At 36.6% G+C, this 72089-nt stretch overlaps 1 long non-coding RNA gene across 2 annotated transcripts; it reads left to right on the top strand.

Moving 5' to 3' along the window:
* The first annotated feature begins 36111 nt into the window (after window positions 1-36111).
* On the top strand, window positions 36112-62848 carry LOC122445159. 2 transcript variants are annotated; one of them, XR_006270457.1, is made up of 3 exons: window positions 36112-36193; window positions 62361-62404; window positions 62765-62848. It is a non-coding gene; the product is annotated as an uncharacterized LOC122445159 (long non-coding RNA). The 2 variants fall into 2 exon arrangements; XR_006270456.1 differs by lacking the exon at window positions 62765-62848 and adding an exon at window positions 62642-62701.
* Window positions 62849-72089: the final 9241 nt, after the last annotated feature.

The raw sequence follows: 72089 nt of genomic DNA, 5'->3' as shown, positions 1-72089 counted from the left end.
AAGTAAGAATAAAAAAATAAAATCCAATGATGCTGGAATAAGGGGAGCTCATATGGGTAAAAAAGGAACTTTGACTCCTATTGTATATCATACACAAAAATTAATCTGAGCTGGATTACAGGCTAAACAATGAAGCATTTAGAAGAAATTAGAATATATATGTGACTAGGTAGGCAAGATTCATTCTTGAGGGCCCAACAGTACTATGCTTGAAAGAAAAAAAAATGTTGGCAAAAAATATTAAATTGGATTTCACTGAAATTAAAACCCTTGCTCTTCAAAATTTGCAATGGAGACATGAAAAGGCAAGCTATTGATTGGGAGAAAGTATTTACAGGGTGTATTTGACAAAAAGTTTTCATTTAAAATATGCAAATAATTGATAGAAATCAATACAAAAAAGAAACAGCCCAATTAAAAGTGGACAAAAGACCTTTGTAGAGAGTTCACAGTAGAAAATATATGAATGGCCAAAAAGCACTGAATCTCTCAATGTAATTATTGAAAGGGAAAATACAAATTAAAAACCACAACGAGATTGCATTATACACTCACTTGAAGGTCTAAAGTGAAAAAGATTGTTAAGAGAAAATGTCAGTGACAATATCTAGCAACTAGTTTTCTCAAACATTGCTGATGGGTACAAAACTGTACAACTCTCCTGAAAAAATATTTTTTTTTCTTATGTTAAGAAGTAAAACATACACCTATTCCATAACATGGCATTTTCCTCGCTTAGGAGACATAAAAACACATGTAAACAAAAAGGCTTACACATGTATTGTTACAACAGCTAGTTTCATGTTAGCCAATAGTAATAATAATTGATGCCATAACAATTAGTTTTGTGAAAGAGGAAGCTGTGGCCTAATAGTTTTTTCATTATTTAATGTATTGCTACTGTGGAACTTGTACACTAATTTATGAAATATAGCAAGTAGTTTTAAAATAGGTTACATATTTTTATTTAATCCACCTTAGGAAAATCTCTTGCTCTTTGGTACGTTAAAAATTTGAGCATGCTCAGTAAGAATCTAAATCTACCGTCTGTTTGCTTGCCCGCTTGCCCAGAGTGACCTGACTTCATTGAATAGTGCTGCATGTGCATGATCTAGGGACCCAAAGAAGTTGATGCTACGAAGAGAAGGTTGTGTGAAAGACACAACCTTTCCCTTTCATTTTTTCTGTATCTCTTTATGTTATCCCTGGGAGTCAGTTATATTTTGTATAAGGCATAAAAATAAGTGTGTGAATAGATGTTGAATTCAGAGTTGGCCTAAATTGGTCAGCATCTGTTTCTCCACTTTCTTAATGACTAAATGAGCCACTTGAAGTATATCTACTGCCATTGTTAGAATATCGGAGTATCTGTGCTAAATATAGTTTAATATTCATTAATATTGATGGAATTTTAAAAAGTATGGGGTGGGTAGAATCACTTCTTCCTATTAATCATAAGTCATACACTTTGAAAAAGGAAAAAAATAGTAGTTCCTTTAAAATATTCTATTAAATGTTAAAACATCCTTAAAAAAAAGAAAAATAGATGAATCTCAAAAACTTATAGTGAATTAAATGATACGGAAGAAATCGTACATATTTTATGACTTCATTTGTGTGCTTGCACGCTAAGTTGCTTCTGTCATGTCCAACTCATTGCAACCCCATGGACTATAGCTGACAAGGCTTCTCTGTGCATGGATTCTCCAGGAAAGAATACTGGAGTTGCCATTTCCTACTCAAGGGAATCTTCCCAACCCAGATATTGAAACAGTGTCTCTTATGTCTCCTGCATTGGCAGGCGAGTTCTTTACCATCAGCGCCACCTGGGAAGCCCCATGATTTCAATTAAGTGAAGTTAAAAAGACAAAATTAATCATAGTGGCAGAAATGAGAATAGTGGTTGCCTAAACACTTAACTGATAAAGCAATTATTCTACAATTAAAAATAAAAAACTTAAATACATTGTAAAGCAACTATAGTCCAATAAAAATTAATAATAATAATAATAATAAACACTTGATTGGGCTGACTCTGGCGGAGTACAGGCTGGAGTAAGAAAAATGTCCCACATTTTGATTGAGGTGGTGAGGTGGTAGTTATATGTAGTTTTGCATTGATTAATACTTATTGAGTTGTATATTTAAGATCTATTCATTTAACTCTTTGTAAATTTTACCTCAACTAAAAGGAAATACTTCCTGACCTCCTTTGAAATAAAGCTATTTTAAAGTAATATGACTTTACCATGAAGGAGATGAGTAGGGAAATTAATAATTGAAGAAAGCAGTTCATCTAGCATAGGAAGAAGATTAGCACTGATGAATTCTAAACATAAATAAAACTCAAGTGTGCCTTTGCATATTAAAATCCTAAAATTTTCTAAGATTAGATATCATAGGTATTACATAGTACTAGTTTAGTTGCTCAGTCATGTACCCATGGACTTTATTTTGCAACCCCATGGACTCTAGCCCATCAGGCTCCTCTGTCCATGGGATTTTCCAGGCAAGAATACTGGAGTGGGTTGCCATTTCCTTTCCCAACCCAGGAATTGAATCTAGGTCTCCTGCATTGCATGCAGATTCTTTACCATCTAAGCCACCAGGGAAGCCCTAGGTATTATATATCTAATATAAAACCCCAAACTTGGAAACTAAAGCAGGAGAAAAAAAGTATAGAAAAAACACCTTGAAATTACTATAAGAAAGAAAGATTGGAGAGAAAAACAAAGCAAGGTAAATGTATACTGTAAAAGAGAGGAGTGATCAAGTTTAAATACATTGTTATTATTTTAGTCACGAAGTTGTGTCCAACACTTTTGAAGCCCATCAGACCCCTCTGTCAGTGGAATTTCCCAGCAAGAATACTGGAGTGGCTTTCCATTTCCTTCTCAAAGGTATCTTCCTAACCCAGGGATAGTACCTATTAAATATATTAGTATCACAGTAATATGAATAGGCCATACATTCCCATTTAAAGATGTAGACTAAATACTCCAGGGGATCTTCCCGACCCAGGGATTGAACCCAGGTCTCCTTCATTGAAGGCAGATTCTTTAACATCTGAGCCACCAGGGCAGCCTGTATTATATGTTATAAGCATGTTTATTACAATTAAAATAATCATGCACTCAGACTGGGATAAAAATGATGGCAAGATATAGAGATTTTCAAAGATAGAGAATATGTTTCTGTTTTGTTTTTGAGAAATTATAGATAATGTGTTGTTATTAAACAGTATTCATACTTAAACCCACATTCTCAAATATTAATTCTTATTCTTCATCTAAATGTGAATAATTTATTATGTTTCCAAAATTAACCATCAAATCCCTAACAAACTCAATTCAATAATTAAGTCTAAAATGGAAAGGGATTAGAGAGTGGAAGTACATTTTAGAATCTATTTAAATGTTTTTGAGAAAATTAAAAAGAGCCTTAGCTAAACCAACACACACACACACACACACAAACATCTTAAAGGAGAGTTTGCAACTTGATGGGAACTTACAAGAACTGAATAGATTTTTATTTATTTTTGGCTGTGCTGGGTCTTCACTGCTGTCTGTGGACTTTTCTCTGGTTTTGGGGAACAGGGACTACTCTTTGTTGCAGTGCTCCGGCTTCTCATTGTGGTGGTTTCTCTTGTTATGGAGAACAGGCTCTAGGGTCTGTGGAATTCAGTAGTTGTGGCATGTGGGCTCAGTAGTTGGGCTTCCTGGGCCCTAGAGCACAGGCTCAATAGTCTTTGCACATGGCCTTAGTTGCTCTGTGGCAGATGGGATCTTCCTGGATCAAGGACTGAACCTGTGTCTCCTACATTGGCAGGCAGATTCTTTACCCATGGGTCACCAGGGAAGCCCCTGGACAAATATTTTTCAGTGCTAGCTCTGTGCCAGTCTCCTGGAACTAAGGACAGATCTTTGAACTGGACTCAACCTAGTGAGAGGGAATGACACTAATAAGAATAACAAAGAAAAGTAATGTCATGTTATAACTGCTGCAAAAGATTACAGAGAGGAGGGTGGGAGAGTGTATATATCTCACACAGGCTAGTAGAGATCTGAATGTAACAAGTCAGTGAAACATGGGACTCTCTGGAGCCTACAATTTCAGGCAAAGAAGAGCAAGTACAGAGGTTCTGAGTTGAGAATGTGTCTAGGGTACTGAATGAACATGAGTTCAGTTTGACTGAAACTCAGTAAATGAGTTAGATGACAATCCTGCAGGACATTTTCAGTGCTGTTGAAGGGTTAGGATTTTATTCTGGTGGAATGTAAAGATATTGGAAGTCTTCTGAACAGATGCACATTTAAAAAATATCACTTGCTACTCAGTAGAAAATGGATGTCATTCAAGAGGTAAGATAAATGGACAATTGTTCAAATAGGAGAGAGAGTAGGTTGGACTAAGATTTGGGGAACATCCACCCTAGTTTGCTGGAGATAGTCCTGATTTGAACCTGTTGTCCCCACATTATTAGTAGCACTCATCGCTGTTGTCATTGTTTAGTCACTGAGTTGTGTCTGACTCTTTTGTGACCCCATGGACTGTAGTTCACCAGGCTCCTCTGTCCATGGGATTTCCCAGGCACGAATACTGGAAAGGGTTCCATATCCATTTCCTCCTCCAGAGGGTCTTCCTTTCCAGGGATCAAAGCTCCATCTCCTGCATTGGCAGGCAGATTCTTTACCACTGAGCCACCAGGGAAACCCTGAATAGCACTTATATTTACTCTCAAATATAGTGCTTTATTGGAGAAGGGCATGGCAACCCACTCCAGCATTCTTGCCTGGAAAATCCCATGGGCAGAGGAGCCTGATGGGCTACAATCCATAGGGTTGCACAGAGTTAGACATAACTGAAGTGACTTAGCAAGCATGTAAGCATAGTGCATTATATGGTCTTCTACCTGAGGGGGTGACCGTGAAAGTCCTGTGACATGGTCAGTATCAGGGTATATTTTGAAATAGAACTAGCAAGACTTTCTGATGGATTAAATGTAAGATAGAGAGAAAAAGAAGTCAAAGATGATGGATGACAAAGTGTGGGAGCTTAGAAAATGTGATTTAGCAGTGGCCTTATTGAGTGAGAAGTGCTAGCAGAGAAGCTCTTCAGAGAGAAAAAGGTTTTGGAGGTGTTTTAGTTCAGAAGAAATTCCTGAGACTAGGATTTGGGTGCAAGTCATTTATTAAGAAAATGCTTCCAAGAGAGATGGATCAGGGAGTAGAGGAAGCAGGAAATGGAAGGGGAGAAAGCTGAGCAAGAGTGCCATGGCAAGCTAAGTCCTCGGCCACACCTGATCCAAAGAGCTCTGGAGCATAAATCATATCTCAAAGGTTTTCCTGCCTTAAGACAATTTGGGATGGGTTTCTAGGGCCATGAAATAGGAATAGGAACTCCCAGGCACCTCACATTCCCTATAGTTATAAGCAGCTCCAGTAGCCCAAGGGCTATCCTTTAAGAAGGAGCTATGAACTGAATTATGTGCCCTCAAATTCATATGCTGACACCCTAATCCCTAATGTGATGGTATTCCAAGATGGGGTCTTTGGGAAATGATCAGGGTTAGATTAGTTCATCAGAGTGGGGCCCTAATCATAGAGTTAGTGGATTTGCAAGAAAAGGAAGAGAAAGCAATCTCTTCCTCTACTATGTGAGGATGCAACAAGAGGGCAGCCATCTGCAAGCCAGAGAGATGGCCTTCAGGAAACAAATCAAAGACATCTTAATCTCAGGTTTCTCAGACACTAGAACTGTGAGGAAAATAGCTTTCTGGGTTTTTTTGTTTTTTGTTTTTTGTTTTCCAGCCATCCAGACTGTGGTACTTTGTTATGGCAGCCTAGAGAGATTAAGACAAATGGTTACAGGTACAACTCAGTAGACCTAACGCTTGGCAAAGCTGAGGGGCGGACAGGTCTGAACCTGCAAACAGAGAAGAGAAATCTCAGACACTCTGGGTGGAGCACCAAGGACAATGGGCTGTAGTGTCCACTTCAGAGCTTAGAGTGAAAAGTTCACTTGAGCAGGCTTTGAGGCATGTTGTATCATCAAATCAAATGAGTAGACAGCTGGATATATGACTTAAGAGAGAGGTTGGGAATAAAGATAGATGTGTTAAGTCAGTGGTATTTAAAGACAGGATTCCTGAGGTCATTAGTAAATGAAGAGAATTAAGCTCTATGCTAGCCACTGAGTGAGGCTCAGAGAAAGTTTGACATACCATCCATGCACTTGAACGACCTTGATCTTATTTGAGCAATGGGTAGCCAAGACATTATGGCTTTCAAGGGGTGATATCTGTGGTAGATCTCCATAGTGTTCTTGGTTTGTTTATGACTATTTTATCTTATATCTTTATCCATTTCTACATCTCTGCCCTCCACCTCTTTGCTTGGGAAAAAGTATATTCAGCATCTTTTTCTTCTCCTCTTTCTGCAGAAACATCATCAAAATCACATCCATTTTAACCGTAGTTCATTTTAGACCAAAGATATGCAAATATATGGTGCTGTGATATGTTTGAGAATCCCTTGAGTTTTTTAATTACCTCAAGTTAGTTTTAAAATTCTCATAGAATATGAATTTAAATAATTCTACAAAAAAAACAAACAAAATCCAAGGCAACAGATCCCATGCCTTTGAAGGCAGGGCAGTTTTTACTAAATAAAATAAGTACATGTTAAGTGAGTCAGAGGAGTTGAAGTTGGAGGGATTTACTCTTGCTGTTGTTGTCCAGTTGCCAAGGTGTGTTGGACTCTTCAAGACCCTGTAACTGAAGCATACCAGGTTTCCCTGTCCTTCACCATCTCCTGGAGTTTGCCCAAGTTTATGTTCATTGAATCAGTGATGGCATCCAACCATCTCATCTTCTGTCACCCTCATGATAACTGCCTTGTCATGGCAAAGGGGCTTGCATAATTCAATGAAGCTATAAGCCATGCCATGCAGGGCCACCCAAGATGGATGGGTCATAGTGGAGAGTTCTGACAAAATGTGATCCACTGGAGGAGGGAATGACAAAACCACTCCAGTATACTTGCCATGAGACTCCCACAAACTGTATAAAAAGGCAAAAAGATTGACTCTTAAATGACCTTTAATTCCCAACTCCCCAAATTTTAATGTTTATAGTAGTATAACTCTTGACTTTGAAGGATACAAAACAGGCTCTTCAGGACAACTTCAAGTGCTTATACCATCCTCATAAAGAATCATCTAATCTTTGCTTGAATCCTAATCATAGGAAAATCAGAACTTCCTGAAGCCACACTTTCTTAAGGAGATACCAATGTCTCCTTTCTTTGTCTGACACTAGTTTGTTCTTTACACTAGTCTAGACAACAGAACAAGTCCTTTTATATTAAGTTCTTAAATATTATTAACTAATAAATTATTTTATTACAGTTACTTGAATAAAACTGCTTTTTATTTTTCATTTTGCCTTGCTTCTTCATCAACACAATTATTCAGACAGTGACTAGAGCATGTGGGAGAGTAACAACTGGTAACATTAGCTAACTTATATTGATCCAGTTCTAGCCCTTTGCATGTTTATGTATACAGTATGAATCCTCCTCACAACAACTCTATCAGCCTGATACTATTACTATACCCAGTCTAGAAAAGAGGTACAGAGATGCTGAGAAACTGGCCCAAGGTCATTGAGTTAGTAGGTAGTCATGCAGAATTCAAATCCCAACCATCTGACCCTGGAGTCCAAGTTCATAGCCACCCTGATATACTGCCCTGGTTAGCAGAATACTAGTGCTGTATTTGGACTTGCTCCCTTACCCTTTTCCAATTAAGGCCCCACAGCATAACTTTACCTCACAATAGCCAAGGCCACTTGTGGTTGTCATTTTTGTGCTTGGTTTCAAAAGGGCTCAAGCCACTGCTTCTCAGGACACAGGAAATTTATGAGGCAGCTTATAGTCTCCATTCTATAAACTGATGAAATTCTATTAATCTCCCCTCTACTAATTTGATTTGGTGTGTTCCTTTCATGGAAGACACTAGCTCATCATAAATCTGACAGGCTTTCTGCTCATGCTGCATTGCTTTTATTATTATTGTATTACAGAGTTTCAGTAACTCAGATTTAGGATTACAGACAAAACTGCCAGAAAAATTTACAGCAGGCTGTCATCCCCACATTTTTATAGCTTGGCTTGTTGCACAGTTTCTTTTAAAAATCTTAACACTTAACCCTTGACTTTGGTTTAAAAATACAATTTGTGCTTTTTCTATCTATAAGAACTATTATTTTGAGTTAATGAAAGCAATTCCTGGTTCTTAGTCTTTTTACATCTTTAGCATGAAATTTGGAAATATTCTAAATAGGAACATTTCCTAGGTTAGTCAATAGCAATTAGGCATTACACTTAATTTGTTAGCATTTTAATATTGCATCTTTAAAAATGTACTTGGAGGACTTACAATGTCACCTCAAATAAAACTTCAGCATAATCTGAATCCTTGCAATGTGATTCTTAGTTTGGAGAAAAGGCAAAGCTTGTTCATTATTATGCTGAGGAGGGCATCTAATGCTTTAAAAGGACAAAGATAACTATTAATTACATGCTGAGAATTTTATTTTTAGACAAGAATTATGAGATGTAAGGTAATTATCTAAATTAATTGATTTTCACATTATTAATGATGGAAATAACTAGGTTCTATTCATATGCCACTCAGAATAATAAGTGGTTTATTTGTATTATCTCATTAAAATGTGTCAACAATCTTATAAGATGATTAAATGTTTTAAAGCAATACAAAATACAATGTATTGTCTTAGATTTCCCAGAATACAGACATATCATGTATTAAATTCTTACATACTGTAAAGTTTGCTCTGACAATTTTTTTTTTTTTTTTGGATGTATATTTTCAGTTCTAGTCATCTTGTGCCAGAAACCCTTAGACAAATTTATGGAGGCAGAAAGAAAGCATTTTTATGAGACAATACTTTTCTTATATCAGTGAATATTTGAGAACCACTTCTGGGTGTTCTCGATGCATTCCAGCACAAATAAGCAAGGGCATGCCTGCAGGTTCTGTCAATATCTGCACTACTCAAACCTACTTCATCTTCATAAGATTATTTATTTAAGCTTTTATAAGAGAATAGAGGGCTTCTCAGGTAACTGCAGTCATGACATTAAAAAGACGCTTGCTTCTCAGAAGAAAAGCAATGACAAACCTAGACAGCGTATTAAAAAAGCAGAGACGTTACTTTGCCGACAAAGGTCTGTATAGTATATATAGTCAAAGCTATGTTTTTTCCAGTGGTCACATACAGTTGTGAGAGCAGGACTGAGTGCCAAAGAACTGATCAGACATGACTAAAGTAACTTAGCACACATTCAAAAGAATAGAACAAGAGTATGGAACGAAGAGAGGGGACTATTTTTTAGTATTAATTTCCCCATGCTTGCTTGTGTTAGAGATTTTTTTTTTTTTTTTTAAAGACAGGCCTCTTCGTCACCTCTTTTGGGTTGGAGGACAGTGTAGGAATCTCTCAAGTTTCTGTTTGGACCTTTGCAAGGATGGATGCAGAAACTTTGGGAGCAGGGCAGAGAGAAAACAGTGTGGGTCACGTGCACGCTGTTACTTCAATCCTGTCCAACTATTTCTGACCCTATGTACTGTAGTCTGCCAGACTCCTCTGTCCAAGAGATTCTCCAGGCAAGAATGCTGGAGTGAATTACCATGCCCTTTTCCAGGGGATTTTCCCAGGGATAGAATCTTTGTCTCTTATGCCTCCTGCATTGGCAAGCTAGTTCTTTACCACTAGAGCCACTTGGAAAGCCCAGTGTGGGTCATACTTGATACTTAATGCTACCTTGAATAGAAATCCAAAAGACGTTAATGAAAAACACTTTGGATAAATGTTGATCTTTTATTTATTGTTTTTCCCACTTATATTTATTAGTTGGAGGCTAATTACTTTACAATATTGTGGTGGTTTTTGCCATACATTGACATGAATCAGCCATGGATTTACATGTATTTCCCCATCCCGATTCCCCCTCCCACCTCCCTCTCCACCCAATCCCTCTGGTTCTTCCCAATGCACCAGCCCCGAGCACTTGTCTCATGCATCCAACCTGGGCTGGTGATCTGTTTCACCCTAGATAATATACATGTTTTGATGCTGTTCTCTCAGATCATCCCACCCTCGCCTTCTCCCACAGAGTCCAAAAGTCTGTTCTGTACATCTGTGTTTCTTTTTCTGTTTTGCATATAGGGTTATCATTACCATCTTTCTAAATTCCATATATATGCATTAGTATACTGTATTGGTCTTTATCTTTCTGGCTTACTTCACTCTGGATAATGGACTCCATTTCATCCATCTCATTAGAAAGGATTCAAATGAATTCTTATTAATGGCTGAGGAATATTCCATAGTGTATATGTACCACAGCTTCCTTATCCATTCGTCTGCTGATGGGCATCTAGGTTGCTTCCATGTCCTGGCTATTATAAACAGTCCTGTGATGAACATTGGGGTGCACATGTCTCTTTCAGATCTGGTTTCCTCGGTGTGTACGCCCAGAAGTGGGATTGCTGGGTCGTATGGCAGTTCTATTTCCAGTTTTTTAAGAAATCTCCACACTGTTCTCCATAATGGCTATACTAGTTTGCATTCCCACCAACAGTGTAAGAGGGTTCCCTTTTCTCCACACCCTCTCCAGCATTTATTGCTTGTAGAGTTTGGATAGCAGCCATCCTGACTGGCGTGTAATGGTACCTCACTGTGGTTTTGATTTGCATTTCTCTGATCATGAGTGATGTTGAGCATCTTTTCATGTGTTTGTTAGCCATCTATATGTCTTCTTTGGAGAAATGTCTGTTTAGATTTTTGGCCCATTTTTTGATTGGGTCATTTATTTTTCTGGAATAGAGTTGCAGGAGTTGCTTGTATATTTTTGAGATTAATCCTTTGTCCATTGCTTCATTTGCTATTATTTTCTCCCATTCTGAGGGCTGTCTTTTCACCTTGCTTATAGTTTCCTTTGTTGTGCAAAAGCTTTTAAGTTTCATTAGGTCCCATTAGTTTATTTTTGCTTTTATTTCCAATATTCTGGGTGGTGGGTCATAGAGGATCCTGCTGTGATTTATGTCAGAGAGTGTTTTGCCTATGTTCTCCTCTAGGAGTTTTATAGTTTCTGGTCTTACATTTAGATCTTTAATCCATTTTGAGTTTATTTTTGTGTATGGTGTTAGAAAGTGTTCTAGTTTCATTCTTTTGCAAGTGGTTGACCAGTTTTCCCAGCACCACTTGTTAAAGAGGTTGTCTTTTTTCCATTGTATATTCTTGCCTCCCTCGTCGAAGATAAGGTGTCCATAGGTTCGTGGATTTATATCTTGGCTTTCTATTCTGTTTCATTGGTCTATATTTCTGTCTTTGTGCCAGTACCATACAGTCTCGATAACTGTGGCTTTGTAGTAGAGTCTGAAGTCAGGCAGGTTGATTCCTCCAGTTCCATTCTTCTTTCTCAAGATTACTTTGGCTATTCGAGGTTTTTTGTATTTCCATACAAATTATTAAATTAATTTTTCCAGTTCTGTGAAAAATACCGTTGGTAGCTTGATAGGCATCACATTGAATCTATAGATTGCTTTGGGTAGTATAGTCATTTTGACGATATTGATTCTTCCAATCCATGAACACGGTATATTTCTCCATCTGTTGTGTCCTCTTTGATTTCTTTCATCAGTGTTTTATAGTTTTCTATGTATAGGTCTTTTGTTTCTTTAGGTAGATATACTCTGAAGTATTTTATTCTTTTTGTCACAATGGTGAACGGTATTGTTTCCTTAATTCCTCTTTCTGTTTTCTCATTGTTACTGTATAGGAAGACAAAGGATTTCTGTGTGTTACTTTTATATCCTGCAACTTTACTGTATTTGTTGATTAGCTCTAGTAATTTTCTGGTAGAGTCTTTAGGGTTTTCTATGTAGAGGATCATGTCATCTGCTTAAAAATTAGGGCAGAAATACATGCAAATGAAACTAAAGAGACCATGGTAAAAATCAACAAAGAGAAAAGCTGTTTTTTTGAAAAAATAAACAAAATGGACAAACCGTTAACAAGACCCATTAAGAAACAAAGGGAGAAGAACCAAATTAACAAAATTAGAAATGAAAATGGAAAGATCACAACAGACAACACTGAAATACAAAAGATCATAAGAGATTACTACCAGCAACTCTATTGGAAGAAATGGACAAATTCTTAGAAAAGTATAACTTTCCAAAACTGAACCAGAAATAAATAGAAGATCTTAACAGACCCAACACAATCAAGGAAATCAAAACTGTAATCAGAAATCTTCCAGCAAGCAAAAGCCCAGGACCAGATGGCTTCACAGATGAATTCTACCCAAAAGTTAGAGAAGAGCTAACACCTATCTTACTCAAATTCTTCCAGAAAATTGCAGAAGAAGGTAAACTTCCAAACTCATTCTATGAGGCCACCATCACCCTAATTCCAAAACCAGACAAAGATGCCACAAAAAAAGAAAACTACAGGCCAATATCACTGATGAACATAGATGCAAAAATCCTTAACACAATTCTAGCAAACAGAATCCAACAACATATTAAAAACAATCATACACCATGACCAAGTGGGCTTTATCCCAGGGATGCAAGGATTCTTTAATATCCACAAATCAATCAATGTAATACACCACATTAACAAATTGAAAGATAAAAACCGTATGACTATCTCAATAGATGCAGAAAAAGCCTTTGACAAAATTCAACATCCATTTAGGATTAAAACCCTCCAGAAAGTAGGAATAGAAGGAACATACCTCAACATAATAAAAGTTATATATGACAAACCCACAGCAAGCATCACCCTCAATGGTGAAAAATTGAAAGCATTTCCCCTAAAATCAGGAACAAGAGAAGGGTGCCCACTCTCACCACTACTACTCAACATAGTTTTGGAGTTTTGGGCCACAGCAGTCAGAGCAGAAAAAGAAGTAAAAGGAATCCAGATAGGAAAAGAAGAAGTGAAACTCTCTCTGTTTGCAAATGTTGATCTTTTAAAGTAGCTGTCCCCAGTCTTTTTGGGAAGAGGGAATGGTTTTGTGAAAGACAATTTTTCCACGGATCAGATGGGGGAGGATGGTTTGGGGATAATTCAAGTGTATTACATTTATTGTGCACTTTATTTCTATTATTATTACATCAGTTCCACCTTAGATTATCAGGCATTAGATCCCAGAGGCTGGGGACCCCTGATTTAAATACTTGAACTTTTTGCTTACTTTCTTAGTGAGTTTCAAAAGAAAAAAGAAATTAAAGGAATCAAAGATGGTCAGAAAGTTGGGGCATATTAGACACCCAAGTGAAGATGTTTGCTAGTTAATGAGGTATAGAACTCTCAATTAGAGCTAGGAGAGAAGTCAGAGGTCAGTGGCTAGTTAAATACATAGGTACAAACATATTTTTTGATCTTGCATATAGGATTTTTATTTATATATATATATGTAGTACAAGAGATGAAAATATACATTCTCATGCTTATAAAATAGCTGCATCTGGTGTATTTGAATTTGAGACTTGGCCAATGAGGGCTTTAGCTTTTTCTATGTTTGAATCTTTTCAGTTGAGAGTATATTCACAAATGCTATATGATATTAAAAATTAACACACTTTTAGAAATAAGAAAATGTCAGCAACATGCTTGGGCTAGGCTCTGATGGAATAAAATGTTGTTATATGTCAATGCAAGAGAGGTGATCTGTTCTTTTCAAATTAGGTGGATCTGGCGAAACATGACCATTTTCTTGACTTCCCTCTGACTCTAACTTCTTACTGCCTTAGGAATATTTACTCACCTTTTAAGAAATATCCAGCATTCCTACCTTTGTGATGCATTATTCCATGTCTCCTCTCTGAAGATAAAGCTTATTGTACTCCCATTACTGGTTACCTTCCATTCCTCCTCTTCTCTGTGCTGCCCACCTAGGCTTCCAAACATTTAGGCTCCCTAATTGACTTCCTATTGAGTTTGGCAATTGGGGACCATATGGATGAGATTAGAAGGTGGAAGGACAGAAAAGCAGTGGTATTTCTTCCCTTGACATCTCCCTTCCTCAGCTACGTTTTTCTCAGTAGCCACATGCCACTATGATGGCAGCTCCTGCAGAAAAGAGAAAGGAGACAGGAACCTCTTCTGTGGCTTCTGATCTCAGTTCTACTTTGTTTAAAATTAATTTTTATTGGAGTATACTTGCTTTACAATATTGTGTTAGTTTTTACTGTACAGTAAAGTGAATCAGCTATGTGTATATATATATATATATCTCCCCAGTTTTGAATTCCCTTCCCTTTTATGTCACCAACGAGCACAGAGTAGGGTTCCCTGAGCTATACAGTAAGTTCTCATTGGTCATCTATTTTACACATAGCATCAATACTGTATATATGTCAACCCTAGTCTCCCAATTCATCCCACCCTATTTCCCCGCTTGGTATCCATATTTTTGTTCTCTATGTCAGTGTCTCTATTTCTGTTTTTCAAATAAGATCATCCATATCATTTTTCTATACCCTACATGTATGCATTAATATACTGTGTTTTTTTTTCTCTTTCTGACTTAGTTTACTCTATACAACAATCTCTATATCCATGCACATCTCTAAAAATGACCCAATTTTGTTCCTTTTTGTGACCAAGAAACATTTCATTGTATACATGTGCCATGTCTTTATCCATCCCTCTGTTGATGGGCATTTACGTTGCTTGCTTTTCCTGGCCACTGTAGTGTTCCACTGCTACTTTCTTTGCTATCTCTATTTCTCCCCCTTATTCATACCAGATCTGGCAATAGCTTGCTGCTGTTGCTAGTTTCTTGTTGTATCAGCATCCCTTATCATTCCTTTAAACACCCTTGACGTCTCTTCATTTCTTTTTGTGAAACTTTCAGAGTTGAGTGTTACATCTGAAGAGGCCTTTGACCAATAACCTTCCTCAGAGCTGTGCCCACTGCTCTTGAGTTTCACATAAGCCTCTATCACAGCATCTATCAGTATGGTCAACTTTGAAATTTATTTTTTCTCATGAAGATCTGTGAACAATATCTCCTGTTAACTGTAAATATATATAGAGATGATCTTTATTTTTTGCTACATCAATAGCTTCCATTCTAAGGCAAACTGCTATCTCCTGCTTGGATGACTATAATTCCTCCTAACTGATCCCCAGGTCTACTTTTGCTCCACTGTAATCTATTTTCAACCCAGGATCCAGAATCATCCTTGGATCTACTCTCCACTCAGTCTTCCAGTGACTCCTCATTGCACTGAAAGTGAAATCAAACTTGCTGATCATGGCCTCATGGTCCTACAACTTTTAAGTACATTACATCTTTGTTCTCACCTTTTCCATCAATCCCAGGCTACGCTTCAGTCTCAATGTCTTGTCCATATTCTGAACACAAGGGCCTTTGCAGGGATTTTCCTTTGCCTAGACCACTGTCCCTAGATAACTGCATTACCATTCCCTGCTGTGTTAAATCTCTGCTCAAGAACAACATGGAGATATTCACTTTCCTTCAGAAGGGGCTTTATTTCTTCTTTCTGGCTCTTAATAGCTACTTAGTTTATGCTTATTTAATTTTATTTTTCTCTCCCTACTCTACAGTGTAAATTCTGATAGAAAAATTGTTTTGTATTTTAATCACTAAATTCCAAGTAAGTAAGCTTTTACCTATTTTCAAATTTAATAATACATATACCAATGTAGTGGCTTCCCATGTGGCATTAGTGGTAAAGAACCTGAATGCCAATGCAGAAGACATAAGAGAGGCAGGTTTGACCACTGGGTGGCAAGATCCCCTAAAGGAGGCATGGCAGCTGACTCCAGTATTCTTTCCTGGTGAATCTTCTGGACAGAGGAGCCTGGAGGACTACAATCCATAGGACTGCAAAGAGTAGGACATGACTGAAGTGACTTAGCACACACACATATACCAACATAGATATGTTTAAGTGATACAAACATGATGTTAGAGAACAGGGTTATTGGCTATATATCTTCTTTTTGAAGGACTGATGTTGAAGCTGAAACTCCAATACTTTGGCCACCTGATGTGGAGAGCTGACTCATTGGAAAAGACCCTGATGCTGGGAAAGATTGAGGGCAGGGGGAGAAGGGGACAACAAAGGATGAGATGGTAGGATGGCATCACTGACTCAATGGACATGGGTTTGGGTGGACTCTGGCAGTTGGTGATGGACAGGGAGGCCTGGTGTGCTGCAGTTCATGGGGTCACAAAGAGTTGATCATGACTGAGTGACTGAACTGAACTGATCTTTTTTTTTTTTTTAATTTCAATAAATTATTTATGTGATACACTGAATGTGTGTGTGTGTGTATAATATGTAATAGGATGGGAAAGACTGGAGATCTCTTCAAGAAAATTAGAGATACCAAGGGAACATTTCATACAAAGATGGGCTCAACAAAGGACAGAAATGGTAGGGACCTAACAGAAGCAGAAGATATGAAGAAGAGGTGACAAGAATACACAGAAGAACTGTACAAAAAAGATCTTCATGACCCAGATAATCACAGTGGTGTGATCACTCACCTAGAGCCAGACATCCTGGAATGTGAAGTCAGGTGGGCCTTAGGAAGCATCACTACAAACAAAGCTAGTGGAGGTGATGGAATTCCAGTTGAGTTATTTCAAATCCTACAAGATGATGTTGTGAAAGTGCTGCACTCAATATGCCAGCAAATTTGGAAAACTCAGCAGTGGCTACAGGACCGGAAAGGGTCAATTTTCGTTCCAATCCCTAAGAAAGGCAATCCCAAAGAACGCTCAAACTACCACACAATAGCACTCATCTCACACGCTAGTAAAGTAATGCTAAAATTTCTCCAAACCAGGCTTCAGCAATACATGAACCATGAACTTCCAGATGTTCAAGCTGGTTTTAGAAAAGGCAGAGGAACCAGAGACCAAATTGCCAACATCTGCTGGATCATTGAAAAAGCAAGACAGTTCCAGAAAAACATCTATTTCTGCTTTATTGACTATGCCAAAGCCCTTGACTGTGTGGATCACAATAAACTGTGGAAAATTCTTCAAGAGATGGGAATACCAAACCACCTGACCTGCCTCTTGAGAAACCTGTATGCAGGTCAGGAAGCAACAGTTAGAACTAGACATGGGACAATAGACTGGTTCCAGATAGGAAAAGGAGTACGTCAAGGCTGTATATTGTCACCCTGCTTATTTAAATTATATGCAGAGTACATCATGAGAAACACTGGGCTGGATGAAGCACAAGCTGGAATCAAGGTTGCCGGGAGAAATATCAATAAACTCAGGTATGCAGATGATACCACCCTTATGGCAGAAAGTGAAGAGGAAAAAGGGCCTCTTGATGAAAGTGAAAGAGGAGAGTGAACAAGTTGGCTTAAAGCTCAACATTCAGAAAACTAAGATCATGGCATCCAGTCCCATCACTTCATGGAAAATAGATAGGGAAACAGTGGAAACAGTGGCTGACTTTATTTTTCTTGGTTCCAAAATCACTGCAGATGGTGATTGCAGCCATGAAATTAAAAGACACTTACTCCTTGGAAGGAGAGCTATGACCAACCTAGACAGTATATTGAAAAGCAAAGACATTACTTTGTCTACAAAGGTCCGTTTAGCCAAGGCTATGGTTTTTCCAGTTGTCATGTATGAATATGAGAGTTGGACTGTAAAGAAAGCTGAGTGCTGAAGAATTTATGCTTTTGAATTTTGGTATTGGAGAAGATTCTTGAGAGTCCCTTGGACTGCAAGGAGATCCAACCAGTCCATCCTAAAGATCAGTCCTGAGTGTTCATTGGAAGGACTGATGATGAAGCTAAAGCTCCAATACTTTGGCTACCTGATGCGAAGAGCTGATTCATTTGAAAAGACCTTGATGCTGGGAAAGATTGAGGGCAGGAGGAGAAGGGGACGACAGAGGATAAGAGGGTTGGATGGCATCATTGACTCAGTGGACATGGGTTTGGGTGGACTCTGGCAGTTGATGATGGACAGGGAGGCCTGCGTGCTGTGGTTCATGGGGTCACAAAGAGTCAAACATGACAGAGTTACTGAACTGAACTGAATATACATATACATATGTACATGTTTATACACACATACACACATACATATATATACGTTTTGATATATAGGGTCATATGGCCACCCTTAGCTTGTGGAAAGGTAAATATTTATAATGGAAATATTGCCGTCAGGTCTCAAATTAGGTTCACATCAATTTTTAAAAATGGAATAAAAATTAGCACCTAGCAATTTCTAGCAGTATAACTAAATACATGCATGCGTACCCAGTCTCTTCAGTTGTCTCCAACTCTTTGTGAACCCTAGGACCATAGCCAGGCTCCTCTGTCCATGGGATTTTCCAGGTAAGAATATTGGAGTAAATTGCCATGCCCTCCTCCAAGCGATCTTCCAGACCCAGGGATCAAACCCGTGTGTCCTGCCATCTCTTGCTCTGCAGGTGGATTCTTTACTGCTGCGCCACTAGGGAAGCCCAACACATACCAAACTAAATATACACACACTAGTGTGTGTGTGTGTGTGTGTGTGTGTACATGTGTGTTTGGCAGATGGATCTTTGTGCATAGATAGTAATTTCATGTGTTTTCCCTAAATCAAAGTGGGCTAATATGAATATGAACCAACATGATTTCAGCCACATACCCAAAAACATTCAATGATCACGGAAAATCCATATCAATTAATTTACAAATGCTGAAACTGAGAAGTGAGTTTGGATACTTACTTTATGAATATTTTATGCATATATGAGCATTTAAATATTAAATTAATTTGTAAGTATCTATTACCCTTGCCACATTTAACTCAGATCGTCTATTTAAAGCTTCTTTTGGTATAATACCATTATTTAGTCTGGTATATGTGTTTACTTATACTGCTAGACCTTGATAGATGTTTATGTAATTTTTATTACATTTTTTTAAATTAATAAAAGCCTAATTTGGAATCTGTTGGAAATATGTCTATTTAAAAATACTTACCTTTCTATAAATGGGTGGCCATGTGACCCTGTTCTGACAGGTGAGAGGCCTAGAGTACTTTTCTGAGTGAGTTTCTATAAATTTTATTATTTTTCTGATGGAAGGAAAAACAAGCTCAGCTAATATACACTTTTTTAGCTTTTGCATTTCTGTATGGAATGAGGATGTGGTAGAGTTATAGCATTGAATCCTTGGTTTTTCCTTCTTTATCCTCATTGAATCATTTATATATTTACATATATACATGTAATTATTTTGTGAATATGGACTTTTTATAACTATTATTTTCATTTTAGTTGTTATATTTAACAATGGATCATGAAATCTCACTAAATCAGTTGGGGAAAAAATAGCTCATTCTTTTTAATTGCAGCATAATGGTCAATGGTATGGATAGATGTCAAATTATACAATCATTTCATCATGGAGGGCATTCAACTGGCTGAAATTTTTGTTTTCACTTGATATTTTTAATTAGAATTTCTATGAAAATATATAAAAACAATACAAATGCTTTTATTGTTGAGCAACTTTTCTATAATGAAACATTTAGAGAGAACTTTATCTGTATTGGAGACTGAGGAATAAATCTCAGAGTAGCTGTGCTATTTTGGACAAGGTTTTGCAACCTCAGTTGTCTGGTGGATGCTATTCACTTAATGAATTTTCCTTTTATTCTCATTGCCATGTTCAGGCCCATTGATATATATGTATGCATTGGGTGGTTCAAAGTTCTGTAGTGTTTCTAAGTAGAAAATTCATCTTGAATGAAACAACTCTTTTAAAAGAAAATTAATCATAGCTGTACATAGACAGTTAACCAAATATCTGGATTTCACTTGCAAAATTGTTGTTGTTCAGTCACTCGGTTGTGTCCGACTCTTTGTGACCCCATGGAGTGCAATGTGCAAGGCTTCCCTATCCTTCACCAATCTCCCCAGCTTACTCAAACTCATGTCCATCAAGTCGGTGATGCCATCCAACCATCTCATCCTCTGTCATCCCCTTCTCCTGCCTTCAATCCTTCTCAGCATCAGGATCTTTTCTAATGAGTTGGCTCTTCACATCAGGTGGCCAAAATATTGGAACTTCAGCTTTATCATCAGTCCTTCCAATGAATATTCAGGATTGATTTCCTTTAGGTTTGACTGGTTTGAACTCCTTGAAGTCCCAGGGACTCTCAAGAGTCTTCTCCAATACCACAATTCAAAAGCATTAATTCCTTGGGGCTCAGCTTTCTTTATGGTCCAGCTCTCACAGCCATACTTGAAAAATAGGACTATGGTGAAAATATATTTGGGATTTTGTTTTCTAAAGCATCTTTCTGGATTATTTGAATAATACTTAAATCTTTTCTTCCCCAATTTTCTGTGTAGATATAACCAAATCATAATAAGGAAAGTAAATATACACAGCATGCATGCATTGGAGAAGGGAATGGAAACCCACTCCAGTAGTCTTGCCTGGAGAATCCCAGGGATGGAGGAGCCTGGTGGGCTGCCATCTCTAGGGTCGCACAGAGTCAGACATGACTGAAGCAGCTTAGCAGCAGCAGCAACAGTATCAACTTGTGATCAATGAGATGTTTTTTTGCATTTTTCTGCTCATTAAATTTTTTTTATCTGATCAAGTCATCATCATTTTAAGCTGCTTTCAAATACGCTTAATACCTACACATTTATTTAAAAATACCAAGATTTAAATATAGAAAGCAATTTTACAAGTAATTTACAAATGATTAGAAATCTCCCAAAAGGAAGTGCACAAAAGTGAGAGCAAACTAACATATGTTAACTAATGAAAATCATCCTTTTGGTGCTTTTATTTCGGAGTTGAATTCAAAGCTGGTTTTCTGAGTTTTCCCTTTTCTTCCTTAACTTGAAAAATGAAATGGAAGATTGATTTGTGTATAGCAGAAAGTTTTGGGGAGTCAAGTTAAAAATAAGGCTATACACAGATTTTCCAGACAATTTGGTACAGGAGACTTGTTGAATTTTGTTTGCATTTTCTTAATGGCTTAACTTTATTCTGCATCTGCATTTTGCAAGTACAGGATATGACTAAGTGGGTGTTAGAGACAACTGTATCTGAGAAATGCATGAGTGTAGAGAGTAGAATTGGATCCTTCAAAGGAGAATATAGAGGCTTTAGGTCCATAGGACTCACTGAATTTCATTAAGGAGTTTTCATAAATTGTGGAATAGTGCTTACATCCCCTTTCCTACTCCCAGCTGAACTCCATGTGTTGTATTACTAGTTTCCCTCCAAAAATGTACAAATTCACACCTTCTACTGGAGGAAAGGTTGGCAACGTGGATTTCCATACCTGAGACCCTGACTATACAGTCATGAATTTGCTGCTATTGCATCACATGGCCAAAATCTCTTTCTTACCCTTTAATTTTATTTATTTTTGAAATATATCAATTTTCCAGGATCTTCTGTTCACTGTTCTTAAAATGTGTTTATTCTATCTCACCTGTAATTGTACCACATACATTGACATTTACATTGGTCATTTGGTCATTCTCAATATTTAGTAATTTTCTTTATTAATTTTTATATTACAAAAACAAGAATGACAATGTCATAATGACATTCAGGAGTCTAGGCAGTGACAAAGGAATGACAGTGTTTTGTAAAACAACTCTGTTTTAATCCACACCACCAAATATGTGGGTACATTCTATTTAGGGAGTAAATGTATTTTTCCAGTCATTTTTTTTCTAAACTATTTCACATTTCAGTGATTCTAATATGTTCTGCTTGAATGTTTCTAGTATAGGGATTGCTGCTTGACATCAGCCTATTCCATGCTATTAAATAAATGTGATTACCAGAATTACCCAATTATCTTCTTTCTGTTGGTCCTGGTACTGACCTTTAGAGAAACAGAACAAATTTACTCTGTCTTATCTATGAAAGGGATTTGCTGTTGCAAATACAGTGGTTAATTTCTTGCCTAGTTGGAATACTCTCATTCAAATTTTCTCTATATAGCATGATTTCTACACCCTTGATAATGATGGTCATTATCTAATGGTTATGTTTGGTTTTGCTGAGTCTCTTTTTTAAATTCAATTATTACCCATGTATCTAGCACCTACTATATATTAAATACTGGGTTAGAGTCTAGGGAAAATTTATTTTTATTTAACAAACATTTAGATATACTTTTTTGTTCTACGATTCATTCTATGTGCCATATAAGTGTAAACACAATTAGACCTTTTATCTAATGTATTATTTGGGTACTATTATTATCTCCATTCATGTATGAGAAAAGCAAGGCATAAGAAAATTAAATAACATCTATTGTCACACTTAAAAGAAGCTTGCTCCTTGGAAGAAAAACTATGGCCAACCTAGATAGCATATTAAAAAGCAGAGACATTACTTTGTTGACACAGGTCTGTCTAGTTAAAACTATTGTTTTTCCAGTAGTCATGTATGGATGTGAGAGTTGGACCATAAAAAAAGCTGAGTGCCAAAGAACTGATGCTTTTGAACTGTGGTGTTGGAGAAGACTCTTGAGAGTCCCTTGGACTACAAGGAGATCTAACCAGTCAATCCTAAAGAAAATAAGTTCTGAATATTGATTGGAAGGACTGATGCTGAAGCTGAAGCTCCAAAACTTTGACTACCTGATGTGAAGAATTGTCATGTTTGAAAAGACCCTGATGCTGAGAAAGACTGAAGGTGGGAGGAGAAGGGGATGACAGAGGATGAGATGGTTGGAAGGCATCACCAACTTGATGGACATGAATTTGAGCAAGCTCTGGGAGGTGGTGATGTACAGGGAAGCCTGGCATGCTGCAGTCCATGGGGTCGCAAAAAGTCAGACACAATTGAGCTACTGAACTGAACTGATTGTCACACTGTTAAGTGTAGAACCAGGTTTTTAAAACAGGATATCTCTTTCAGAGTCCACTAAGGTATACTCTTTCTCATACACTGTGTTTGCTCTCATGCAAAGGTTCTTTATGAATACAAAAGTTTGTAACCCTAAGACACACAAGGTGGAGCTCACCTAGAGAAGGAAAAAAAGCCTGTCCTTGGAGACCTTGGCAATATCCTAAATCAACTCTCATCTGAAGCAACTGCTCTAGGTAAGTTAATTTTCTGCACAGTAAAACCAGTTTTCTACTATAATACAACTGCAGTAGTGAAAAAATTATATATATATATATATATATACACACACACACACACACACATATATATATATTGCTTTGTGTAGATATGAGTTTAATAGGACTCCTTATGGTCACAATACTGTACTTTCTTAAATTATTAAATATGCTATGTAAGCAATACTTAAAAACTGGTTTGCCATCTTATCACACAGGATAGTGTTAATTTGGGGATTTATTAAAATACTCAGAATTTTTTTTCTTTAGGTATGTATGTGTATGTTAGTCACTCAGTCGTGTCCAATTCTTTGTAACCCCATGGACTATAGATCACCAAGCTCCTCTGTCCATGGGATTCTCCAGGCAAGAATATTGGAGTGGGTTGCCATGCCCTTCTCTAGGGGATCTTCCCAACTCAGGGATTGAACCCAGGTGTCCCACATTGCAGGCAGATTGTTTACTGTCTGAGCCACCAGTGAAGCCCCTTTTCTATATGATATATTGCCAAATCATAATTTTCTAATTCTGTTCCTTTGTAATTGATTTTTTAATCTACACATAAGACTCCCCCTGTTCGAATATATATTTGTTTGGCCTATCTAGGATAATGAGTTTATTAAATGAGTTGTATGATTCAAGTGTATAATATAAAATTTTCACTACCAAATGTTTCTTACACAAAATGCTACTAACCTCATTGTAGTGTATCCTGAATATCCATTATTATGAATAGAATTTCCTTCTACATAAACACATACACATAGTTTTAAAAGTCAAGAGAAAACAATCTTGGCAAAATATGTTTGGTTTGTTTCATGTATTTGGAAATATTCTGAATATAATCAACTGCCAATATCATATAGTTGAAGTTACCAGATATAATGATGGCTTTATAAGTCTGAGAACATTAAAGCAGTTTCATTGAAACATGCAATTTTTTTTTTTACATGATATGTCATAATTTGGCTTTGTGTTGAATCAATTTAAGATATAAAATACAGATACTGGTTGTTTCACAGAATTAAACTATAATATAAATCAGAAAATGAGGAAATATGTTATTGTATTTTGGAAACTATATAGTGCTAATGAATATGAGATAGCATTTCCAAATTATAAATTTACTGCTTCACAAATTTAAGGCAATCTATAGGAGATAGATCATTGTTGAAACCCACAACTTGTACAAATCTCAACATATGAAATTTAATTGATCTCAGATTCATATATAAGTGTGGATATCATGATTATAAAATATTTAGCTGGCCATCACATATGATCTTAAACTTATTAATTATTGATGCATTTGTTGCATATTTACCATGTGCTTACACCCTGTGTTAAACTCTTCCTGTGACATCTCATTACTCCAGGAGTAAACTCTGAAGCTGAGTGTTCTTTTTATCTCCTTCTAATAGATGAAGAAACTAAAGCCTCAATCAGTCAGTTCAGTTCAGTTCAGTTCAATCACTCAGTCATGTCCGACTCTTTGCAACCCCATGGACTGCAGCACGCCAGGCCTACTTGTTCATTACCAACTTCTGGAGGTTATTCAAACTCATGTCCATTGAGTCGGTGATGACATCCAACTATCTCATCCTCTGTCATCCCCTTCTCCTCCCTCTTTCGATCTTTCCCAACATCAGGGTCTTTTCAAATGAGTCAGTTCTTTGCATCAGGGGGCCAAAGTATTGTAGTTTCAGCTTCAGCGTCAGTCCTTCAAATGAATATTCAGGACTGATTTCCTTTAGGATGAACTGGCTGGATCTCCTTACTGTCCAAGGGCCTCTCTCAAGAGTCTTCTCCAACACCATGGTTCAAAAGCATCAATTCTTTGACATTCAGCTTTTTTTATGGTCCAACTCTCACATCCATACACTACTACTGGAAAAACCAAAGCTTTGGCTAGATGGACCTTTGTTGGCAAAGTAATGTTTCTGCTTTTTAATATGCTATCTAGGTTGGTCATAACTTTTCTTCCAAGGAGTAAATATCTTTTAATTTCATGGCTGCAGTCACCATCTACAGTGATTTTGGAGACTCCCCCTGCCAACCCCCCCAAAAAAGCCTCAATGGAATAAGGTAACTGTCCAAAGTATTAACATTAGTTGACAAACTAAAACTGAACTTAGATGTCTGACTTCAGGACTCAATTCCTCAATCACCTTTTTGCCTGTTTCTTACTGAAATGAATGTAGCACTAACTGGGAAACCAGACACCATTATTCTGGCTCAGACATTGCTGGTATTCCTTTTAGGGAATAACAGGGCCAGTTATGATCTATAACAAAAGGATGGTAATTTTAATATAAATTTATTCATCTTTTATATTCTCCAAGCCAGGCTTCAGCAATACATGAACCGAGAACTTCCAGATGTTCAAGCTGGTTTTAGAAAAGGCAGAAGAACCAGAGATCAAATTGCCAACATCTGCTGGATCATTGAAAAAGCAAGCGAGTTCCAGAAAAACATCTATTTCTGCTTTATTGACTATGCCAAAGCCTTCAACTGTGTGGATAACAATAAACTGTGGAAAATTCTGAAAGAGATAGGAATACCAGACCACCTGACGTGCCTCTTAAGAAACCTGTATGCAGGTCAGGAAGCAACAGTTAGAACTGGACATGGAACAGCAGACTGGCTCCAAATAGGAAAAGGTGTACGTCAAGGCTGTATATTGTCACCTTGCTTATTTAACTTATATGCAGAATATATCATGAGAAATGCTGGGCTGGAAGAAACACAAGCTGGAATCAAGATTGCCGGGAGAGATATCAATAACCTCAGATATGCAGATGACACCACCCTTATGGCAGAAAGTGAAGAGGAACTGAAAAGCCTCTTGATGAAAGTGAAAGAGGAGAGTGAAAAAATTGGCTTAAAGCTTAACATTCAGAAAACTAAGATCATGGCATCTGGTCCCATCACCTCATGGGAAATAGATGGGGAGACAGTGGAAGCAGTGTCAGACTTTATTTTGGGGGGCTCCAAAATCACTGTGGATGGTGACTGCAGCCATGAAATTAAAAGACACTTACTCCTTGGAAGGAAAGTGATGACCAACCTAGATAGCATATTAAAAAGCAGAGACATTACTTTGCCAACAAAAGTCCATCTAGTTGAGGCTATGGTTTTTCCAGTGGTCATATATGGATGTGAGAGTTGGACTGGGAAGAAAGCTGAGCATGGAAAAATTGATGCTTTTGAACTGTGGTGTTGGAGAAGACTCTTGAGAGTCCCTTGGACTGCAAGGAGATCCAACCAGTCCATCCTAAAGGAGATCAGTCCTGGGTGTTCATTTGGACGGACTGATGTTGAAGCTGAAACTCCAGTACTTTGGCCACCTCATGTGAAGAGTTGACTCATTGGAAAAGACCCTGATGCTGGGAGGGATTGGGGGCAGGAGGAGAAGGGGACGACAGAGGATGAGATGGCTGAATGGCAACACTGACTGGATGGGCATGAGTTTGAGTAAACTCCGGGAGTTGGTGATGGACAGGGAGGCCTGGCGTGCTGCGATTCATGTGGTCGCCAAGAGTCGGACACGACTGAGCGACTGAACTGATCTGAACTGATTCATTTTTTTCTGTGCTGGGATTTCAGTGCTGCAAATGTCTTCCTTTAGTTGCAGCAAGTGGAGGCTCTTCTCTAGTTGTGATTCATGGGCTTCTCATTGTGGTAGCTGCTCTCATTTGGAAGCACAGGCTTTAATGAGCCCAGATTTCAGTAGCTATGACTGGTGGACTCTAGCATGCAATCTCAGCAGTTGTGGTACACTGAGCTCAGTTGCCCCAAGGCATGTTGGATCTTACAGGATCAGGGATGGAATGCAAGTCCCCGGCGCTGGCAGGCAGATTCTTCATCACTGGACCACCAGGGAGGTCCAGGATGGTATTTTTATTGTTGCTGTTCAGTCACCCGGTCATGTCCAACTCTTTGCCATCCCATGGACTGCAGCTTGCCAGGCCTCTCTATCCGTCACCATCTCCCAGACTTTTCCCAAGTTTGTGTTCATTGCATCGATGATGTCGCCCAGCCATCTTATCCACTGATGCCCTCTTCTCCTTCTGCCCTTCATCTTTCCCAGCATCAGGGACTTTTCCAATGAGTAGTCTGTGCACATCAGATGACTAAAATAATGGAACTTCAGCTTCATCACCAGCCTTTCCAGTGAATATTCAGGGTTGATCTCCCTTAAGATTGACTGGCTTGATCTCCCTGCTGTGCAAGGGACTTTCAGGAGTCTTCTTCAGCACCACGGTTCAAAGACATCAATTTTTTTGGCATTCTGTCTTCTTTACAGTACAGCTCTCACAACCATATTCCCACTGGGAAGACCACAGCACTGACTATATGGACCTTTGTTGGCAGAGTAATATTTCTGCTTTTCAACACACTGTCCAGGTTTGTCATTGCTTCCCTGCCAAGAAGCAATTGTCTTCTGATTTCATGGCTGCAATCAACATCCACAGTGATTTTGGAGCCCAAGAAGAGGAAATCTGTCACTATTTCCACCCTTTCCCCTGCTATTTGCCATGCAGTGATGGGGCAGGATGCCATGATCTTAGTTTTTTTGTTTTTGTTTTTTTTTAAATATTTAGTTTTTTTTTTTTTTTAATTTTTTATTAGTTGGAGGCTAATTACTTCACAACATTTCAGTGGGTTTTGTCATACATTGATATGAATCAGCCATAGATTTACACGTATTTCCCATCCCGATTCCCCCTCCCACCTCCCTCTCCACCCGATTCCTCTGGGTCTTCCCAGTGCACCAGGCCCAAGCACTTGTCTCATGCATCCCACCTGGGCTGGTGATCTGTTTCACCATAGATAGTATACATGCTGTTCTTTTGAAATATCCCACCCTCACCTTCTCCCACAGAGTTCAAAAGTCTGTTCTGTATTTCTGTGTCTCTTTTTCTGTTTTGCATATAGGGTTATCGTTACCATCTTTCTAAATTCCATATATATGTGTTAGTATGCTGTAATGTTCTTTATCTTTCTGGCTTACTTCACTCTGTATAAGGGGCTCCAGTTTCATCCATCTCATTAGGACTGATTCAAATGAATTCTTTTTAACGGCTGAGTAATATTCCATGGTGTATGTGTACCACAGCTTCCTTATCCATTCATCTGCTGATGGGCATCTAGGTTGCTTCCATGTCCTGGCTATTATAAACAGTGCTGCGATGAACATTGGGGTGCACGTGTCTCTTTCAGATTTGGTTTCCTCAGTGTGTATGCCCAGAAGTGGGATTGCTGGGTCATATGGCAGTTCTATCACAGAACTATACCAAAGAATTTCACAAATTTTGTATGGAAATACAAAAAACCTCAATAGCCAAAATAATCTTGAGAAAAGAAATGGAACTGGAGGAATCAACCTGCCTGACTTCAGACTCTACTACAAAGCCACAGTCATCAAGACAGTATGGTACTGGCACAAAGACAGAAATATAGATCAATGGAACAGAATAGAAAGCCCAGAGATAAATCCACAAACCTATGGACACCTTATCTTTGACAAAGGAGGCAAGGATATACAATGGAAAAAAGACAACCTCTTTAACAAGTGGTGCTGGGAAAACTGGTCAACCACTTGTAAAAGAATGAAACTAGAACACTTTCTAACACAGTACACAAAAATAAACTCAAAATGGATTAAAGATCGAAATGTAAGATCAGCAACTATAAAACTCCTAGAGGAGAACATAGGCAAAACACTCTCCGACATAAATATTTAGTCTTAAGCCAGCTCTTTCACTCTCCTCTTTCACCCTCATTGAAGGGTTCTTTAGTTCCTCTTTACTTTCTGCTGTTAGAGTGGTATCATCTACATATCTGAGGTTGTTGATGTTTCTCCCGCCTATCTTGATTCCAGCTTGTAACTCATCCAGTCCGGCATTTCTCATGATGTGCTCAGCATATAGGTTAAACAAACAGGGTAATAGCAGACAGGCCTGTCATATTCCTTTCTTGATCTTGAACCAATCAGTTGTTCCTTACAGGGTTCAAACTGTTGCTTCTTAACCAACATACAGGCTTCTCAGAAGACAGGTGAGATGATTTGGTATTCCCATCTCTGTAAGAGCTTTCCAGTTTGTCACGTTCCACATAAAGGATTTAGCATAGTCAGTGAAACAAAGATGTTTTTCTGAAATTCAATCTTTTTCTCTATAATCCAGCGAATGTTGGCAACTTGATCTCTAGTTCCTCTTCTTTTTCTAAACCCAGCTTGGACATCTGGAAGTTCTTTGTTCACATAATGCTGAAGCCTAGCATGCAAAATTTTAAGCATGACCTTGCTAGCGTGGGAGGAGAGTGCAATTATCCAATGATTAGCACATTCTTTGGTACTACCTTTCTTGGGAATTGAGATAAGGATTGACCTTTTCCAGTCCTGTGGCCACTGCTGGGTCTTCCAGATTTGCTGACATAATGAATGGAAAACCTTGATGACATTTAGGGATCTGAATAGTTCTGTCAGAATTTCATCACATCCACTAGCTTTATTAACTTCAGTGCTTCTTAAGACCCACTTGACTTCACACTCCAGAATGTCTGGCTCTGGGTCACTAACCACACCATCATAGTAATCCAATTCATTAAGATCTTTCTTACACAGTTCTTCCATGTATTCTTTCCATCTCTCCTTGATCTTTTCACTGTCTACTAGGTCTCTACCATTTTTGTCCTTTATTGTGGCATCTTTGGTTGGAATGCTCCTTTGAAGTTTCCAAATTTCCTGAAGAGATCTTTAGTCTTTCCCTTTTTGTTGTTTTCTTCTATTATTAAACACTGTTCATTGAAGAAGGCCTTCTTGTCTCTTCTAGCTATTTTTTGAGTCTCTGTGTTTAATTGGACATACATTTCCCTCTCTCCCTTGCTTTTCACTTCTCTTAAGGCTTTAAAAGCCTCCTAATGTAACAGCTTTGCCTCCTTGCTTTTCTTTTTCTTTGGGATTTTTTTTTTTTTTTAATGCAACCTAAATAAGTGTCTTAGGTGAGATTCCCACAAAGCAATCCTGAAAGGGAGGTTTTATTAGGGAAAAACTTTCTGGGAGTAGTGGCCAAGGAGTAGAAGAAGTAGAAAGAGAAAGTACCTAGGACCTTGAAAAAGTGAAAGTGAAAGTCAGTCAGTTGTGTCTAACTCTTTGGGACCCCGTGGACTGTAGTCCTTGGCTCTTAATCTTGCAGGTTATAGGCCTGGAATATGAAATACCTGTTCAAGTGCCTCTCAACTTGGGCAAAGAAGTAGTACTTCTACACAGGTCTATTTTCTTCTTATAGTTTTCTTCTTACGAAACACAGGTTCTCTGATAGTGATATATGTATTTGTTCCTCTCTGGTCTGCTTAGCCTCAAAAAGTCAAAGCATGATTCTAGATATTGGTTTCTCTGCTTCTGAACACTAAATTACAGTTAAGAAATGCTCTTAATATTATCATATTACAACAAGCTTGCAATTCTTACTGTTTATATTTTACTTGGGGTTCCCTCATAGCTCAGTCAGTAAAGAATCTGCCTGTAATGCAGGAGATGCAGGAGACGCGGGAGATGTGGGTTCTATCACTGGGTTGGGAAGATACCCTGGAGGAGGAAATGGCAACACACTCCAGTATTCTTGCCTGGAGAATCCCATGGACAGGAGAACCTGGCAGGCTACAGTCCATGGGCTTACAAGAGTCAGACATGACTTAGTGACTAAACCACCACCATATTTTACTTAAAATCAAATATTTAGCAAGTTTCTAGATTATTTAGTGAAATATTGATGTGTGTGTATGCTTTGTATACACTTAGCATGCATTGAGTACTGTTAATAATTACAACATTCCAATATGGCAAGATAGGTTTTCTTATCCTGAGTTTACAGATGGAGGGATTTAATAAACAGATAAAATGAGTAACTTTCCCAGTGCATGTGTTTTCTAAGACTGTCATAACAAAGTGCCCTTGGGAAGCTAGTACTAAGGTGTTGGAAGAACTGGTTTCCTTCAACGGGCTCTAAAGGGAAATCTGTTATTAACATGAGACTGTTCTAGCTGACAATTCTTGGTCTTTCTAGGTTTACAGACATTTCATTATAGTGTCAACCTCTGTCTTCACATGGCCATTCTCTTATAAGCATGCCAGTCATATTGGATTAGGGGCCAATCCTACTTAGATATGACCTCATCTTAACTAATTGCATCTGTAACTATCATTTTTCCATATAAGGTCATATTCTGAGGTACTGGGGGATAGGATTTCACCATATCTTTTTTTTTGTGGGAGACATGATTCAACCCATAGCATCCATTTGCTGCAAAAGTAAAGATTCCAAACCAATTTTGTGTGACTGCAAATTCTATGCTGTTTCTACTCTTGAAGTATGAGGATGAAAACCCTGATACTTAGGTAAAAACTACTTAAACATGAAAGAAAAGTGGAGGTAGATTTCCCCTCTACTTTTTGTTTTAGAATAAAGGAATAAGTATAGTATTTTAAAATTTCTTCAATCTCGTAGCTACAGAACATTTTTTTTTGAGCAAAATTAAGGGATAAATGAGTAAGGTTAAATGAATAGTATGAAATGCATTTGCAAAGCTGAGGACAAAGCAGACTAGAGTGGAAGAAATGAATGGCATATAATTTGAGCAGACAGACTGTTTATTAACGTGCAACATTCCATAAATACTGTTTCACTGATTTGGTTTGCTTGAAGCTTGAATGCATATGAAGGAAAGAGTAAATCACAAGGAAATTGCTTGAAGGTAAGAAATGTGGAGGTAGATATATAATTTGCAAAAGAAAAAGTAGTAACAGGAAAAAATGATAGCTTCTTGAGTAAAAGAAACACAACTCTCACAATTGTAAACTCATTTATTTCTCTAAATAAATTTTAAAAAAAAGTATAAGGAAGAAGTCAGCACATTTGTTAAGAAACATGATGTAGTATTTAGAGTGAAATGACATAATTTAGAGAGTAAAGACTTTGCCTATTTGCAAAACTGGCTTGATGACTGAAATGAAAGAAAGGTTGAAACATAGCCTACTTAATAGTATATATCTAAAATAGCATAATACGTCTCCACAATTGGGTAAAAAAGTATTGAATAAAATGAATGAAGGGATAAACCATTATGCATTTTCTTTCTAAGTTATGAAATCCACATATTGTTTTACTAAAAAGGACATAAATAATGCAGTGTCTTTCAATACTCAGCTGCTTTAGCTGTGTCCGACTCCTTACCATCCCATGGACTGTAGCCTGCCAGCTCTTCTGTCCATTGATTCTCTAGGCAAGAATACTGGGGTGGGTTGCCATTTCCTTCTCTAGTGTTTCTCAATAAATTCTTTGTATTTTTAAAGAGAATTATGAGAATTTAAGAGAATTAAGAGAATCATGTACCTCCATGAAGACTTGGGCAAAATCAAAGAATTTTCAGTGTAATGTAATAGTCTATGAAGACCTATTTCCAAACCTCAAAATGTTTATAATCATAGAATTCAAATTTTAGCTTTAGTTATTATGAATAGATGCATTTTATAAGATTACAAAAATTAATATTTTGATTAGTTGCTCTTGAATACTAAAATAAAATTATTACAAGACTTAAATCTTATTTCAACACTACTTCAACTGAACTAGTTTGAAAGTAGAATTTTATCAGAGAATATGAAGCTACCTATTGTCTCCTAAATATTACAGTAATGTTATATGTTATGTGATACACATGTTTTTGAAGGGCTTCCCAGGTGCTAGTAGTAAAGAACCCAAAAGCTACTGCAGTAGACATAAGAGACACTGGTTTGATCCCTGGGTTCAGAAGATCCCCTGGAGGAAGAAATGGCAACCCACTCCAGTATTCTTGCCTGGAGAATCCCATGGAAAGAGGAGCCTGGAGGGCTGTGGTCCATAGGGTGCCAAAGAGTTGGACATGACTAAAGTGACTTAGCATGCACATCGGCATGTGTTTGAAAACATGTACTAATTTAATCTTAATTAACAATGAAAAATACATTGATGATGTATAACACTTTCATAAGATATATTTAAGTAATTTACTTGGATCTTAAATTGGGATTGTGGCTGCCCATCCTCTTAAAATGGATTGGATTCTATTGATGCCAAAATTAAAGAAAATATATAACCTTTCAGGTTTTCTAAATTCTTCCATCTGTCATTTTAAATTTATGTTAAAAAATCCTTAGTGCTCAAGTATTATTACTTAACACATCATAGCATAAAAGCATGGGGCCATACAATATCACCAACAGCTGGCTTAAGATTTAGACCCCAAATCATTTAAACTAAAGATTTCACTTAAGAGTAGATTTTTTTTCAATTTGGTGTTATATCTTAAATTGTAGAGTGATAACCAAGATCATTTAGTCATTCACCTCCCTCTGCACTTGGGCCACATATTTAATCATCTAATTGGGAAAAGCAATTCAAATTTTAAAGTTTTTGTGAAGGAGACATTCAGATAAATTTAACATATAATACAAAAAGTAGTCCTTTCTGGGATGAAAAAAGAAAGATCTTCATTACAGAAGAAAGCTTGATAAGATATTTAAAGGAAAGATAGAATTACAAAAATAAATATTTTTCTACCCTTGATGCAGTATAATCTGGCATGAATCATAAGTGAATGATAAAACTGTTGGATGAAAGGTTTCTATAGAACAGGATATTCATAGAATGTCAGATATAATTCCACAGATTTTTAAATTAGGTATATCCACTAACTAATTATAAAAATGGAAATACAGTGGGGAAAGTCCACAGTCATCTCTGCAACTACCTTAACCCCGGGACCAAACTTAGTGTCATGTGTGCTGGGGCAACTTAATATTGTTATATTATATTATAATACTATATAATATATTACTAATATAATACTATATATTATATTTTAATATGACCTAATGTGAAATACAGAGCATCTACTTTGAAGTATTGTTTCCAATAATGCCTAACCTGAATCTAATACAATTTCAGAACTTACTTCCTATTTACAGTATTCAGGAAATCAAAAGAAAACTTTAAGCCATATTGGAAACCTAATTTTAGCCATACTGAAATTGAAAGAAAACCAATGCCACAGTGAAAAATTAGAAAATTAGGTAAATCTAGAATGTTGAAATTCTGTAAGACGAATTACCTAGCCTATTTAAAAAAGAGAGAGAGAGTGAGAGTCATAATAGTCAAATGCAATGTGTGAATTTAGATTGGATAGCAAATTTAAATAAACAAGTGTAAAGTACATTTGGGGACATTTTGGGAAATCTGAATATAGACAGGATGTTAGATAACAGTTTAGAATTATTGTACTTTTCTAAAACATGTTTTTGAGATTGAATTTACATAAGAGAATGTCTTTATTTTTAGTAGACATATGCTTAGGGAGAGTTACTGTGCCTGCAGTTTATTTTCAAATGGATCAAAGATAAAAAAGAATATACGTGTAGAAAGGCGCAAAGTAAACAAGGGAAAATGTAAATAATTGGCAAATTATGGTAAAGATAAATAGGCATTTATTGAAGCATTTTTTTTTCTGTAGGTTTGATAACATTAAAAATAAAAAGTGGGAGCATAAAGCCCTTTCTTTTATATCAGCTTAATTAATTCTGGATTATAAGTGTTCAATTCCTGTTAGGTAAAGTATGAATGATCAGTGATCCTTCATGGGCTAAAAGATTCAAGTAAAGGCTATAGCTTTTGATATGTGATACATTACTTGCTATAAATTATGTGGTATTTCAGCTAGAGAGTAAATATTTCCTTAGTGTATAATTTGGTTGATTTTTAAAATTAAATTACATTTATCCTAACCAATAATTAATATATCACTTTAAATGGCATTTGTCTCTGCCCAGGAAGTTTGTACATTGTTAAATTCTGGCGTTGTAAGTTACTTTCTTCAGCTGTGCCCCATGTGACTGGAAAACTGCTACACCATAAGCTAAAGTAGCTATGAGACGTTTGGGGGAAATTTCTCTCCTAACAAAAACCTGATGGACTCATTATAAAACTATTCTAACAAGGAAAAAAGTAGACATGATGCTTGATAGAGAAGTAACTGAGATAAATCAAGCTCCAGTTCCATTCATCATTGGCAAGGGGCTCTTTTGGGAGTGGAAATGAGTTTTTCTACCTTTTCCTAGAATTTATAGGTTTCTGTGCTCATAGTTGGTCAAGAAAGGAGGTGAGTATACTGTTATTTTTGATGCCATTGCCCTCTACACAGATTATTATACTTGTGTTTTATGCCACTGTTGCAGGAAGGAGCACCCGTTCCAGGCCCAAGAGTGAGCTCTTTTCTACCACTGGGAAATGAAGTGTCTGAGGAGACACATGTGCTGACAAAGCAAGAGACTTTATTGGGAAGAGGCGCCTGGGTGGAGGGTAGGAGGGTAAGAGAGTCCAGGAGAACTGCTCTGCCATGGGGCTCACAGGGTTTGATTTTATGGTAATTGAGTTAGTTTCTGGGTTGTATATGGCCAGTCACTTTGACTCAGGGTCTTTCCTGGAGACTTGCCCATCATTCAGCCAAGATGGTTTCCAGCGAGGAGGATTTCGGGAGGTTGGTAGTGAAAGGTCATGCTGACCGCAGGCGGGAAAGCGCCAGCCGGAAAATGCTGACGGAGAAGCCCCCGCTGGAAAGTCCTGGATAAGACATCCACCAATCAACAGCCCGTTGCCAGGCAGACTAATGGACGCGAAGGTGCCAAGACTCCGGCCAATCAAAAACTGACATGAGACCAGGCAGTCCAATCAGCACCCTAGAGCCCGATTCTAACCATATATGGAAAGGTCCCGCCACTTCCACATCCGCCAGGGTATATAAGTGTCGAATCCCTTCCCGCAGCTTGCAGAGTCCCGCTTTCCCCCATGCTCTCCTGTCGGAGCTCTGCACGGGAGCGATTGCCCAATAAAGCCTCTTAACACTCCGGTGCTCTCTTCATCTTGCCGCTGCGTTCTTACAGGTAGGACATATGGACTGAAGTCTTCTCTCTCCTTTTGATGTTTCCTGAGCTCCTGGCTGGTGGTAGCTTGGAAGTTCTACATTCCTTGACAGGACATCCTATTGTAAGAAAACTCTTGCAAGTGGTTACTATGGTGCCTGGCCAGGGCCAGTGGTTTCAGACAGTTGGTTCGCCTAACACCACTGTTAGTAGCGCGATACCAAACAATGCAGTTGAATGTAGCTCTATTCTTTCCTTTATGTTCCCAACACAAAACCAATTCTCTCACCAAAGTCACAGTAGATAACAGAAATGAAAAATCCAATTGATTGTAGTCATTGTATAATTACAAACCCATTGGGATCAACAGTAGCACTAGGCATGAAAAGGAGACTTCATTTATTTGTAAAGGGCTTAGTGAGAACTTTCTATGTGCAAGTCACTGTGCCTTTCATTATCTATAATCAAACAATGAATTAAAATTTGATTCTTGCTCTCCAAAACTTTATAATTAAATAAGATAACTTGAACACAACTGACTAAAAACAAGGAGTTATCTAAGAAAAGTTGTCTGAGTACTACACAAACTTAGAATGTGAAATTAAATCAATCTAGGAGCATAAAGAGAGCAAAGGGGTAGCTTTTTCATCCAAATCTTGAATGGATACATGACAATGGAAGATGATGGCATCTTGAATAAAGACAAATATGTGTGAATGGGAACAATCAGGTGATTGCAGTGCCTGATTATCAAACACAATTTCAAAAATAGCATGCCATGGGAAAATTATGAAATAAGAATTATGGGTAAGAAATTTGAATTTTATTGTTCACACAAAGTAATTCTCAAAGTGTGACTGAGAGTTGCATGCCTCAGATTTTATGACCTACTTGTTAAATACACGCAATTCCTGAGAACTTCATTAAGAGTTACCTAGTCTTGCTTTCCATGTACAGGACTTACAAATGAGCATGTATAAAATCATCTCTGTCGACTGTTATTCACACTAAATTTTGGATAATATTTCTTTAGTCGTTGGGGAATCCCTGAAATACTGTGCGGAAATACATAATCATTGCTGGATTTTATGTAGAATGATCTGGCTAAACAGACGTTCTTGTTCAAAGACATTTGGGCCTTTCAATAATCCCAGGACAAGTTACTCTCAAGAAAGGAGGAAATCCTTTTTGTAATGTCCACCTGTACCTCCTATCATATCAGTGGCAGCATTAGATTAGAAATAGAGTGCCCAATAGATGTAATGTGCTTTAATCAGCCCAAAGCTGTCTCCCTCACCCCGAGTCTGTGGAAAAATTGTCTTCTGTGAAAATAGTCTCTTTAGCAAAAAAAGTTTGGGATCACTGCATTACAGCATCTATGAGAAATAAAAAAATAAACTCATTTAATCTACATCACAGCAATGAGAAACAACATTTTGGACTTAAATAATTTGAAAGCTAGTATATTAATATACTATTCGTACACAATATTAAAAAAGTCAGTGGACTCACAGACATAGGTAACCCATATGGCTACCAAAGGGTAAGGTGAAGAGGGATAAATTGGGAATTTGCAATTAACATACACACTGCTATATATAAAACAGATAAAAAGTAAGAATCTACTGTATAGCACAGGAAACTATTTCTATATCTTGTAATAACCTACAATGGAAAAGAATATATCTATAAAATTTGACCAATAGTTTAATCAAGTATCACTATGTCAGGTAATCAGTTTTGTGTTTAAGTTAATGAAAATTGAGAAGGATAATATTTTTAAATACTGTGGTCTTTGTTTCTCCTCAAAAATATTTGCCACATTATGAAAAATGAATTCATATAAAATTTAATTAATATAAAATATTCTTCTAGTGCAAATGAAATATTCTATATATTATATCCTGCATAAGCTACCCATTGATGATGAAAGGCGATCATAGAACAGTGTCTTAGGCAGGTAGAGGCACTTCCCTGGTGGTCCAGTGGTTAAGACTCCATTGCAAAGGGCAAAAGTTTGATCCTTGATAAGGGAACTAAAATCCTGCATTACACATGGCATGGAATGTAAAAGTAAAGAAAGAAGAATAAAACAAATGAATAGGCAGGTTTGGCTCATGAATGTTCAGCATGGAGAATTTCTCACCCTCGAAGATATGGTCAATGAGTGAGAACCAGGGGAAAGTCAGAACTAGGTGAAAGATCCATACAGCCTTACTCAACCCTGCCTGTGATGTTGCAAATCTAACACTCTGCTCATGGGATATAGAGATTCTTTTCCATTCTTTTTTATGATTTCTAAAATCATACACTCTTTAATTACTATTAAAATGTGGAGTTTAAAATAGCTGGCAGAAAAACTGTTATATACTCATGAAAACATTCTTAACATCATTTGGCAAACATGTCTACTATTGTCTTTTCTCTCTTGTATTGTCTATTTCAGCTTCAGTGCCATGCCTTGCTTATGTAATAGTCTGTATTTCCTTCTCTCTTGAATCTGACACTGCCTTCTCCCTTTGCTCTGCCACCTCATTTCCTTCATCCTTTTAAGCAAACTTTATAATTGAATCATCAATTGCCATTGTATAACTTTGCAAAATCTCCCTATTAGAAAATGATCTTTCTGAAAACTCATGCCATTGCAAACCATCTTATATCATTTGAAACAAGCTGCTTTATCTGATGAATGAATGACATGTATATCTGATTACTTTTATGAGAACATAAGCTCCCTGAAGGCAAGGGCAAACAACTTAACTGCTAAGTCCTTCCCAGTCCTCGCTCAATCAGTTCAGTTGAGTCGCTCAGCGTGTCCAACTCTTTGCGACCCCATGGACTGCAGCAAGCCAGGCTTTCCTGTCCATCACCAACTCCTAGAAGCCTACTCAAACTCATGTCCATTGAGTTAGTGATGTCTTGCTCAATAGCCATTCAATAAATATTTCATAAGTCCGTGGGTTAATGAATGAATGAGGTGATGGAGATCATAATTTCCATAAGGACTAGGGCAGTATCAGCTTATTAAAGGCTTTAACTCCAGGTTCCAGTCCCTCATCCTGATGAGTGACCAATACAAATTTTTTAGTTAAGGAATTTATGATGCCAAGAACATTAGAGAAGAAAAAAGTTTCTGGTAACTAACAATTATTTCCAACATATGTTTCTAGGAAATTACATTTAAAATAAAACTACCAATCATTATATTTCCTGTGATAAAACATTTCTGTAACTTTTTTAACACTTACCTTTGTGTTGATTGACTTTGTCTTTACATTGGTTGCTGTGTTATTGCCTACCAGCATTTCTGGAATATAGCAGGGATGTTTTAGACATGCGGATAAATAAATAAATAAAAGAAGACAAATCTATGATAAGTTAGTGAAAATCATTTTACAATTTTAACATGTAATAGTAAAAAATAGAATAATACATCAAGAATCTGTTTAAAACAGAGTTAATCTTCAAATTTAAGGTTTGTTTTTTCACTTTAAAATCTCTTATTGAAAGCATATATTGAGGAATGTGAGCGCGAATGTTAGATCAGCTGGGTGTTCATGCTGTGTGATTTCCTAACTAGACAAAATATTTAGCAGTTTTTGTTTCGATTTCTCTGTTTACAAAATGACAAAAGCATCAGCCCCTTCCTCTAGATTTTGTATAGTAAATCCGACAATTCATGCAGACTATAAAGTATATACTAACTGGTGCAAATTGGTGATTTATTGAAGAATCACGTCTTTATTCTATATTGTACAAAAGTTGTCAGAATATTGCATATAATTTGCAATGATTCAACTGGCCATGTCCACCTCTAGAGTAATAACTACTTGATTAGCAGTAATTTCATGAAAATAACTGCATAAAAAATTTTAATATGGGCCTCAGTACAAAAGCAGGGAAAATAATTCTAATAATGATTTTGGAAAAATGTACAAGACATAAAATTTCCCTCAAGAGAATAAAATATTTTGCCTCTCTGTTAAGTTGCTGTGGAATGACCCTTGTGCCTTGAGGCACTGGACCTGAGTTTAAATCCTGGGCTCAATATCTGTACTTTCTCTTAACATTCACATGTATCAAATCAGGATAACACTGTTTTTCACTGCTCTTTTATAAACTTAAACTTTTCCTTTCTTCTTCCTTCTTTTTGTTTATCCTTCTTTCCTTCTCTTTCCTCCTTCCCACCCTTCTTTTCTCCTTTTCCTTCCTTCTTGTTATTTACTTTTCAAATACTCCTGCTTTGTTCTAAGAAGTCTAATAGGCCCTAAAATATACACAGTGAAAATACAGATATCATCTTTTCTGTCCTTGGAACTAACAGTCTTAGTAGAAGGAAGGAATCTAAAGAAAAAATCTCAATAAAGCAAGAGATGAGACTTGGTACTAAGAAAAATTAAATAATGAAAAGGCCCCAAAGCTTTGAATACAATTCTGGCCTTCCCTGGTGGCTCAGATGGTAAAGAATTAGCCTGCGATGATGGAGACCTGGGTTCTATCCCTGGGTTAGGAAGATCTCCTGGAGAAGGGCATGGTAACCCACTCCAGTATTCTTGCCTGGAGAATCCCTATGGACAGAAGGAGCCATGGGGTTACAGAGAATTGGACACAACTGAGAGACTAAGAACAGCACAGAACAAACACTACTCTTTATTAGAAATACTGTGTAATCTGAAAATACCCACTCTTGACAATGTGCAATTAACCTGTGCACATGGCCTGCTAGACAAATAATGCTTCTTTTCAATGAGAAATTCCTTTGTCTGTGATAACTGGAATTGTGTCAGCTGTCCAGTTTCATTGGGCTGCTTCTTCTCTACTAATGGTAAGACATTGTTTTCATTGTGCTCAAGTGAGTGATCTTTCAGATATAGCTGTGTCAGTGCTTTCTCTTGTGAAATATTTCAAATGAAAAATAGCATATTAAGAAAAATATAGTGACATTGATGTGTCTGTTATCTAGCATTACCAAATCTTACCACTTTGGCATACCCTTTTCAGACTTTTAAAGTAAATTATACAGTACAGTTACTTGAATACACTTTTTAAATTCTCTTTTCTATTCTCCTTTCTTGCTGAAATCTAAATTACATAATTATATTTCTATGAAAATATTTGCAATATTACTATAGTTTTTACAAATAATAAGGAGCATTATTTTGAATATATTTAAACTCTATTGTCAATATTACATTGTATGCATCTTTATGCATCTTGCTTGCCTGCTTATTTTGCTAGTTATAATGTATGATATGATGTTTTATAAATATATAGAATTCATATGTGACAAAAATCATTATATGCATGTATACATGTATATACATATACTTCATTTTAAGGGTCATTTTCCATTCCATTACCTGATTATATCATCTATTTTTAAAATAGATTTTAAAATAGATCCATATCTATTTTTTATTGAAGGACATTTAGATATTTTCCCATTTTGACTAGTACAAATCATACCCCAGTGACCATTATTTTCTACAAGTTGTTTTTCTTTCTTTCCTCTCTCCTTCCTTCTTTCCTTCCTTCCTTCCTTTTCAGTATGCAAAAAGAAGTCTCAGAATTGTGAAGCAAAAGGAAGGCAGATACCTCGATTTGTTCTCCAAAGATTGTATTCAATACCTTTCACTATCCACACATGAAATTTTCTGTTTCTTCTCCTTATCAACACAAAGATGGTCACATTTCAATTATTTCCAAATTGATGAACATGAAGATGTAGCTCATGTATTATTATATTTGTTGCCTTTTCCTTATTAAGATTGCATATCCATGTTTCTTAGTCACTTGCACTTCCACTTAATGAAAGTGGATATTATTTTTATTTGTAATTAGTTTCAGTTAATATACTTTGCCCATTTACTTGTGAATTGTTTGTCATATCTTATTGATATGTTGGAGTTTTAAAAAATTACATGTGCTGGTCTTTTATGAACCACATAGTTTAATTATATGATTTAAAAATATTTTATCCCTGTCGGTTTGTCATTCTCCTTTGTTTTAGTAACTTTTGATGAGCTACAGTTTATTGTTTATGGAATACATGGTTTTGTGATGTTTAAGAAATCTTTCCTATTGTGACATACAAGTTATTTTACATTTTCTTTTGAAATGTAAACATCTGATAGAACAAATCTTACACTTGCTCATCTTCAAATTATTTTTGGCTGTTCTGGGCCTTCGTTGCTGCCTGTGGGCTTTCTCTAGGTGCAGGGAGTGGGGGCTATTCTTCCTCACAGTGCTCAGGCTTCTCATGGCAGTGACCTTGTTGTGGAGCACACACCCAGGCTCAAGGGTGCATGGGTTCAGTAGTTGTGGTGCACAGGCTTAGTTGCCCTGTGGCATGTAGGAATCTTCCCGGACCCGGGATTGAACCTTATGTCTCCTGCATTGGCAGGTGAATTCTTAACCACTGGACCACCAGGGAAGCCCACTGCTGGATTTTTGAAGGAGAGACTTTGATTACATATTTATATTTTAGAAATGTTTATCTAATCTTCCCTTTGGCCATTTCCTTCCGCTACTCCTCCCTTTCTTTCTTCTCCTCCCTACTTTTCTCCATCTCTTGTTTTTCCAGCTTCTTCGTATAGAATTTCAGTGTTTCTTGCTTTTAAAACTTTCAAGTGGGCAAATTTACTTCTAGGATTTATGCTAATTGCATTTTGTAAGTTTTGATGTGTGATTCTTTCATTCTTGTTTATTATGTAATTTCTCTAGTGCTTTCTTCTTTAATACACAAATTATTTAGGATTGCATATTCAAATTTCTAAACATATACTTTTATAGCATATTTGTAAATGTGGGTGTTAGCTATAATTTTATTGCTGATAACATACTGAATTTTATTGCAGTTCAAGCTTTTTGTTAATACAATAGTAATTCTTTGAACTTTGATGAGACTTTGAATCTCTGTACATACTTATTTTCTTTTTTGGGGTAAATGTAAATATGTACTTGAAAAATATATTCTTTCTATGATTTATGCAGTGTGTGTGTGTGTGTGTATGTGTAACATATGTGTGTATAATATAATTAAAGTTTTCCTATTTTTACTATGTTTTTTGCCCTACTTGATTTGTCCTCATATGATAGAATGCACATTAAAATCATCAAGTTCAGGATTTACATATTTCTTTGTGTAATTTTCTTTCATCATTTGTGTTATTATTTTAGCTCTTTACAAGTTCATAATTGTTATATATGTTGTATTGTGCATTTTGGTAGATTTTTATTATAATCTTCATTATTTTATAATTATTAGATTAGATTTCTATATTTGTATAAATTGTGCACATTTATTATTTTATAGTGTCAATTTTTACATTATAAATATTTATATTGTTATATTATTGTTATAGTACATATTATAGTAGTATTGCCTTGCTTAAACTTTATTGCTTCTTTTCCTTAATTTTTAATATAAAATATAATATAAAATGTTTTTAATAAAAAATTAATAAAATATTCCTTAATATTTTAGTTGATAATATTCTCAGAGCTTTGTGCCATATCTGTACTACTTTACTTTTAGTCTAAATATGTGGTTTTATTTTAGACATGTCTTTTTAAAGCAGTGTATAGCTTGATTTTAAAAAAACAACTTGAATACCAATGTCATATGTTAAGGGCATTCACTTACCTAGATTCTGAAAATATTTGGACTTATTTCTAAATCATATTTTCATTGCTTATTGAGTACCATCATTTTTCTTATAATCTTAATATCCCTTTATAACTTCTATGAGATTGATTAGAATTTCTATTGCTTCTTTTGTCTTTTTCAGCCTTTTTCTTTCTTTCTTTTATTTTTCTTTCCTTCTCTTTTGTTCTGATAATTTAGATGCTACAAAGAATGATATGTGTAAATTATTTTGCAATTTTTTAAATTTTACCCCATATAAGTAATTATAATTTTCCTTTAAATCTAAATTTATTCTACATGACTTTCCCATCCAAAGCCTGACAAGCTCTTATTATACTCTAACCATCCACCGAATAATGTGTGTAATATCATCATGCATCATTACTTTGAAATTTGTGTGAGTTATTTAAACACAAAACACAGTTGTTTTGTAGTCAATAATTAAATATATTTATCAACATCTTTTATCAAGTTTTCTTTTGCCCTATACACTCTTTCTTGTTTCTTATTTCATCTAGAAGGAATATGCCCATTGGGGAATTTTTTCATGAGAAGTCTTGTGTGATAGCATCACTATCTCTTGAGATGTTCGAAAATCTTTGTCTTCACACTTGAATGGCAGTTTGACAGGTCATTATACTTTAGGTAGCATTACTTTCCCTAACAAATGGGAAAGTATTGATTTACTCCTTTTTTAGCACATTTGCTGATTAAATTATCCTTTTCTTATAGTTATTTTTGGTATGCTATTTTTATTTTTGTTGATTTTTTAAAATAATTTTCTCCTTCTTTCTCATGTTGTTCAATTCATTATGCTGTGTCTACATGTGAGTTTATTTTGATCCTGCTCTGTGCCAGGAACATACTTTCAAATTAAAAACTCAGCCATTGCCCAATTCAGAGCCTATTTGAAGGTATATGATAGAGGCTTTTATTTTTTATTTTTTTTTTGATAGAGGCTTTTAAAATTGTTACTGTTTGGTGAATTGTCAGTATCTTCCAGTTTTCTGAGAGACTGTGGCTATCCTAGTGACATTTTATGAAATAAGTATATTTTTTATTTCTAAGGTTTCTAATTCACTTTTTCATATCACTTGTTCTTATTTCATTTCTGCTAGTTTTATTACAAAATTTCATGCTTTAGATTTTCACTGTTCATTCATTTCACAAGTATTTGTATAGAAGTTTGTCACTCATTCTATAAAATTAATTGCATCTGGAATAAGTATATGCTACATATAGTTTGAGTATCTTTTTTAGCCTTATTTATTCCATGTGAGTTATATATTTGTTCATTGCAATTGGTTTATTTATTCATTTATTATCTAATTGATTTGATTACTCATCTCTTTGAGTTGTCTCCATCTATATCTGAAAGAAAGTGAAAGTGAAAGTCTCACAGTCATGTCCAACTCTTTGCAACCCCGTGGAATATATACAGACTATGTAGTTCATGGAATTCTCCAAGACGGAATACTAGAGTGGGTAGCCATTCCCTTCTCCAGGGAATCTTCCCGACCCAGGGATCTGTATCTATTCAAGGCCTTTGTTCAGAATCAGATATTATAGTGACCTCTGGATCAGTTTTCTCCCAAGTGACAGCCTTGATTACTGCTCAACATTTCAATTTCATTTCTGGAGTAACAGATGTGGTTGTTTTATTTTTAAGGATGGCAATTTTGTTTGGGTTTTCTATTTTTCTCTCTTATCTTTTGCTGTGTGTTTGATTCACATCAAAGCATGGACTTATTTTGGCATTTTTGTGACTATTTTAATGGACTTTTGAGTCACCGTATAATTTTCCTGATTTTTTTTATGGCCAATGTTATGAATCTTTGTCCAAGTGCTAATTATTATTTAGCATCACTTGTGGGAAGAGTGAAGAACAACAACAGCACTTTGTGAAAACGTCAGCTGTCATAATGTTTTATAAATTACAAGTTTTCAATACAGAAAATTTCTTGCAGATTTGGAATTGTTGTCGCTGTTCCAGTTGCTAAGTCATGGCCAATTCTTTGGACTGCAGCACACCAGGCTTTCTTGTCCTCCACCACCTCCTGGAGTTTGCTCAAAATCATGCCCATTGAGTCAATGATGTTATCCAACCATTTCATCCTCTGTTGCCACCTTCTTCACCTGTCTTCAACCTTTCCCAGCATCAGGGTCTTTTCCAATGAGTTGGCTCTTCACATCAGATGGCCAAAGTATTGGAGCCTCAGCTTCAATATCAGTCCTTCCAATGAATATTCAGGGTTGATTTCCTTTAGGATGGACTGGTTGGATCTCCATATAGTCCAAGGGACTCTCAAGCATCTTCTCTAGCACCACAATTTGATAGCCTCAATTCTTCAGCTCTCAGCCTTCCTTATGGTCCATTTCTCACATCTATATATGACCACTGGAAAAACCATAACTTTGACTATATGGACCTTTGTTGGCAAAGTGATGTCTCTGCTTTTTAATACACTGGCTAGGTTTGTCATAGCTTTCCTTCCAAGGAGAAAGAGTCTTTTTATTTCATGGCTACCTATAGTCACTGTCTGCAGAGATATGGAGCCCAAGAAAATGAAATATGTCACTGCAGAATTATAGTTCCTCAAATCATTTTGTACGCGGGAAGTAAAGTGAAATTTTTGACCTAAGATATACTTAATTTACCACTGAAAGTCATAATAATTGAATTTATTATATAGAAATATTATATAAGGAAAGATGGACATTTTACACAGTAGGGCAGAGAATAATGGGGTAACAGTGTGGACTTTGGAGAACTTCAGGCTCTGGGGTAGGAGACAGGTATCTACTTTGAACTTTGCCAGAGATCAAAAGAATCAAAACCTTCTCTGAAGATTCTGTAAAACCTTTGTTTCCTCGTTTGTAAAATTAAAGTGTTGCATTACAGAATTTCTAAGAATTTTTCCAACTCAGTATATATGATCTTGATGTTCTAATTGATGTCATGCTTCTGAAATGATGTCCAACATTTGCAAGTTGCTTTAATCAGAGTAGAAGCAATTTTTATAGTGGCTATAAAGGGAGTAGATTCCAAATGAGGCATTTGGATTTACAAAGAAAAATAACTGGCGATCATGTGCAGGTAGAAAAATAAATCATGAAAGAAAAGAAAATAACTGCTGTCACGAAATAGTTCAATTTCTGAAGAAATTCCCTTTTTTGGAAGGGAATATTTCATCTGGCATTTGAAAAATACAGGATTGTGTCTTCAATTTTAAAGTTTTAAAACTAACCAAATACTTACATTTTAGGCTAGCCTTGTACATATAAAGAATTCACAGTATTCAAATAAGCAGAGTTGTAATACAAGCATAACTCATGGGGTCTTCTATTCAGTGCTTTGTTCTTACGGGTATAGAGGGGAGTTGACAAACATGCACTCACTTTCAGAAAAGCTAGGGAAGACTATTTCAAGAATTTGGTTTTCTTCTTACAGAAACACAAACATCTTAGAAATTTAGGGAATTATACAGCGATTGCCATTTTTTGATAATTTACTTAATGAAAAGTATGTACAAAATGCTTTATTTTGTTTTATAGTTGAAATCTTAAAATAAATCCTCTTAATTTGCAGATATCATGTTTTCAAAGAATCAAGAGGATGCAAAAACTTTAGCATGAGTACGAATGAAGGCCAGAGTCAAGAGCAATTCATGTTTGTCTCTTTAATACCTATCATAATATTAGTTATGCTTTATTTGTTGAATTTAAACTCTGAGACTGCAAGAGTAAAGTGCTAGTGACATTAAAATTTCATGCATCTAAGAAAACACGCATATAAGACTTTTGCTAGGCTTCTTAAATATCATACAGGGTCTCTATGTTTGATAACTCAAACTATTTTATACTTTAGAAAGGTGATTTTTGCATACTTTATTTTGTGAATCACTTTCAGAGGTGCCTAAAGTAAGATTCCAAGATCAATAAATAATTTCTCTAACAACAACAACAAAATGTTCATTTTTAGGTTGGACAAATAGCTTCACATCAAATTAGGTTTTGCTGCCAGTGAGTCTGTGACTTATTTAACAAAAAACACTTTTTTCAGAGCTTTTGATTTTGGAATTTTGGATAAATGATATCTGAAATATCTATATTATATTTAAAGTGCAGAGAACTGGAAGGAGGAGAGTGGAATACAAAAGTGTTTTTGAAAAGATCTATTTGTATTGCATAAAAAATATCCTCTAAGTCAACAACTCCTAAGGATCCTACTAATGTGTTTAGCTGATACAGTTCCACATCTGTCATGCCCTCTTGAGACACAGCAAAATTGTAAAGATGACTGCTTGGGTGGATATAGTGGGGCAATGTATGTCAGGAAACAGATTTTTTTTTTTTTTTTTTTAATATGAAGTGAACAACCTAGAAGATAACAGACCTAGGGCTTGGACTTTTTCAGAGACAGACAGTGGCAGAATCCACAGAAATCAGAAAAGCAAAAAGATAATTTTTAAAAGCTTAAAAATTGATGAGTCATCATTAAAATATCCAGGGCCACTCTGTGTAGTTTGGGTTGTCACATTGCTCATGTTTGAAGTCCCATGAGAGCAAATCCAAATAGAAAGATAAAAATTCCTCCAAGAGAAAGTGAAAGTCCCTCAGTCATGCCCCACTCTCTGCAACCCCGTGGACTTTAGAGTCCATGGAATTCTACAGGCCAGAATACTGGAGTGGATAGGCTTTCCCTTCTCCAGGGGATCTTCCCAACCCAGGGGTCAAACCCAGGTCTCCCGCATTGCAGGAAGATTCTTTACTAGCTGAGCCACAAGGGAAGCCCAAGAGGAAGAGAAGAGGCTTTATTTTCTAAGTAAATAGACACATAAGCTTAAAAAAAAAATCAAAAGTAGTTGACACATAAACCTGTTTAACAGCAGAGGGAACTATGTTCAATGAATACACATAGTGAAAATTTCTGACATATGCACTTTTCATTTTTCTGCATATAATTTGAAATTTTATATCATGTAGTCAGTCTAAGATCATGGTATCTGGTCCCATCACTTCATGGCAAATAGATGGGGAAACAATGGAAACAGTGGGAGGCTTTTTTTGCGGGCTCCAAAATCACTGCGGTTGGTGACTGCAGCCATGAGATTGAAAGAACTGGCTCCTAGGATGAAAAGCTATGACCAACCTAGGCATCATATTAAAAAGTAGACGCATTACTTTGCTGACAAAGGTCTGTCTAGTCAAAGCTGTGGATTTTCCAGTAGTCGTGTATTGATGTGAGAGTTGGACTGTAAAGAAAGCTGAGCACCGAAGAATTGATGCTTTTGAACTGTGGTGTTGAAGAAGACTCTGGAGAGTCCCCTGGACTGCAAGGAGATCCAACCAGTCCATCCTAAAGGAAATTAGTCCTGAATATTCGTTGAAAGGACTGATGCTGAAGCTGAAACTCCGATACTTTGGTCACCTGATGTGAAGGACTAGCTCATTGGAAAAGACCCTGATGCTGGGAAAGATTGAAGGCAGGAAGAGAAGGGGCTGGCAGACTGTGAGATACTTGGATGGCATCACTGACTTGAAGGGCATGAGTTTGAGCAAGCTCTGGGTGTTGGTGATGGACAGGGAAGTCTGGCGTGCTGCAGTCCATGGGGTTGCAAAGAGTCAGACATGACTGAGTGAACTGAACTGAATGAGTGTGGAACTAAAGAGCCTCTTGACAAGGGCGAAGGAGGAGAGTGAAAGAGCCAGCTTAAAACTAAATATTAAAAAATAAAAAACCATGGCATCTGGCCCCATTACTTCACAACAAACAGAAGGGGAAAAGGTGGAAGTAGTGACAGATTTCCTCTTCTTGGGCTCCAAAATCACTGCAGACAGTAAGTGCAGCCATGAAATCAGAGGACAGTTGCTTCTTGGCAGGAAAGCCATGACAAACCTAGACAGTGTGTTGAAAAGCAGAAACATTACTCATCAGTGGAGGTCTGTATAGTCCAGGCTATGGTCTTCCCAGTGATCATGTATGGTTTTGAGAGCTGGACCATAAAGAAGGCAGAATGCCAGAGAATTGATGGCTTTTAACTGTGTTGCTGGAAAAGACTCCTGAGAGTCCCTTGGACAGCAAGGAGACCGGACCCTTCAATCTTAAAGGAGATCAACCCTGAATATTCACTAGAAGGACTGATACTGAAGCTCCAGTTTTGGTCATCTGATATGAAAAGATGACTCACTGGAAAATCCCTGATGCTGGGAAAGATCACAGGTAGGAGAAGAGGGTGTCAGAGGATGAGATGACTGGGTGGCATCACAGATGCAATGAACATGAACTTGGGCAAACTCTGGGAATGGTGAGCTACAGGGAGGCCTGGCATGCATGGCATCCATGGGGTTGCAAAGGGTCGGACACAGCTGGGCAAATGAACAACAGCAAGTGACTGTTAATACAGGTTCCCTCTCCATAGTTCAAATGCAATGGCAAAAATGGAAGAAGGAAAATTGCACTTATATGGAAGTGATGTTCTCTGAAGTGGAATCACTCATTTAAGCATAAAAAGACACAACATAATAAATAGAAGATACTGTGAAAACATAAATGATTCCTTGAAGATTCTATCTCCTCTCATTAAGTGGTATTATCCTTGTTTAACAATAATGGATAATATGAATGGAAATTTTTTTCTGAGTCTGAAGTTTTGTGATTCTGTCTCACGGTGTAGTGTTCTTTGTTATCGTTGTTTAGTCACTAAGTCGTGTCTGACTCTTTTGTGACCCCATGGACTGTAACCTGCTGGGCTTCTCTGTCTGTGGGATTTTCCAGGCAAAAATACTGGAGTGGGTTGCCATTTCCTTCTCCAGGGGCTTTGTCCCACCCAGGAATTGAACCAATGTCTCCTCCATTGCAGGAGGATTCTTTACAGCTGAGCCACCAGGGAAGGTTGTAGTGTTCTTTACCTTATCATTATTAAGGGAACTAGCAGGGAGTCATGTGCTAGGGACTTGAGATATTAAACTGGGTGACATCTCAGGCTGAACACTTCTGCTGATCATGACAGTGAAGGAGCACCACGGTCTGAAAGGGGAAGTCATAGTGTCTGAAGAGCAAAGCTCTGTGAAGGAGCTGTGAGCCGTAGTTAAAGGGTAGAACTTACCAGTTAGACAACCCGTGATGAAACATCAAGCCTTCTGAATCTTATTGCTCTTTTGAAATAGACTAACTCACACGCCTGCACCTGAAAGCATCTTATAAATTGAGAAAAACAATAATGACAATAGAAGGTGATATAGGTCTTAGGTTGATCTAATGGAAAAGCATGATGGTGTAGCATCTCTCAGTCTGCTTCAGGTTTTGGTTTTTCAAGCAACCATCTTCTGACCTTAAACAACTTACTTAACTGCTTATGGCCTTGGCTTCTGAAGCTATGAAATGGAGAGAATACAAGTAATAGTTAGCAGCTGCCATTCATCAACAATGAGCAAATGCATATAACATGCTCACCCCTGTGGCAGGCACAAAATAAATTCTCAATAATGACTCCTTTTTTTTTTTTTTGAGTATTATTGCTTTACAATGTTTTGTTAGTTTCCGCTGTACAACGAAGTGAATACATATATCCCTTCCATCTTGAACTTCTCCTCGTTCCCCTATCCCACCACTCTAGGTTATCACAGAGCACCAAACTGAGCTCCCTGTGTTATAGAGCTTCCCACTAGCTATCTATTATACATGTGGTAGTGTATATACGTCAATCGTACTCTCCCAATTCATCCCATCTTCCTCCCCACCCCTCGTGTCCACATATCTGTTCTCTACATTTGTGTGTCTTTTGATTGTGATAGTGAGAAGGTGATGGCTATGCTGTTGGTAGGATACCATGAAAGTCCTCAGAGCATTTTACACTCAGTCTCCAGATCAGATCTCAAAGAACTCTTTAGTAAGTGAATTAGGCTGTACAGCGGGAAAATTCCCATCTTTAAAGCCAATTTGAATAATTTATCTCTTTTTGTTTGGAATTAGTTTTAAAATTCTCCAACTTTTCCCACTTAAACTAGTTTCTGTGCTTTGATTCATCATGTACTTATAAGTGGCTATCTTGTATATATGGTGTAGTTGATTCATGCTTTTAAAAAATACCAAATTTTGTTTTCATATCTAATATAATTCAGTAATGAGTAAAAAGTGATCTTTAAGGCTTATAAATTTTTTGCAAGATTAAGCCATTTCATAGATAAGAATGACTATGAAACAGTCATCATAACAACATATTTTAGTGCTAATTTTGTGGAAGACTATCCAGGAGATATAAAAAAGAGGTTTATATGTGCTATCATCTTTCAATGGGAGTTAAGAATTTGGTACCATTTGGCTGGATTCAGTAGGTTGCCTGAATTTTTTATATTGCATACATGTTTTTAAGATTCTCAGGAGGTTTTTATATATGATTTGAAGCACTTTTGATATACCTTTCATTCACTAAATAAAAGCAACTTTTCAAATCAGTAGTTCCGATTTTGCCACCCTGCTTGTGAAGGGAAAATTTTCAAAGCCATATGTTATCCTTTTTCCTTTATTATAAAACATTATACATTGTAAAATTGTTTCACTATCCTAGTTATTTTCTGATTTATTTATAGTCTGGTTATTTATGACATCTTTTTGTAAGTCATCAGTTTTTATATACTTCTCTCCTTTGCCATAAATGAACATGTTGCTCTGAAATTAATGTAAAATAGATGATAAGTTGCCTTACATAAATCAGGGAAGGTTTTATGTAAATAATATTTTATGAAAAGTCACAATTTCATTCAGCATATATTTCAGAATAGCTGTTCAATCTAAAAGGTAAAAGAGTTACAAATAGAAAGAGGAAGAACACTATTATATTCTTGATTAATAATGAATAAACTGACCATGCATCTAGGCTTAAAAATCTTGAACAAACTCACACTTCATATACTCAATTTATTTGAAATCACCCAGTCTCGTCTCTTTTTTTTCCATTTGAAGCCAAAGATAAATTGTGACTCATTTTGATCAGATTTCCAATGTTACAAAAGTAACATTTCTCTTATTATAAAGTTATTATTTTATCTATATTTCCAATGCTAGAGCTACATTGTGTAGAAAAATTATTATACTTTCAAAGGTCTTAATAACATAGTTGTTACCATCTTTAATGCTATGAAACCATTTTAAACATTAAAAAATAGATTTTGTGGAAATGATTATATTCAATAATAATTTAATATTTATAAGTAAAAATTCTAAAGTTATGTTTCAGTTTAGTTCAGTTCAGTCACTCAGTCATGTCCAACTCTCTGCAACCCCGTGGACTGCAGCATGCTAGGCCTCCCTGTCCAAGGCCAACTCCTGGAGTTTGCTCAAACTCATGTCCATTGAGTTGGTGATGCCATCCAACCATCTCATCCTCTGTTGTCCCCTTCTCCTCCTGCCTTCAATCCTTCCCAGCATCAGGGTCTTTTCAAATGAGTCAGCTCTTAGCATCAGGTGATCAAAGTATTGGAATTTCAGCTTCAACATCAGTCCTTCCAATGAACACCCAGGACTGATCTCCTTTAGGATGGACTGGTTGGATCTCCTTGCAGTCCAAGGGACTCTCAGGAGTCTTCTCCAACACCACAGTTCAAAAGCGTCAATTCTTCAGCACTCAGCTTTCTTTATAGTCCAACTCTCACATCCATACATGACTACTGGAAAAACCATAGCCTTGACTAGATGGACCTTTGTTGGCAAAGTAATGTCTCTGCTTTTTAATATGCTGTCTAGGTTGGTCATCACTTTCCTTCCAAGGAGTAAGCGTCTTTTAATTTCATGGCTGCAATCACCATCTGCAGTGATTTTGGAGCCCCCCAAAATAAAGCCTGCCACTGTTTCCACTGTTGGTGTAAAATTTATAAAACATCATTGGATCGTTTAAGATACTACAGTAGTATTGTATTCACTAACTTCTTTTGGAAAAAAAATATGCTGTGGGTAAGAATTTGGGGATGCATTTCACTTCTTTCTAATCAGAGTAGAAAAATACTGTCATTCATTTGAAGAAAACATATTAAAGGAGTGAAAGTTTTACCTAGCTAACCAGGAGGATATTCAATAGCAAGTAGCTGCATTTCTGGAAAAAGCAGTTACCATTTTCTTAAATTTTGAAATGTATAAGTACATATTGCTAACAAAATTCCCAAGTATAGGTAAATGGGGAAAATCTCACATGTAGAGGAATCATAGTAAATTTTGCAATTCCTAATCCACTACTGGTAAACCAGTGCCCCTGTTGACTATAATAGAAGGAATACCTATTAGAATTACTCCAGAAATGGGTAATAAGGAAATTGCAAGAAAGAGTCCTTTACCTGTGGATATAAAATTCCTTTACTTGAGAGTAAGGGTTTGATGACAAGTAGATTTGAAATCCCAGATATACAGGTCATACTAATGAAGGTTCCTTTATAGAGAAATATTATAAGTAAAACTAGGAGATAGATCAAGATCAGTTTAAAGTATGAATTCATGATTAAGTGAATGATTGCCTAAACAACCACAATTGAAGATTAGTGAGAATGGTATTGGATTTTACACAAATGTATTTAATACTTGATAATGTAACTGACTTTATTCATGAAACTTTGCCATTTAAGTCTTCTTAATGGAAATACTTTTCTTATGCCAACAATGTTCACTGGTAATTTTGAGTGTAGCTTACAGTGATATTATTCAGATTGTTATACATGATATATCTGCTTTAAAATTATAAGTGTGATTGTCAAAATGCATAATACTGGGTTCCAATCCAGACATATTAAAATCAGACAATTGCTGCGCACAAATCTTCCTTTTTATATCTTTCTATGTTATTATTATGTACTATTATTTAAGAACCACTGGCTTCAACTGAATATATATCATGACCACATAATTGAGAAAACTAGAACTAGTTTACCAGATAATAGCTTCATATACCTTGACTGGGGGATAACCCTTCCATAAATTTAATCTATAAACCTAAATATACGAGGCCATAGGAACCACCACATTATGATTATCATAAATCAAGCTGTACATTAATATCTGTACTTGTCTATTTCACAAGAAATTTAAAAGGCTATGACCAATTTTAAGGAACTGGCATACAACCAGAGGATCTCAGAATACACAATAAATTTCATCTATGATTTAGTCCATTATGTGAAAACAATGCTAACTAGGAAAAATTTCAAGCTAGCATAATGTATGGTGAACTCTAATGAAATGTGGAGAATCTGAAGAAACATATTTTACATATAAAAAAGGCTTAATTCTCCATCAAAAAATATAGTCTACTTATACATAGATTGGATAATACTGAATGCTTTTCCATTATTTTCACAGATTATTATTTTAAAACCCATTTTGATAGGGCACTGCAGTAAGTCCTCTCTACATTTTTACTGCAGTCACAAGAAAAATTCAGTGAAGAGAAAGTTTTTATTAAGAGTAAACTAGTTCTTGAAGGAAATGAAAATGTCTCTGTGGTGACAGCAAATTCTATGAGCCTTATTTTAAATACAAGGAAAACTAAGTTGAGAGGAGGTTAAATGCTTTTTCCCAGGGTCATCTACAAAGGCAGTGGCAGGCAGAATTAAAATGAAGAGAAAATGATAGATTATATTTATTAAATTCAGAACATCTATCTAAACACATCTTGTTACTAGCAAGGTATTTGAATTATTGTCATTGGTTCATAGAAATAAACTGTGTGTGTGTGTTTGTGTATAGGCATATACACAGTCAATTCTCCATATTCCCTGTTACAATGATTTATTTTTGGTTTTACAATTTTTTTGCATAATAACTATGCTTAATAAATCAGGAAGAAATCTGTTTACTGTGGCACCAACTTCACTTTCACTTATAGGTTGAGAAGGAAGGTTGATTTTTCTAAATTTTAAACCTAAGTCTCAGTTAAAAGCTTTGGAGACCTTGAATAAAAGACCATAATAGTTAAGAAAGTTTTTGCATTAGGAACGTTGTTTGGAAAAGGGAATACATTTATAGTTGCAGAACTCATCTGATTTTTTAAAAATCCAATAAGTTTAACATTAGGAGAAAAATATAATGGCTTTGAAATAGGTGCTTCCATTCTTATTTTTAAACTGGTTGAAGGTTTAATGATAATTTAAGCCATGTGTTGCACAATTACTCATACTCAGGTCATTTAAAATTACTGAATCCTATGGAGGAGGAGAGCAATTACAGCATGAATCCTACAATCAAATGGATTATATTCTTTCTTTCCTTGGCTCCTTTCCCTTTATTGCTCCCTCCATTTCACCCTTCCAAATCCTTTGTCTTCCGTATCTGGACTTCAAAAGGTAATAGAGCTTTTTCATTTGTTCATGATGAATTGGACACAGGACCCAGACAAAAATAAAAATATCAGCAGTAAAATAGAGAGTAATCTAAGGTTTTCGTTCTCCATCCCGTGTCACAGCTTTGGGATGCACTGAAAGGAGAGGAGCCAGTTGACCACACAGTCTCCACATAGCTTCAGCGAGAGTTTCAGGAAGCCTCACATCCTTGCCTTGAACTCCAGTGCAGAGGCCCTGGGATGTGTTTGGTAGCCTCTAATCCTGTTTTGGGCCTTGAGTTGGGTATTCTTATCATATTGATTTGGGAATGAGAGGAGAAGGGTTAGTTCATGAGTATCTCTGAAAGAAAGAACATAAAAGTGCTTAGACCATGTATACATAGTAAACCATTTCTAAAATTCACAATGAAATAGCTTATCACTATTCCTGTAGTCAGACTAAGGGTGCTTAGGAGTAGAAAATAAAAAAAAAAAGAACAAAGTTCTTAAAATTTTTGGAAGGCAGAAAGCAATGGTTACTTTATGACTTTTCATGATAACTGGTCATCCCAAGCCTCCTGCCCCTTCCTTTTCTATGGCACATCTTAATTCACTGACTTGTTACTATAGTGCATTTAAAGTATATTAAAGAATTTTATCAAATATAGTAGTAGAATCATTTACTACACCAGTGATTTTCAGCCCTCTCTTCCCATTACAATCACCTTAGTATCATTTTAGAAAAATAATGATTTTTATAGTCTCAACCCTTGAAAGACTTTATCAATATAGAGTAGGACTCATGCACCATACTTCTGTAAATTCCCCCAGGTGCAGATAGATCATGCAGATAGATTTGAGAACCACTGTTCTGAACTGAATAGACTGGCACAAAGACAGATATATAGATCAATCGAACAAAATAGAAAGCCCAGAGATAAATCCACGCACCTATGGACACCTTATCTTCGACAAAGGAGGCAAGAATATACAATGCAGAAAAGACAATCTCTTTAACAAGTGGTGCTGGGAAAACTGGTCAACCACCTGGAAAAGAATGAAACTAGAACACTTTCTAACACCATACACAAAAATAAAATGGATTAAAGAGCTAAATGTAAGACCAGAAACTATAAAACTCCTAGAGGAAAACATAGGAAAACACTCTCTGACATAAATCACAGCAAGATCCTCTATGACCCAGCTCCCAGAGTAATGGAAATAAAAGCAAAAATAAATAAATGTGACCTAATTAAACTTAAAAGCTTTTGCACAATGGAAGAATCTATAAGCAAGGTGAAAAGACAGACTTCAGAGTGGGAGAAAATAATAGCAAATGATGCAAATGACAAAGAATTAATCTCAAAAATAACAAATAGCTCATGCAGTTCTATACCATAAAAATAAATGACCCAGTAAAAAAATGGGCCAAAGAACTAAACAGACATTTCTCCAAAGAAGACGTACAGATGGCTAACAAACACATGAAAAGATGCTCAACATCACTCATTATCAGAGAAATGCAAATCAAAACCACAATGAGGTACCATCTCACACCAGTCAGATTGGCTGCTATCAAAAAGCCCACAAACAATAAATGCTGGAGAGAGTGTGGAGAAAATGGAAACTTCTTGCACTGTTGGTGGTAATGCAAACTAGTACAGCCACTATGGAGAACAGTGTGGTGATTCCTTAAAAAAATGAAAATAGAACTGCCAGAATTGAAAGAGACACATGTACCCCAATGTTCATCACAGCCCTGTTTACAATAGCTAGGACATGGAAGCAACCTAGATGTCCATGGGCAGACGAATGGATAAGAAAGCTGTGGTACATATACACAGTGGAATATTACTCAGCTATATATAGGTCAGGAAGCAACAGTTAGAACTGGACATGGAACAATAGACTGGTTCCAAATAGGAAAAGGAGGACATCAAGGCTGTATATTGTCACTTTGCTTATTTAACTTATATGCAGAGTACATCACGAGAAACACTGGGCTGGAGGAAGCACAAGCTGGAATCAAGATTGCCGGGAGAAATATCAATAGCCTCAGATATGCAGATGACACCACCCTTATGGCAGAAAGTGAAGAAGAACTGAAGAGCCTCTTGATGAAAGTGAAAGAGGAGAGTGAAAAAGTTGGCTTAAAGCTCAACATTCAGAAAACTAAGGTCATGGCATCCGGTTGCATCCCTTCATGGCAAATAAATGGGGAAGCAGTGGAAACAGTAGCTGACTTTATTTTTCTGGGCTCCAAAATCACTTCAGATGGTGATTGCAGCCATGAAATTAAAAGACGCTTGTTCCTTGGAAGGAAAGTTATGACCAACCTAGACAGCATATTAAAAAGCAGAGACATTACTTTGCCAACAAAGGTCCACCTAGTCAAGGCTATGGTTTTTCCAGTAGTCATGTATGGATGTGAGAATTGGACTGTAAAGAAAGCTGAGCACTGAAGAATTGATGCTTTTGAACTGTGGTGTTGAAGAAGACTCTTGAGAGTCCCTTGGACTGCAAGGAAATCCAATCAGTCCATCCTAAAGGAGATCAGTCCTTGTTCATTGGAGGGACTGATGTCTCCAATACTTTGGCCACCTGATGCGGAGAACTGACTCATTTGAAGAGACCCTGATGCTGGGAAAGATTGAGGGCCAGAGGAGAAGAAGACGACAGAGGATGAGATGGTTGGATGGCATCACCGACACAATGGACATGGGTTTGAGTAAAATCCGGGAGTTGGTGATGGATAGGGAGGCCTGGCATGATGTGGTTCATGGGGTTGCAAAGAGGCAGACACGACTGAGCGACTGAACTGAACTGATTAAAAGGAATGCATTTGGTTCTATTCTAATGAAGTGGATGAAACTGGAGCCCATTATACACAAGTAAGTCAGAAAGAAAAACACCACTACAGTATATTAATGCATGTATATGGTATTTAGAAAGATGGTGATGACGACCCTATATGTGAGACAGCAAAAGAGACACCGATATAAAAAACAGACCTTTGGACTCTGTGGGAGAAGGCGAGGGTGGGATGATTTGAGACAACAGCATTGAAACGTGTATATTATCATATGTAAACTAGATTACCAGTCCAAGTTTGATGCATGAAACAGAGCACTCAAAGCCGGTGCACTGGGGTAACCCAGAGAGATGGGATGGTGAGAGATGTGTGAGGGGGTTTTGGGATGGGGGACACATGTACACCCATGGCTTATTCATGTCAATGTATGGCAAAAACCACCACAATATTGTAAAGAAATTAGCCTCCAATTAAAATAAATTAATTAATTTTTAAAAATTAAGAATCACAATATATAAAATGTGACATTTTGACTGTTTTATGATGAAAACTATTTTGGAGGTTCTATTCTGAAATGACTTATAACATCTTGACTCAAAAGATGCAAAAGCAAAGATCCATACAAGTCCATTAAAAAGAAGTTTTAAATTGGAGTTTAGTTGCTTTACAATGTTGTGTTATTTTCTGCTGACAGCAATGTGAATCAGCTATAAGTATACATCTGGAGAAGGAAATGGCAACCCACTCCAGTACTCTTGCCTGGAAAATCCCATGGACAGAGGAGCCTGGTAGTCTACAATCCATGTGGTTGCAAAGAGTCGGACACAACTGAGTGACTAAACTAATACATACATCCCCTACCCCTTGAGTCTCCCTCCCACCTACCCCCGCCCCCACCATCCCACCCCTCCAGGTCATCACAGAGCACCAAGTTGAGCTTCCTGTGTTAGATAGCAGCTTCCCACTATCTATTTTACACATGGTAGTGTATATCTGTCAATGCTCCTTTCCCAATTCACCCCACCCTCTTCTTCCACTGTGTCCACAAGTTCATTCTTTACCTGTGCATCTTTATTCCCATGCAAATCCATACTGAACTCTTTCCTCCTGTCTCCAAATACAGGAAAGAAAGAGAAGAATCAAATGGCTCTCCCACACCTGCCTCACTCTGATCTGTTTGAGGATATAGCCCTGGCACTGGTGTGTAGGACAGATTGAGTGAAAGAAGCAAGAGACTGTTTCAGCTGTAGGTGAAAATGAAGATCTGAATCATGGCAGTTGGCAAGAGAGTTAGAAAGGAGATGCCAGAGAGTGTTTTATGATAATTACTCAAGCTACTGCAAGAGACTGAAAATACTTTTCCTCAGATAATTTTACAAAGTGAAAATTAATGAAGTCCTCATATGTGAGTTTAGGTTACAAAAACAAAAGAAAACAAATGCCTTCCTGAACTCCCAGAAATTTACAGACCTTGCAAAATTTACCTCTTCATTTCCAAGTAGATTTGAACAAGCTTTGAAATATTCCTCCCCACCTCCCATAGGATCCCAGGTTTGCCTGGAGCAGTACTTTGTAGGACTCGAGATTTGAGGACCCACACCAGGTTCCACATGCCCTCCCCTCTCCAGCCCTGAAGTTCCCTCCAATTTCCCAGAAACTTCAGCTCCAAACAGGCTCCTTCTCCTGGGTTAGAGTGAGCAGTTGTGAGTATTGTTGTGCAAAAATTTTGTCTAATGGTGTCACAACCATGCAACTTAAGATGGTGGTTGCCATGTTGAAATATGAGCCCAGGGATGCCAGATCTTTCTATTTTTTAATAGAATCCATGGGTCAGAATATTTTGGTGAAATGACTAACTTGTTTTTTTTTTTTTCTTTTTTATTCCATTTATTTTTATTAGTTGGAGGCTAATTACTTTACAGTATTGTAGTGGTTTTTGCCATACATTGACAGAACCAGCCATGGAGTTACATGTGCTCCTCATCCTGAACCCCCCTCCCACCTCCCTCCCCATCCCATCCCTCTGGGTCTTCCCAGTGCACCAGCCCTGAGCACTTGTCTCATGCATCAAACCTGGACTGGCAATCTGTTTCACACTTGATGATATACATGTTTCGATGCTGTTCTCTCAGATCATCCCACCCTCACCTTCTCCCATAGAGTCCAAAAGTCTGTTCTATACATCTGTGTCTCTTTTTCTGTCTTGCATATAAGGTTATCGTTACCATCTTTCTAAATTCCGTATATATGCAGTAGTATACTGTATTGGTGTTTATCTTTCTGGCTTACTTCACTCTGTATAATGGGCTCGAGTTTCATCCATTTCATTAGAACTGATTCAAATGTATTCTTTTTAATGGCTGAGTAATATTCCATTGTGTATACGTACCACAGCTTTCTTATCCATTCATCTGTGAAATGACTAACTTATAAAATTTTGTGGGAGAAATAAAAAGCAACCTGTGAGTTGAACCAAACCAAATACTACCAGGGATTTGGATTAAGGGCCCAAGAAAGGTGAGTCTGTGGCTCCAGTAGACCATGACCTCTGCATGGCAGAGTCAGGGTTGTCCTCCTGGCCTGTCATTAGACACTCTGTTTGGGCACTATTTAAACTGACTTCCTCCATTCTCTACATCCCCCCGTCTTCAACCTAGTCCTCTCCATTGCCTTTTACAAACCCTTGTTTTCCTCATAATTCTGCTATTTCTGTATGAAAATGGGATGGAGCATCCTTGGTAGCAGGCAGCATCTTTACTTTAGCACCTATATGGTGCTCTGTACATGCAGATCCCAAAGAGTACATGTCAGATATAGATGATCATCTTTAACATATAAATCATAATAATGCAGATGCTATTATTATTATTCTTATTTTACAGGGGAAACTGAAACTCAGACCATGTGTAATTTGTCCAGATTCAGGCAATATATGATACAACTGAGATGTGTAACTCCAGTGGCTGTGTCCTAAATCAATATAGATAGCATTCTACCTAATATCTTCCCAAGATCATTCATTCTTCTGTATTTAATGTAACACAAATACTAATACAGCAAAGTGATTTTGTTGATTTCCTCTTAATATGCTACAATAGAATTAAAAATAGAGGTTAAAATATTTTATATAGTAATTTTATTTGTCACAATATTCTGTTAGCATCATTTCTCTTTATTATAAGTAAATCAGTTCAGAAGGATTAACATTTCCAACACTAGTATCTAAGGATGCTAGGATTTTGACCAGACCCCAGTAATCCAATACTTTTTACCCATTTTTTTCTATTTATTTATTTAAATATATATATATTTAAATGTTTCAATGTTGTGTTGGTTTCTGCCATATAACAACGCAAATGAGTCATAATTATACATGTATCCCCTCCCTTCCTGACCTCCCTCCTCTCTCCCATCCGATCCCTCTAGGTCATCAGAGAGCACCAGACTGGGCTGCCTGTGCTACACAGCTGGTGAGCTATCCGTCTTATGCATTGATAGTATACATATGTTGTACTATTTTCTCCATTCGTTCCACTCTCTCCCTCCCCTACTGTGTCCACAAGTCCATCCTCTACATCTGTGTCTCCATTCCTTCTCCACAAACAGGCTCATCAATACCTTTTTTGTTGTTGTTGTTTTTTCTTTTAGATTTCATATACATGCTTTAATTACTTATTCACTCACTTTTTACTTTGTCTTCAACCAAGGGACTATGTGATGACCTGGCCTTTCTTTGACTCCAGAAGTTTCCTTGTCCCGTGTCTTCAAAAAGACAGGTACAAAGCAATAGGGAATCTTGTTAAAACAATGCTTCTACATTGTTTCCCTAGGTACAAAATTCTGAACTCAAGGAAGAGGATGAATTTGAAGACATTTTTGTAAATTTTATATTTTGAATAAAAATTCAAAGTATGGTGATTATTAAAAATATATGTTGAAGACTTTCTTACTTGATATGCAGTGAAAACTCATGATGATTTAACTAGACAACAATATTTTTTTTCCTGGAATGTTTATTTTATATCTAAAACTTTAAAGAATTTAGAAAGAAGCATTGGAAAGTTTTCCTCAATAATATATCATTATAATATCTGACTTATTGTCAACAACCTTTGCTTTTATTCTGAATTTATAGACCTTTTTGCTCTCTCTTAAGAATAGTTTCACTCTGAAGGCATTTGTCTTCTCTAGCCAAATACAATAATGTCATAAAATACAGATCTTTCAGGTTCTATTTTTTTTTTTTTTGCTGAATCTCTACAAATTTTGTTTCAATGACAGAAATCTTGAAACTAGAAATCAAAGTAGTTGAGTCCCAGAAATGCTGTGCTATTAATGTGATTCCAAAATGATAGCCAATTTCATTTCTACATATTTTCTATGTTCCCTAGTGTATTTTTAACATAAATAATGCATTTGTATGATGCCCAAATAGATTTCCAATTTAAGGAAATGAAAAAGATTGCTTAATGAATGCTGAGTCTTGTTCCTTCTAATTCTTTATTTTAATTTCTAAGAGAAACAATGCCAGCAAACAATTTGAACCATCATCTCCTGATGAATTTTGGAAAGATCTAAAATATACACACACATACAAAGTACTAGAGTTCCATTAAAAAAAAAAAAAAGCCATAAACTAAACAAAAAAAGCACTTACATTTAAAGTTGTTTCTTGGCAAGAAAAAAATTGTGAAGAGTTTAAATGATGCTAATATAACTGAAAAACATCATCCAAAGGCATGATTCCTTTCAGCAAGCAGTTTTCTTCTACGATATTATTGATAAAGTTAAATACTGAAGCAACCATTTGCCGACAGTTTATTTGAATTAGTTTAAGAAATATATTCTGAGACTTTTTCACGATCTGTTCTTTAAAATCAGTCAAAGAAGGCAAAGATGGGTTATATAGGAATTGTCATTCTTTGACCCCAATATAGTATTTAGATTTGAAAACTGAAGAATAACAAAGCAATAAGGCTGAAGCTCTACCACAACAGAGGAAAATATATAAATAAAATCTCCAAAGGATTATAAATGTTCCTTTGGTTATAGAGTGTTGTGACCACTGGTTTATAGCCACATATCCTTGCTGCATTCAGTGGTGAGAGGAATTAGAACTGTGCTATTTTTACTTGAAGTGCAGGAGTTTAAGGGGTAAAGTTATGCTAAAGTATCAAAGGCTACACTATCAGAGATGAATTGAAAAGTTCAGATCTCCTTATGTCATTAATTCTGTGCTACATAGAGTTATACGCATACATATTTGAGAAATGTATTTGGGGGAGTGAGGAAAAGGTGTCAAGGTTAATTATAAGAAAAGTAAAAATAGTCAAGGAAGATCTCAATAAGGAATTGTAGAAAGGAAGAAAGGATGAAAGGAAGAAAGGGAAAATGAAGGAAGAAATGGAGGGAGGGAAGGAAGGAAGAGGGAGGAAGAAAGGAAGGAAATAAAGCAGGAAGGAGGCAAATATTAGAGCTGTAAAACATTATGTATTGTTGTAGTTACAGAAATAGAGCATAGTCAAATTAGATGAATTAGACTGAGAACTGAACTCTCAGGATAAATTGTGAGCATCTCAAGTTGTCTTGGTAACACTTATTGATACTGAATTAATAATAAGAAAAACCTTTATAAGATGGAGCAAATAGTAAAATAGTTATCTATACTTTCAGTAACATTCAATTACATTTTAAAACATTGCAATATATGTAACCCCAGGTGAGCTTTAAACCCAGTAGCATTTAACATGCTTTATGCATCCATCCCATTATGGAAAGCAGGTATTTCTCTATATTGTTATTGAGTGAGGTGTGAAGGATTCAAATCTCATAAAAGAACATTATCAGCTAGGATCTTTTCTGCTACCTTCTAAAATTAACTTTAGTCTCTGATGAATATATGAAACAGCTCAACACATGAAAGTTTGTTTCTCCATGTAGCTCGAGTTTTGTTTATGTAGCATGGTATGATTCTATACATATGGCATTATTGTAATTTTATAATTTGGATTCAAGTGGGGAAATAATGTCATGTAGTACAACAAATAGGAAATCGACTTTAGAAAACCTGGATTGTCTCATATTTGCTCTTTTCAATTGTGTATACATTGGTGCTTACTCAAATTTTTAGCATCTTGTTTCTTAATTTTTCAGATGAGAATAATAATATCTAGTATAATTAGGTTTCATACTTGTTAAAATGACATATATTGATATATTTCATTTAATGTGTTTGAAAACAAATTCTAAACTAAATGTATTATCTTCTTTGGGGTTATTGCAATTCTGTTTTAGACTTATAGCTTAAATTATATTATCTCAATTTTTTTTTAATATGTTTGCTGGTTCCTACATTATTAGCTGTTTTGTGATTGGCAGTATACATGCAACCATATGCTTTGATGTATGGAAAACTCAACAAATTTTTTTCTATATTACTATAGACAAACTTCTAAGATAGAGTGTACATAAGTATAGGCAACTGTATTAAGGCATAACATAGCTCAGAAAATTAATGTTGACATCTCAACCAAGTAGGCCAGCACATTGTACTGAACTATTTTGATTTGTGGCATAGGTAAAAATTACAAAATAAAATGATCTCCTCTAAACCTCAAATTGTATGTAGTTTATGTAGTTTTGTTGTTGTTCAGTGGTTGAGCTGGTCCCAACTCTTTGTGAACCCATGGACTGTAACTCGCCAGGGTCTTCTGTCTATGGGACTTCCCAGGCAAGAATACTGTTGTCAGTTGCCATTTCCTTCTTTAGGGGATCTTCCCAACCTAATAATCGAGCCCATGTCTCTTGCATTGGAAGATGGATTTTTTTTTTTTTTAACAATCGAGCCACAAGGGAAGGCCCTTTATGGAGCTTAGTCAGTGGTATATTAGTACTAAGAAGACCACTCCTTTAATTTTATTAATATTAACTTGTATTTTCCACTTAACTAAAATAACTTCAAAAGATATCAGAAGAAAAAATGAAATGCAATAGCTATGAGGAAAAAAAAATGGTAAGACCTTTTAAGAGCTGGACTAAGGGTCTGGAAGGAGTTGAAAAAACACAATGAGTCACCCATTAGCATATCTTGTTTTCAGGTTATGTTTCATATCCAGTTTTAACGTTGTCTTCAGGTTAACAAGGGTAAAGTTGGCCTTGGTAATGATCTCCCTTCAGAAGACCTGGAGAGGATTCTATAGGACAACTGGGTGTCAGATGATCATCCACAAAACTCCCTACGGGAACCCCAGCACGTGGATGCAGTCCAGGCCAACACCTTTTCCATCAACTGTTGGTGCCAATATTTGAAACCCCAAAGCTTTTCCCCAATTTGGCTACAAACAATTCATCTCATGAGTTAAATTTATTTCCAATTCATTTCCAGTGACTAGAAATAGTAATATAAACAGAAAGTGTAGCTCAACTGCATTTGTTCTCAGCAAATTAGAATAAGTCCCCCCATTTCCTCATCCTTTCACTTCATTTGAAGAAAGCCTTACTGCTGAGGTTTGTGAAATCAGAGTTTTTTTTTTTTTTTTTTTTATGTTTCCTGAGAGGATTCAGTTTCCTGCTTTTCTCTGGAGCCCTTGCATCCTCAGCTGCCCCTTACCTGCTGCTATCACCTCTGCGTCAAGCCTCAGTCCACCTTCCTAATGCAGGTGTGAACCAACTCTCAGCCTGTATGCTGAGAGTGTTTCTCCTTGGTAGAAATAGTAACTCTAAAATTTTATGAAAAGGGAGAGATTTTTTTTTTTTTTAATAAAACTAAGCGAACAGCTATTCTTCTAACTTCATCAGATCTGCAACTCACAGGTACTTTGGAGTAAATTTAAAATTCCTTAGTTTAGCAAACAAGGTCCCTTCTGCTTGGGTCTCTGAGAACCTTCAACCATCTGAAGCAATGCCTCTGTTTCAGTCCTACAAAATATATATCATTTTCCCTAGTCATCATGTAATATATATATATTTCTCTCTGGAATTTTCTTTATATGTATGTATATATATATACATATATATATATATATATACATGTATAATTTTGGTAACTTTGCTATTTTGGTGTATTAGACAGCCTGCATTAATTTTCTAGACTTCTTTTCTTTGCTCTCACATTTTTCATCTCCTTTTTTTTCTCTTGCTTTATCTGATACAATGTCTTCTTTCTCATCTCTCTGAAGCTATTAATCATGATTACTGATTTTTTAAGTTTTCTTCTGCTTCCAACATAATGTGCCCACATGTGCCCCAATTATTTTTTAGCTGGATGTTTTTGTATTTTTTCTGTTTGTTTCTTATTTTGTTTTTAAAGTTGTATGCTTAGAGACTTAAATAACCTATTATTCTTTTTCTCCATTTGTTTGTTTCATCAAGTCTTAAAAACTGAATATTTTAAACTGAAGTATTAAGATGCTAAGTGAAGATTAAGAGGAGAGTATAAAGGCTGGCTTAAAACTAAACATTCAGAAAACTAAGATCATGGTATCTAGTCCTATCACTTCATGGCAAACAGATTGGTGAAAAGTGGAAGCAGTGACACTTTTTTTTTTTTTCTGGGCTCCAAAATCACTGAGGATGGTGACCACAGTTGTGAAATTGAAAGACTCTTGCTCCTTGGGAGGAAAGCTCACACAAATCTAAACAGTGTATTAAAAAGCAAACATATCACTTTACCAACAAAAGTCCATATAATCAAAGCTATGGTTTTTCCAGTAGTAATTTATGGATGTGAGAGTTGAACCATAAAACAGACTGAGTACCAAAGAATGGTGCCTTAGAACTGTGGTGCTGGAGAAGACTTGAGAGTCCCTTGAACTATAAAGAGATCAAACCAGTCAATCCTAAAGGAAATCAACCCTGAATATTAATTGGAAGGACTCATGCTGAAGCTGAAGCTCCAGTACTTTGGGCACCTGATGGGAAGTACTGACTCATTTGAAAAGACCCTGATGCTGGGAAAGATAGAAGGAAGGAGAAGGGACAGCAGAGGATGGGATGTTTAGACAGCATCACTGACTCAATGTATATGAATTTGAACAAATTCTAGGAGATAGTGAAGGACAGGGAAGCCTGGCGTGCTAAGAATTGGACTTGATCACTTAGCAACTGAATAAAACAACATTAAGACGCTGATGGGAAGCTTTTTTTTTTTGCATGACTGAACTATTCTACAGATGATCTGATCATTTCACAGGGAAACCGAAATGTCAGAATCAGTAGGAAATTTATTTCTGGCTATTCAGTTTCCCTAGAGAGAAATCCTCCTGACTTTACCCTGGGGAGTAGAAGACTGACTGCAGTTATTTGAAAGCTAAGTTGTGGATGTCAGCTGAGTCTCACTCTTACGTAAAGAGAAGGTGTTAGTCACTCAGTTGTGTCAGATTCTTTGCAATCTCATGGACTGTTGCTCACCAGGCCTCTCTGTTCATGAAATTCTCCAGGCAAAAATACTGGAGTGGGTAGCCATTTCCTACTTCACAGGATCTTTCCAAACCAGGGATTGAACCTGGGTCTCCTGCATGGCAGGCAGATTCTTTATCACTTGAGCCACCAGGGAAGCTTTTTGCTATTACCTAAGGTCTCATCTTTCATTCCCTAAAGTAACACTACAGGGAAAATAAATTATTTCAGGTGATTTTTTTTTTAATTTGGAAAATTAAAATGTGTCTTTTTTTTCCTCTTTTATCACAGTTGCTTCCAGTACAGCAGGAACATCTTTTCCCCAATGATGTGTCTATAATAGAGAAATTAGTTAATACTATTCTAAAACTGTTGTGACCACTTCAGCATAAAATGCACAACACTTTGTTATCCTGGAATTATTCATATTTGCAAGTTTATAAAATTTTTATATTTTAGATTATATGTTTATTCTGTTGATAAGTTCACATACATAATGTCAATTTATTAAAAGGATACATTTGAGGAATTTATAGAGGAATTTGATGAAAATGAGAGAAGAGTGAAAAAGCTCAACATTCGGAAAACTAAGATTGTGGCATCCAGCCCCATTACTTCATGACAAATAGATAGGGAAACAGTGGCTGACTTTATTTTGGGGGGCTCCAAAATCACTGCAGATGGTGATTATGCAGCCATGAAATTAGAAGATGCTTACTCCTTGGAAGAAAAGTTATGACCAACCTAGACAGCATATTAAAAAGCAGAGACATTACTTTGCCAACAAAGGTCCATCTGGTCAAGGCTATGGTTTTTCCAGTAGTCATGTATGGATGTGAGAGTTGGACTATAAAGAAAGCTGAGTGCTGAAGAATTGATGCTTTTGAACTGTGGTGCTGGAGAAGACTCCTGAGAGTCCCTTGGACTGCAAGGAGATCCAACCAGTCCATCCTAAAGGAAATCAGTCCTGGATGTTCATTGGAAGGACTGATGTTGAAGCTGAAATTCCAATACTTTGATCACCTGATCCTAAGAGCTGACTCATTTGAAAAGACCCTAATGCTGGAAAAGATTGAAGGCAGGAGGAGAAGGGGACAACAGAGGATGAGATGGTTGGATGGCACCACCGACTCAATGGACATGAGTTTGGGTAAACTCTTGGAGTTGGTGATGGACAGGGAGGCCTGGCGTGCTGAGGTTCATGGGGTCACAAAGAGTTGGATACAACTGAGAGACTGAAGTGAACTGAACTGAATAGAGGAATTAAGAAGCTGGCAAACCTCTCTCACACAAAGCATAAAGTTGGACAAAATTGTTACAAACATATTAGAGTTTTGGAAGTTGACCAAAGGCTGACAAGCTGAGAACAATTTATTCATAAACTCCAGGTAAGAATAACAGGAGTGCTGGTTGTTTTTGCCCAGATCAGCTTCACAGCTCTGTGGATGAAGGAACTTAATAAAAGCAGAGCTGACCTTGAATGCCAGTGAACTTGCTTTCAGAGGGAACTGGTGTCCAGTGGAGTAGAGGGAAAATGTCTGTCTAGTAAAGTTTTCATTAAGAATGGCAAATTTGTTAGAAAACAAATATGGAGAGCCATAGCTCAACTAGTTTGAGGTTGCTGTGCTCTTTGAGACAAGTGGAGGACCACATAGAAATTTAATATGAAGATCCAGGAAAGGAAGGGTTCATATGAGGGCTAGACAAGGTCTTCATGTATCCCTGGCTGATTGGTAAACTATGTACATGTGTGATGGGGGACGAGAGAAGCCAGACAGAAAGAAAAATCTGACATGGAAGCATTAAAATTTCCTGAACTTTGAATGTACTCCTCAATGTACACATAGATCAGTCTCCAGAGGGAAGCATTATGGGCTCTGGTGATTGAGCACAATCTTTGCCCAATTGTTGCCTGACTACCAACCTATGGCATTTGGAAATGTCTGTGGTTTCAGATTGGAAACATCTGATAAAAATATTCTAAGTCTGAACAATGGTGATCAATGCACAGCACTATGATTCTACTGAAATTCCTTGTACTGTGCACATTTACAGTAGGTACATTTTATACTATGTAAATCTGCTTTTTAAAAAGAGGTTCAAAATGAAATTTCCTTTCAATATTTTTACCAGTATAAATTTCACTTTAGCATTTTTACCTTTTACACTTGCAGGGTGTTTGTTCCATGTAGAAAATCATTTCTAAGCTCTTGTCCTCTGAGCATCATATTTTTTTTTTCACTGAATTGCCTTGCAGAAATCATAAATCTCCAAGGTAATAATTCTTTTTCTAAAGAGAGGTTTACAAAAACAAAGATTAATTTTCTCATGTTGGATAAGAATTATTAACTGTTAAAAATGCAAAACTTTATGTTTTTCCTTTGTGATATTACTTTTTTTTCCCCTCAGGAAGCTAGACTATGAGAGTTCCAGAATTTATCAGCTACCCTACCACATCTTAAAACCTTGCCTATTTATACCTGCAGGGTCAGTCTTCCAGTCTGTAGTAGGCCCCAGGATCTCTCAGAATCCCCCTTTATCCCTGATTTGACATCCCAGCTAAAGGATCTGTGGATTCTCTTTGGGTACTAGTTCCCTGTTCTTACTTTGGACCATTCTTCTCCAAGAAGAATTGTTGGGAGTTTGGAGAAGCAGACTGGAGGCATGACTTCAGGAATAATGAAAAACCATGCTACAGAAATAGCCTGACATCAGAAAACTCTGCAGTGAGGAAGTTGTAATTATTTGAAATTAGTTGAAAAGATAATATGTGAAAAAGTACCTAGTTGATTTAGAATGCACATAACATTAGGTTTCAATGGAACATGGAAAGATAAGCAAATTTTGATTTTGTTTGAGATTGATAAGAAAGTAGTTGGACAGATTTTTCTGACTTGCTGATATCTAGATATGTGCATATAAAGGATTAATTATAAAATGCGAGATTAGAAAAGCACGCCTCACACGATGCCAAAAATTCAGTAATGCATGAGTGATGGATTATGAAAGAAAAAGAGCTAGGTTTTGAGCTTGGTTTAGGATTAGGACTAGGAAATGAAGGAATGAAATGACTCTGCCTTTGCAAGACAGGAAGAAGGGCATCACTCTTGGTCCATTTCTCTTATTTGAAAGGATGGAAGATGGCAGATTAGATCTGAAGAACTACTGGTTGAAGTTTTAAGAAACTTCAGTCAGATGGTTTATATCAAATAATTACTAAAATTATTAAGCTCTTACAATGTAGATGTTGTATTAAAACTGTTTTACATGTAATTAACTATTTTTTTCTGTGAAGAGCCAAATGTATACTAGTATTTAGCTTTACTATGTATTATGCTAAGTCGCTACAGTTAGGTCCAACTCTTTGTGAACCTATGGACTGTAGCCCACCAGGCTCCTCTGTCTATGGGATGCTCCAGGTAAGAATACTGGAGCGGTTGCATGCCTTCCTCCCTGGAATCTTCCTGACCCAGAGTTCAAACTTGTATCTTTTAAGTTTCCTGCATTGGCAGTCGGGTTCTTTACCAATAGCACCACCTGGGAAATCCCCATTATGTATAATACATTCATGGAAATACTTTTTATTGTTTTCTTTAAACTGTTTAACTTTCCTTTTTTTCCCCCCTTGACAGTTGTTCATGTCTGCTGACATTTTATTTCCTCTTTCCCATTTTGAATTATCCTTGAAGTGTTATTTAAATTTCTTAAGTAATGAAGATTCTTCCAACTTCATATTCTAGAATATGATTATTTCAAGAC

Source organism: Cervus canadensis, chromosome 7, assembly GCF_019320065.1.
Source record: "Cervus canadensis isolate Bull #8, Minnesota chromosome 7, ASM1932006v1, whole genome shotgun sequence".
Lineage (NCBI taxonomy): Eukaryota > Metazoa > Chordata > Mammalia > Artiodactyla > Cervidae > Cervus > Cervus canadensis.
The sequence above is the reverse complement of the archived record's forward strand: the minus strand, read 5'-3'. Positions and strand labels throughout refer to the sequence as shown.